This window comes from Macaca fascicularis, chromosome 4 (genome assembly GCF_037993035.2).
Source record: "Macaca fascicularis isolate 582-1 chromosome 4, T2T-MFA8v1.1".
NCBI classification, from domain to species: Eukaryota; Metazoa; Chordata; class Mammalia; order Primates; family Cercopithecidae; genus Macaca; species Macaca fascicularis.
The window spans coordinates 168991550-169063638 of record NC_088378.1 but is presented as its reverse complement, the minus strand read 5'-3'; the positions used below and the strand labels follow the sequence as shown (position 1 = coordinate 169063638).

Sequence of the window (72089 nt, the reverse complement as noted above, 5' to 3'; positions counted from 1 at the left end):
AGAAATGTGGATCACCTGGGCACCCCATGTACAGCTGACATCTGAAGTAAGGAAGTATTGTGAACTGAGCCTTTAACTTGTAGGGTTGGATGCTAATGCAGGCAAATAGTATCAAAATTTAATTGAATTACTGGACATCAGTTTATGTCTAGAGAATTGGAGAAGTGGCTGGCGTTAGAATGGACATCACACATTTGGTGTCAGGAGAAAAACACCCTCGGGAGGATTAGGAGCAAGGAAAGCCTTCTTTGACAAGCAGAGGAGGCTCAAGGCATTGAGTTCAGAGTACTCCATGGAGTCAAGGAGGTCTCCGAATCCTTTGGAGTGTCCCCATCCCAAGTCCCCATTAGGACTTCACTTACACGACCTGGTGACTAACTGATAGAGTAACTGAACAACCCTACAGATCAATTTTTGAGTTTGGCTTTCAATTACTTCAGCCTTAGGGTTTTCTGGTATTCTTGGTTTTGTCTTCAGAAATAAATAAATAAACAACATAGACTTGAAGGACTTTAATAGCACATAAAAAAAAATTGAATTAAAAAGAGTGAGAAAGGATTGAAAAAGACTAGAACAATCTTTATCAGAGAATTATTAACCATGTTAAGGGCCAGGCGCGGTGGCTCACGCCTGTGATCCTAGCACCTGGGGAGGCTGAGGCAGGCGGGTCACCTGAGGTCAGGAGTTCAAGACCAGCCTGGCCAATATGGTGAAACCTTGACTCTACTAAAAATACAAAAATTAGCTGGGCGTAGTGGCAGGTGCCTGTAATCTCAGCTACTTGGGAGGCAGAGTGAGGCAGGAGAATCTCTTGAACACAGGAGGCAGATATTGCAGCGAGCCAAGACTGCACCATTGCACTCCAGCCTGGGCAGTAAGAGCAAAATTCCATGTCAATGGAAAATCAGAATCTGTAGACATGATATTACAAATAGTAAGATGGTTTAACAAGGTGGACAGGTATAAGGTTGTTATACAAAAGTCAACTGCACTTCTTTATACCAGAAGGGAGTCCAGATACAGACTCAAATATACAGGACATATTAGTGTATGATAAAGGTGTCATCTCAAATTATGGGGAAAAGATTATTCAGTAAAGGTGTTGGGACCTCTGGGGAAAAAAATATACATCTGCATCGTACACAAATTGCTGTCAGATATACCAAAGACTTAAAAAGAAATGAAATATAAAAGTATTACAAGAAAAAAAAAGTATCATGTGGGACTAGGAAAGGGCTTTATAATCATGGCGGAAAACCTAGACACCATATGGAATGATTAACAATTTAAAACTTCATTATAACATAACAAGCAAAATCAAAGCAAAAACCCTCCACAAAGTTAAGAGATAAAAGACCATCCGGGAGGTGGGGGATTATCATAGTTTGTGGTGTGCCTTTTGTTGTGACTGAGCTCTGTTTGAATGCCACTTCTAAAACTGTGGAGCAGGCATAGTGGCTCATGGCTGTAATCCTAGCACTTTGGGAGGCTGAGGCAGGCAGATCACTTGAGCTCAGGAATTCAAGACCAGGCCTGGGCAACATGGTGAAACCCTGCCTCTACAAAAAATTAGCCGGGTGTGGTGACAGGCACCTATAATCTCATCTACTCAGGAGACTGAGGCACGAGAATTGCTTGAACTTAGGAGGCAGAGTTTGCACTGAGCCGGGATCGTGCCACAGCACTACAGCCTGGGTGACAGAGAGACACCCTGTCTCAAAATAAAAATAAAATAAAACTAACTGTAAATTTGGGAAAATTCCTTAACCTCTCTGAACCCATTTTCCTTGTGTGAAAATGAAAATAATACATTCCCCAAAATTAATGTGACGATTAAATGGAATAATGTATGTAAAGTATTTAGCACAGAGCCTAACATGTAGCAAGCATTCAATAAATGCAGGGGAGAAGACCTGCAATACTTGACAAAAACATTTATTATCAATTTATTTAAAAAGAATGTTTTAAAAAGGGTAAAATATGTGAACAGTCAGCTTAAATAAGTAGAAATAACAGTGATTAATAATCACATTAAAAAGTGCATAACTGGCCGGGCGTGGTGGCTCATGCCTGTAATCCCAGCACTTTGGGAGGCCGAGCCGGGATATCACCTGAGGTCAGGAATTCCAAACCAGCTGGTCCAACATGGTGAAACACCATTACTGAAAATACAAAACTTAGCCGGGCGTGGTGGCAGGCGCCTGTAATCCCAGTTACTTGATAATCGCCTGAACCTGGGAGGCGGAGGTTGCAGTGGGATGAGATTGCGTCACTGCACTCCAGCCTGGTGACAGAGTAAGACTCCGTCTCAAAAAACAAACAAACAAAAGTACATAACTTCTCAAATAGAAATTTAAAATAAAAGAACAAGATATATGACTATTTCTTAGGCAATAATTTAAAATTTAAAAAATTGATAATGTCTGAGCTAGTAAGAATGCAGTGAATCACTCTTTTACATTTTATTAAGAGTATACATTGGTATACGTTTTAAGATAATTTGTTGGTACTTGTTAAAATGTAAATGTTCACATTTGCTTGCCCTCACAGTTTAATTTCTAAGATTTTTTCCTACTGAAATACTGATTTAAGGAAGCAAAATACATAGTATTTGCAAAGATGGCTAAAGAAAAAACAAAACTACAAAAAATAAAGTATATCTACAAATGCAATTATGGAGATTCAAAATATGTACAAAAATAAGTTGTATGTATGTATAGTATGAGCCCTTTATTGTAAAAAACAATAGTAATTATGACATACATGTTAATGTGTTCATAGAAAAATAATCTATGTCTAGAGGTTAAGATTATGGTTGTTTCACTTTTAATATATTTTTATGTTTAAGCTAGAAGCTTCTATAAATTAATAGTAATTTTATATTAGCAATAATTTACAACTGAAACACTTTAGAAGGGTATCAAAGTATGAGAAGTGGTTTTCTCAGGAGGAAGAGAAATGGCATCTGATGTTCCAGCAGAATGGAAACAGACACCACGCTGTCAGAATCACCACTTGACAAGCTGTCTGCACAACAATAGTTAAGATGCAAATTAAACTTTTCATGTACTGTATTCATTGAGAAATGTAGTGTAAATTTACCATTTAAGAAAAAAGCTGCACTACTTCTCCATAATTTAGGCCTTCCATTAATCCTGAGAAGAAGGTCCCTCTCTTACTCCCTCTTCTTACTTGAAATTGACTCGTGAGTGTAAATTCAAGCATGTCTGTGCAAATGCTCTGCAATGTTCAAAGAAAAGTGCTAGATCATGGGCATCTTTACCCTAGGTTTGTGTGCAGCAGCAATAAGCATGCAAGCTGTTCCAAGGAAAAGTTAATTTTACTGCTCCATGTCAGAAAAAGTTCATGTTTATTTTACTATTCCAACATGAAAGTTTATATTTAAAAAACTGAAAACTAATTTTAAATACAGCAGTCTTTCTGCATATAGTATTAATTATTCACGTGTGTGCAAATTCTGCCCAGAGCTTCGATTTAGTTTTGTTCCCAAAACAGTCTCTCCCTTCATACACTGTACCCCTAAATTCATCCAACATGGAGTTTAGACTATTAACATAATGTAGGCCAATCCCTGTTTAATTTGCCAATCCAAGTCTTTCATTCCTAATCTTAAAAGTGCTTCATTTTTAAAAACCACTGAAGGAAGTAAATGCATGGAAATGGAACTTGCCCAACAGTTTCATGTGTAGGCAGATACAAAAGACATCTGTGTGGCAGTAATCCAGGAATCAGATTACTCTATTTGTCCTTGTTTTTTCAAGGATGGTAGAAGGAATGGGTGTAACCATGGAAATGTTCCTTCCAAAAACACAAATCTTAAACAAAACCCCTAAGCCTAGAAACATCAAAAAACCCAGGAACTCTAGCTTCCAACAGAGAATTAAACATCACCATGACACAGAGTAGCTAAAAAGAGATCCTTTCCAAAACAGAGAGAAAGTGCTACAAAAACACAGCCTTTTGAAATTTTATCCCAGGCAAGATGCCTTTTATTCCGTAAAATAAAACACTTGTCAGCAATAACAGAAATGAAATGTGTATTTAAAATTTTCTTTAGAAGGACTATTATTCAGTAGCTCAATTCAGTCACTTCAGATAATTGTGGTGTGGCATTTAAATCCTAAATTAAAGCTCTTCCTCTACTAGTTGACATGGAAGTAATTCTGTGGAGGCTCTTGGTCTAAACTTAGCTGGAAACAACTAAAATTTGGATAAATTCATATAAAAACAACAGTCTCCTTTGCCAAAGAAGCTGGAATATGGACTGACAATATTGAAATAAATTAAAACAAATGTTTATCATATCCTATCATGCGCTAAGCACTTTCAAGTGCTAGGCAAACAGCTGCCAGCAAAAATAGATGAGAACTCTGTAATTTTATAGAACTTGTGAAAATAATTCAAAATCAAAGCTATTGGAACTTTATTTTGAGCCTTAAAGGAATGTGATTATACGACCTGAGTCACTAACAGGCAGCTGTAACCTTTATTTCCCTAATTATGGATTAGCCTTGAATAAACCTGAATAGACTCAGGTGAGCCACTGCACCTGGCTTTGAGAATTTCGATAAAAGAAAGGAGGTGTGCCTGAAACTTCAACAGTAAAAGAGATAAATTAAAGGCCAATCATGGAGAGGTTTACAGGCCACAGTAAGGAGATGGAATATTTTTATGAGTAACGAGAAAACATTAATGGATTTTTGCTTTGACAAATTAAAGCTGGATATTCTTCATCTACCGGTTGAAATAGGGGTAATCCTATAGAGGACATGGATCCCTCTTGGTCTAAACTTAACTAGAAACAACTAAAATTTGACAAATTCATAAAAAGACAACAATCTATTTTGCCAAAGAGGCCAGAGTATGAACTGACAACGCTGAAATGTTGTTTTGGGAGAAAAGGAATAGAAGCAGAGAGAATGGATTGGAAATGACAATAAGGAAGCTTTCGAACAGTCAAGCGTTCACCTTCCTTCAACCAAAATTAATTAGTCTAGGAAAATAACATCATTGGATGTTGCCAGCCCATGAGGCCAGCCCATGGATCAGGCATGGGCTGGCCTCAGTGCTTAATCGTTATTTTAAACTGTGGTGGCAACAGATCTCACCAGCTGAGAATTAAAGAAAATTTCTACTCCTAGGGCCAAAAATAGACAACTTGGAAAGTTACAAGAAGTTCACAGCCATTTCATAAATGCTCAAAAAAACAAAAAAAAAAAAAAGAAAAAAAGAAAAGACAGGAACACATTCTAAAGGTTTGGGTAAAAAATCTGCAAGAATTACTTGCTTTTTTGGCTGGGTGTGGTGACTCACGCCTGTAATCCCAGCACTTTGGGAGGCCGAGACAGGTGAATCACTTGAGCTCAGGAGTTCAAGACTAGCCTGGACAACATGGCGAAAACCCGTCTCTACTAAAAACACAAAAATTAGCTGGGCGTGTTGGTGCGCACCTATAATCCCAGCACTTTGGGGAACCCAAATGGGTGGATTACTTGCGCTCAGGAGTTCAGGACCAACCTGGCCAACATGGCAAAACCCCATCTCTACTAAAAATACAAAAATCAGCCAGGCTTGGTAGCACATGCCTGTAATTTCAGCTACTTGGAAGGCCGAGGCAAGAGAATTGCTTGAACCCATAAGGGGAAGTTGCAGTGAGCCAAGATCGCGCCACTGCACTCCAGCTCGGGTGATAGAGACCCAAACTCAATTTAAAAAAAAACAATTTGCCAGGCGCGGTGGCTCACGCCTGTAATCCCAGCACTTTGGGAGGCTGAGGCGGGCAGATCACCTCAAGTCAGGAGTTCGAGACCAGCCTCAACATGGAGAAACCCCGTCTCTACTAAAATACAAAATTAGCTGGGCATGGTGGTGCATGCCTGTAATCCCAGCTACTCCAGAGGTGAGGCAGGAGAATTGCTTGAACCTGGGAGGTTGCGGTGAGCGAAGATCATGCCATTGCACTCCAGCCTGAGCAACAAGAGCGAAACTCTGTCTCAAAAAAAAAAAAAAATTGTTTTGTTTTAACAAAACCAAGCAAGCCCGATTATAAAAAATTACCCATATCATGTGGAATATTGAAAATGGAAATATGAAAAAAATATGAAAAATTATATGGGTGTGTTAGAAATGGATTAGTGAAGAAAGAATGCGAAGAAACATAAGAGAACAGTATGGGAGGATGGTGAAGTCTAATATACTATTGTCTTACAGGAAAAAGGTTTTCATATTCAAAAGAGGAATGGATTGAATGTCTCAATTTAAAGTGATATCAAACAATTCCAACTAAAAGGCATGGTTTCTGGTCTATGAGAAGAAAAAGTCTACATTCAAGTATGCTTGGTGTATAAATTAGATTTTTATATGTCAAACCACTGTTCTAGTAAATACATATTATATTAATGCAGTGATAATTCCAGGGACCAATTTCCCATGAAAGCCTGTGTCTTCCTGAAGACATAACGTGTCAAAGAAGTCTGCTGGAAGACTTAAAAATATATAAACATATATATATATATATATATATATGTAACAGAAAAATACTTTCTAATAAGCACACGAAATATTATTACCAACAATGTGGTATGATACATTTAAGAATGATATCCAAAATGTTAACTATTGGTATGGGCACTGATCAATCAGAAAGCAGGCTGGCCACAGCACTAGAGCAGGATCCTGGAGGCCCCCGATGGGACAGGCGTTAACCCTTTAGTTGCTGGGGAGTGTGACGGTGAGGAGATCCAATGGGAAGGCATTCAGAGGGCTCAGGGCACCACCATTTACTAAACAGTATGGAAGTCTTTCCATATTTTAGCAACCAGCATTGCTATTCCAGAAGCGTGGAAGATACTAGCAGAGCATCCGTCCTGAGCGTGTCCACATAATACTCTGCGGGCACTATGTCTATTAATATGTAATGGCATCGAGTCATCCATGATACATTATTACATGAATGAGGTAGATTACATAACAGCGTGTATATTCTGACCCTTTAAGTTCGTTGGCATGTGTGCAGGAACAGATAGGACTGAGAAGATTCATAGCCTCCCGTAGGATGTGGGGGATTTTTATTTTTTCTTATTATATTTTCTAAACTTCTCACAATATAAACACAAGTTAAAATATTATACTTAGAATACAGTATTATACTATTTTTGAAATTATGATAACTGGTACAAAAATACGAAAAGGGGAGTATTTACCAGTAAGGAAGCTCGGATTCAAAGGAAGCAAGAATGTGTAATTGTTCTCCCTATTTTTATTACAAATAACAACACTCTCATAGAACATAGCACTGTACTCTTACATCAACTCATTAAGACACTAGGATCTGAATAAACCTGAAAGTTGTATGTCACTTCTGTAGAACCATGAGATTTTACACCAAGAAAGACTCTCAGAAGATCATGTCTGTGCTGTGGTCAGGCAGGCTTCTGTTCAGACATCCTTGGAAGCGTATTAATCCTGCCCTCTGCTGGGTTTGTTAAAATTCAAGGATCTGCCTTTAACTGACAACACACGATATTTCCACTCTAGATTCCTGGCAAAAAGAATAAATCAAATTCTTTGCTAGTCTATCCTTATCAAAAGTTTAGTCTCAAAACACATACTCATGGAGGACTGCTCAGAAGAAGAGAGCCCATCCGTTCACTGAATCGATGTATAATCTATCCTTCGATCACGCCGTACAACTGAAGAGTCACACTTCAGAAATCGTAAGATAATGGTTTCAGCCGGGCAGGATGGCTCATGTCTGTAATCTCAACACTTTGGGGGACTGAGCCAGGAAGACTGATTGCTTAAGGCCAGGAGTTTGAGACCAGCCTGGGCAACAAAGCAAGACCTTGTCTCTACAAAAAATAAAAACAAAGAAATTAGCCAGGCATGGTGGTGTGTGCCTATAGTCCCGCCTACTTGGGAGGTTGAGGCAGGAGGATCCCTTGAGCCCAAGAGTTTCAGGATACAGTGAGCCACTGCACTCCAGCCTGGCTGACAGAGCAAGACACTGTCTCAAAATAGTAATAATAATAATAATGGTTTCTCATATATTTGTCCTGTGGAAAAAAGCTTCATACTATTTTTGGGGGCTGTTTTGAAACATAGTGTTCACAACATTGTATGGAATCAATTTTATAAATATCTGAAGATTTTTTTCCAGGCCCAATTTCTGAGAAAGGTGTACTTCCTCTGAGTAACTGCTTTGCTTTTATCATACGTATCCTAAGTCTTGCAAATAACCGTGCTTCCTTTTATCTGTTTGACTGCTGGGAAGCTCTAAAACAATTTGGGGCCTATCTTATGACATGTATTTTGTGTATTAACCTTAGTAGATGGCTTTCAATAGCACATTGGTTCAGAGCATGAAATCCAGAGCTCTGTAATTTACTAGCCATGTGACCTTTGGGGAGTCACTTAACTCTGTGACTAAGATTTCTCAATGGTTAAATAGGATAATACCTATGTAATAGGATTGTTTTGAGAACTAAATAAGTAAATAAATGTAAAGCACTTTGAACAGTGCCTAGTACATAGTAAACACTATTACTAAGCCACTTTTTTTTTTCTGTGAAGAAACTGATACTGACCACACAATCATCTCTTTCCAATAAAAGTAAGGTAGCTTTCTAATATACAACACTCACTCATATTTTTGAAAAGCCAGGGGAAATAAGTAACTTTATTTATATCCACTGCATTTGGATATAAGTTTCAAAATTTTTTCAGAGCTTTCTATTAGCCAAAGGGGTTGGGAGGGGGCATGGCAGGGAGAAACACAAAGATTCATTGTACACACAAATAAAAAAGAACTTGCTAAGGAAAAGTGCAGAAAATGGGACAGTTAATTTTATTTCCTTCCTTCTCTTTCCTCCTCCTTCCCTCTGTCTCCTTTCCCCGCACTGCTATATGTCTTTCTTACTTCCTTTCTTTCCTGCCTAGCTACATGGCAGACACAGATGAAAGCAACAAATCTGTTTTATGAGCTACAAAGAATGCAAAAATGACCAGAGGAAAATAACCTGCTTTCATTATTATCATTTTATGACTTCCCATTTATCAGAGAGCTGCTTGAATCAACTAATTTTACTAACTTAAAAATATAAAATAAACAGATGTTTTATCATAACCATCACAACTGAAGAGACAATGCATTTGTAACAGTTAATGACTTATCCATGAATTCTTCTCCTTTGGAAAGCCTGAAATGGCAAAGAAAGATATACAATCCAGTTTCTTTTTTTTTTTTTTTAAGTATGAATTCCAGCATTAAAAGTTATCTAGTGAAAAATGACCTTCCTAATTTCACATCAATAGCCAAATCTAAATGGAATTTGAGACAACAAATTTAAAAATGTCTGGTGTGCTCAATTATGGCTCAATGTGCTGTTGAACACGTTGCTGGAGATCACTGTGTCATTTGGGGGCACATGTTTCTACAGGATTTAAATCATTTTTGTAGAGGTGAACAAAACCCAGAAACTTGGATATTTTTAAAAAGTATCTGTCAGCCAGGCGCGGTGGCTCATGCGTGTAATCTCAGCACTTTGGGAGGCCCAGGCAGGCGGATTGCGTAAGCCCAGGAGTTCAAGACCAGCCTGGGCAACATGGTGAAATGCCATCTCTACAAAAAAAAACAAAAATTTGCTGGGTGTGGTGGCCCAAGGCTGTAGTTCCAGCTCTTCAGGAGGCTGGGGCAGGAAGATCTCTTGAGCCCAACAGGTGGAGGTTGCAGTGAGCTGAGATCATGCCACTGCATTCCAGTTTGGGCAACAGAGTGAGACTGCCTCAAATTAAAAAAAAAAAAAGTATTTGTCAAACATCGTTGAACAAAAGTTACAACAAAAGAGTTATTAATCAGCAAACTCCTTTAAAATTTACACTTTCAATGCATTCTTCATATTATAGTTAACTGTACCTTCCTCATTTTATAGTTAAGACAGTTTACAACAAACTTCTCTAGTGATTTTAGACAAGAGGCTTGAGAATATACATTAAGAACAAAAGGAATGAAAACGGAGAAGGGTTTCCAAGTAATGCAAATAATGGACTGTGGTAGACAAATATAAATGTTCAGATCCCACTTCAAGAAAGGATTTGCTGCCCAGCTGAAGGGATGGAGTCAGCTGTCAGCAACTTCAGTGTCTGCTTCAGCTGCAGAAAGCTACCTTGCTCCGGGCAGCCCACGTCAGGCCACTGAGCAAGGAGTGGGGTTTAAAAGCATGGCCATTCAACAAGATATGGGACAACTCTGACAAGCAATATGAACCCCAGAGAGACTTGTGGGCCAGCATCACAGCTCTACTTCTTGCTCTCCCCAATCCTACTTCTTCACTTCTCCTTTTAAAGGTGCTGATCCCTAAAAATAATCTTATATTCCAAACTCAGTGTCTGTTTATGGAAAACCTAACCTGTGACAGTGGTCCATCTTATATTATTAAGTAGGAAAAGGAAGCTCTAAAATAGTATGTGTCATATAAAGTGGTCCCAGTTTTTAAAAAATGAACATTGACATACACACAGGAAAAAGTATTAGATATTTTTACATTACATTTTAACTGTAGTTAACACTGGAAGAGTAGGATCATGGGTAACTTTCTCTTACTTTATACCTTTGGAAAAGATACAGGCGTAGCTAGGCGCAGACAACCTGAGTTTCAATTTTCAGGTAAAGATATTAACTCCACGAACACATATTCACTTGGGATGGGTTACACTATGCTCTGGTAACACGCTTTCCCTAAAACAACAAAGGCTTATTTCTCATTGGTGCTTTGTTCTACGTTCTACATTTCTTCATTCTGGTATCCTGGCTGATAGAGAATGTCCATCTGTCAGTCTCATGGCAGAAGGAACAGGTAACACAGTGAGCATGTGCTGCCTCGTAAAACTTCTGCTCAGAAATGCCACACAGAATTTCCACTCATATATTTGTTCCTTAAATCAAGTTACACGATGTTGCCTGAATTCAAGTAAACAGGAATGAATAATCCTCCTGTAGTGAAGAGCACAGAATACAGTCGAAAAGTAACACAATCAACCACAGAACTTAAACAAATTACTTATACCTCTTTCTTAAGCTGTTAAGTGCAGATAATAGTACTACCTCAGCTAGTGAAAAGGAATGAGAATACAGTCATTCTCTGGTATCTGTGAGAGATTGGTTCTAGGACCTCCCAAGAATACCAAAATTTGCAGATACCAAAATCCTTGGATGCTAAAGTCTCTGATATAAAAATGGCATAGTATTTGCATATAACCTATGCACATCTCCAGCATATTTTAAATAATCTCTAGATTACTTATAATACCTAATACAGTGTAAATGCTATGTAAATAGTTACACTGTATTGTTTAGGGAATGACAAGAAAAAAAGTATGTACATGTTCAGTACAGATGCCATTTCCCCCGATATTTTAAAGCCACAGTTGGTTGAATCCACAAATGTGGAACCCAGAGAAACAGAAGGCTGACTATACTTACAAGCATTTATCCCACTGGATGATATGTAATAAGCACCAAGTGTTTCTTGTTACTATACGTATTTTTACTTTAAAATTTTTATGAATGTGTTACTTTTATAATTTATTTATTCTGCAAGTATTTACCAAGCATCTCTGTATCAAGCACCTTTCAAGGCTGTGCAAACAAAAGAGATGAAATCTCTGCTATTCATGGAGGGCAGGACAGATAGAGGCAGGCAGACAATCTGAACAAAATGAGCTTTCCAGAAAGCTGCAAAACTGGAGGCAGAGGTACCTGGCAACACTGAGCACTGAAATCTCCTTTCTTTTGCATGATTCCATTTATATGAAAGGTCCAGAACAGGCAAATTTCTAGGGACAGAAAGTAGATTAGCGGTTGCCTAGGGCTGGGTGAGGGGATAGGAACAACTGGGCTGGGAGCAGATGAGGAGTGAATGACTGCTCATGAGTCCAGAGTTGCTTTTTGAAGTAATAAAAATATGCTAAAATTGATTATGGTGATTGTTACACAACTCTGTGAATATACTAAAAACCACTCAATTAAAAGTAAAGGCAGTAATTAAAATTCTAGGGTTTATTTTTTTACTTTTTACAGTTAGTCTTTTTATAAAATGAAGTATATTTTCTATGACTTAGTATCACTAGTTCTTTATAACTATCAAACTTGACCTTGAAAGAAAATTTGGTATCTACTTAATAGTTAAAAGTTATGAAAAAAATAAACATTACCAAGTTGGATTTATCCAAGGAATACAAGGATAGGCTTAGTATGAGAAAAATCTATAAATTTGGCCCATTACAATAACAGATAGAGAAAAATCATAATTATTCTAATAAATGCAGATAAAGCATTTGATAAAATTCAACATTAAATGCATAATAAAATGTCTTAGAAAAAATAAGAGATTTCCATAGAGTGTATCTAAGTAACCTACAGTAAACATCATCCTAAATGAAAATAAAAGCATTCCTTTTACAAATCAAAAAATAAATAATACTAAATTAAAGGTTCTAATAGCACATGAAATAATAAACTGAATTCAAAATGATACAGAAGAATAAACAAAATTAACTTTATTTGTAGATGATATGATTTTTGTAGAAAACCAAAAATGTACAATTTATTAGAAATGAGAATTTAAGAAAGTGAATATAAAATTATTGTCAAATGCATTTCTTTATACTAATGACAAATACCTGAAAATGTAGTTAAAAAGAAGACAGCATTTTCAATCATCTTAGAGAATACCAAGTACCTAGGAGTAAATATAATAACAAATATGCAAGATCTCTAAGTGAAAACTACAAAAAGACATTAGGAGACATTAAATAAAGACCTGAATAAATGGAGAAATATACCATGTTTGTGCACAAGAGGATTCAATATTGTAATTAGTTGACCTATAGATTTAACATAATTACAATCAAAATTCCAACAGATCTTTTTCATGCATGATATAAAGCTAATTCTTTAAAAAAGCATGAACAATAAGGATTTTTTTTAAAGCCAGGAAATTTCTGAAGACACTAGAAGAAGTTGCCCTATCAGATATAAAGACCTACTATGAAGCTGTCGTAATTAAGGCTTAATAAAACAAATTGGACAAATCAACTGAATTAAATAGGAAACCACAACAGACCCACACATCGATGGGACTTTGGCTATGCTGGAAGAAACACATGATATTGATGGGAAAATTAGGAACTATTCAATAAGTGGAGGTGAAAAAAATGATTATACATTTAGTTAAAGGTGAAAATTAGAGTTCTGTCTCATACAAGATATAAGATCCAAATCCAAATGTATTAAAAACTGTAATGCCAAAAACAAAACGTAAAGTCTTTTAGTAGAAAGCACACATGAAAATATTTTAGACTAATGGAAGAATTTTAAAAATTTAAACAATACATGAAAAGCACTAACTACAAAACACAAATGATATACATTGACTTTTAAAATAAAAAATTTTTTGGCTGGGATGGCGGCTCACGCCTGTAATCCCAGCACTTTGGGAGGCCAAAGGAGCAGATCACAAGGTCAGGAGTTTGAGACCAGCCTGGTCAACATGGTGAAATCCCATCTCTACTAAAAATACAAAAAATGAGCCAGGCATGGTGGCCCATGCCTGTAATCCCAGCTACTCGGGAGGCTAAGGCAGGAGAACTGCTTGAACCAAGGAGGTGTAGGTTGCAGTGAGCCAAGATCGTGCCATTGAACTCCAGCCTGGGTGACAGAGCAAGGCTGTGTCTCTGGAAAAAAAAAAAATTAAAAATTTTTTGTTCATCAAAATGTATTTTCAGGCCAGGCTTGGTGCCTCATGCCTGTAATTCCAACACTTTGGGAGGCCGAGGCGGGTGGATCACCTGAGGTCGGGAGTTTGAGACCACCAGGGCAACATAGTGAAGTCCCGTCTCTATTAAAAATACAAAAATTAGCCAGGCATGGTGGCAGGCCCCTGTAATCCCAGCTAGTCAGGAGGCTGAGGCATGAGAATTGCCTGAACCTGGGAGGCAGAGGTTGCAGTGAGCCAAAATCGTGCCACTGCACTCCGGCCTGGGCAACACAGCCAGGCTGTCTTGTGGGGTGGGGAAACAATTTCAACACAGTGTATGTTTAATTGGTTTGATAAATTGTATGAACAAATAATTGGTCAGTACATAGATATGTATGTTAACTAAAAATGTAAGTAGCTACCGAAAGTAGTGACCTATATTTTTCTTTATGAGACTTTAGTAAGAGTTTAACTTAAATAAATAGAATATACCTAAGGCTGGTAGATGGTGGTTTTTCTAGCTCCACCTTTTAACTGTTCTTAGCCTCTTCAGGACACAAATTTTATTTTGTTTATGAAAACCATGTGAAGTGGCATTGTTGTTATCCCTTGCCCTCCTTGCTCAGAAAGACTGAGTAGTCCTTCTAGATCACGAAGCGAGTTAAGTTTTGCTTCTGGGATTTAAAGCCTGACAACTGACCGGAGGGCCAAGACCTAATCACTAGGCTATCACAGATACCACAGTCCATGTGAGATAATCTATATACTAAAAACCGCATCAGACCACATAACAGACAGGCTAGACACTAAGTAAAATTGTAACCGTGCCCTCTGTTTGCCCTTACTCTTAGAAGATTTCTATTAAGTTTGCAATATGAGGCAATCTCTGCTATGACTTCATGATAAGGAAAAAATCATGCTGGTCCTTTGCTGCCCTCTTATGGAAGATGTACATAGATATACAAAAAAGTCAGCAACTGCAGTCTAACCTTGCCACCATAACTAAACTATTTCAGGTGTACCTAGCTTTACCTGATAGATAAGATTCTAGAACAATGCAACTGGTACATAAGAGGTACTCAATGAATGTGTGGAACTGAAATGAAAGCTTTCTCTCTCTTTGATATGCACCAAGAGCTTGATCTTATGAAAATCCTATGATAAATTATTTAAACGACGAATCACCCTCCAATTGTTGTGGTATACAGATCTGTAGATATATTTATTTAAAATTATAAAATGTTATCATGTAGCCAATTTATCCACAATAAAGGTATGAATAAAATAATAATCTAAAAATGTCAGTTTAATCACTTGTTTGAAGCACCTTTGTCTCTTTTTAAGGCCAAAATCTGACAAATAATCTAAGTGAATGGTTTGCGTTTCTTCTAATTTCTTGCTCTTTATTTAATCTCTGTTTGTTGTGACCATAATTTCTCTTAGGAGAGACTAAGTGTCTTGAACTCTGAGGCAGGCCTAAACAACTCAAAACAAACCCTATGAAGAGCAATACTCGAAGTTTTAATGCAGGTAAATCGTTCTCTCCCTATCCACGGCAGTTTTGACAAGGCTGTGAACGATTAAACACTAAAACTGATAATCTTATGAAGTCAAAACAGTGAGTGATTTTTGCAGCTGAACAGCAATGATAATTATTTCACTAAGTCATGGATGGTCTGACATGGATGAGCTTATGCAAGAGGACTTCTCCAGGCTCTCTACAAGAATGGAATGTTTAGATCCTTAGAATTAGACCTCACCTGGCTCTCTTCACCAGTACAAAAGGCTACGTACATCACTGAGACGTGTGATATATATCATTCCTAAATATTGGGTAGCTATCACAATTTTTTAAAAAAGTATCAAAAAATATTGCCTAGATCCCCCAGTAGCTTTATCACAGAACATGCTAATTCTTCAAAGGCTTTACTAATTCATGTCTTCCTCCCTGTGTTCCATATTACACTAGTTCAGGTTCTTATAATTTTACGTTCATCCATCAAACACTATTTCTTGAGCACCTATTATCATGTGTAAGCACTGTGTTAGCAGGTAGGCCAGAGTGACAAACAAAAGAGACATGGTCTAATCTCACAGAGTTTATAGTCTAATAAGAAAACAAACAAACAGGCTGGGTGCGGTGGCTCACGCCTGTAATCTCAGCACCTTGGGAGGCCGAGGCGGGCAGATCACCTGAGGTCAGGAGTTTGCGACCAGCCTGACCAACATGGAGAAACCCTGTCTCTACTAAAAATACAAAATTAGCTGGGGTGGTGGCGCATGCCTGTAATTCCAGCTACTTGGGAGGCTGAGGCAGGAGAATCGCTTGAACCTGGAATGTGGAGGTTGTGGTGAGCCGATATCGCGCCATTGCACTGCAGCCTGGCAACAGAGTGAAACTGCATCTCAAACAAAACAAAACAAAACACATAGGAAAGAAAGAGAAACAGACACCAAACAAACAGGCAAATAAATATACTGAAAAACAGTCCAACAAGGTTTTATCAGGGAAAATAACAGGCTCCTTTAAGAAAGTTATAGAAAAAAACAGGTCCTAATTTATATAGGGACCAGAGGGAAAGCTGTTATTTAGATACGGGCTATCTGTGGGACTGACATTTAAGCCAACACTTGAAAAATAAGTCATGGTGATCAAGAGGAAGAGTGAGAACAGAGAAATTCAGGCAGCAGAAATATCAAAAACCCTAAGCTTTAATGTAGGAAAAAGCATTGCATGTTTTAGGATTAACATGAGGGCCAGTGTGGCTGAAAGTCTAAACTGAAAAATAGGTGAGGCTTAAATTATCCAGGCTTTACAGGCCATATTAAGAAGTTTGACTTTTATTTGATTTTTATTCCAAGTAATACAGTACCAGTATATGATTTCCCAGTAAGTATTTTGGAAATTATTTTATTCATCATTTGGAAAATACAATCCTAAGAACAGATCTGCATTATATAAAGATAGTATGTATTCTAGAATTCTGAATCCTTTTTTAAAAAATTATTTTTATGTATTTATTTTTGACACAGGTCTCACTCTGTCACCCAGGCTGGGGTGCAGTGATGCAATCACAGCTTACTCCTGGGCTCAAGTGATCCTCCCACCTCAGCCTCCTAAGTAGCTGGGACTATAGGCATGCTTCACCATGCCCAAATTCTGAATCCTTTACTGGAATCTCACCTTTCATCCAGTCACAAGGACCCCCCCTGGGCTTCAATACTGCACTTGTCCCACTTCCTGACCTGAAGACACACCTAGCAATACCACTTCCTCTCCTACAGTAAGGCTAGCACTTTCTGGGGCCCAAACCTAGCCTAGTTATGACACCTAAACACAAACTAAGCCACAAGTTATATATCCAGTCACAACTAGTACCAAGGAGCCCTGGACCCTTTCTAATCCTTCCTATGTCAATGGCTAACCAAAGACCAATTTCATCAAAGAAGTTTTATAACATGATTTACTAATTAAGGCATAACAAAGAATAAACCTGTTTTTGAAAGCAAATTCTAAAAGTGAAATTTGCAACTATATGGATATTGTTAGCAAAAATATGTCTATACTACATTTGTCCCATTTTAAAAATTGAATATGCATTTATTTAGAAAATATCTTGGCCAGGCACGGTGGCTCACGCCTGTAATCCCAGCAGTATAAGAGGCCGAGGCAGGCAGATCATGAGGTCAGGAGATCAAGACTATCCTGACCAACATGGGGAAACCCTGTCTCTACTAAAAATACAAAAAATTAGCCGGGCGTGGTGGTGGACGCCTGTAGTCCCAGCTACTCGGGAGGCTGAGGCAGGAGAATGGCGTGAATCCAGGAGGCGGAGCTTGCAGTGAGCCGAGATCATGCCACTGCACTCAAGCCTGGGTGACAGAGCAAGACTCCGTCTCAAAAAAAAAAAAAAAAGAAAGAAACTATCTCCTAAATACAAACTGTATCCTAGACATATTTTCAAAATGCAGAAGCACACAATAGAAACTAAAGTTATTTTTCGTTAAAAATTGAAATTTATATTAGCAAATAATAGGTTTATTATTGATATTTTAAATGAATTAATAAAAATTTTTACATTTCTCAATGTTAATAGATTACAACAAGTATTAGTAGGTATTATCTTCACAAATAAAACTCTTCAATCATTTTTAAGGCCATAAAGGGGTCCTCAGACCAAAGTGTTTGAGAACCACTGTCACTGGTTCAGGAAGATACTAAAAACAGGAAAGAAAGTTAGGAAGATGGTTTTGTAGGCATGCTTGCCCGTTTTAGTATACCTATAAAGGGAATGAATCACATTTGAGACAACATGAATTAAGGACATTAACATTCCTAAATATTAATAGCTAAAGATTTGTGGTATCTCTCTTATTATATATTCAAAATAAAACATTAAGCCATAGAACAAATGTGAAGAAACGCAACATATCTCTAAGATTTTCTGATTTCAATGATCTTTTTGAAATATCAAATAACACAACCTTCCACCCACGCCATACGTTTTTAGATTCTCTTGTTTTGATGATACCCAAAACATGTGCTCATTGTAAATACTGGGCAAACGGGCTCCTTGCAACTCTAAGTGACATCCATTAACCAGCACCAGCATCCCACGGGAACTTGCTGGAATTGCAAAAGGGAAGACCTCACCCCAGACCTACTAAATCAGAATCCACATTTTAGCAAGATTTCCTAGATGATTTTGTATACGGTGGACTTTGAGAAACACTGGACTAACTAATACAGTCGTTTAGGAATTTGTTATTGATAAATGTTAGATCCATAGAAAAGAAAGTTTAAAGGACTTACAGGATAGATGGTGATGATAAAGTTATGAAATGACCCTTTGATACTGTATTCAATTCTCTGGCACATGAAATTGATATTTTGTGATACACATAGTAAAATTCTCCAGCTTTCACAGAATGTATAAAACATAATAAATAGATTTCCAGGATCTATGTAATGAATTTTTAGAATCCATGCTTATGTTATTAACTATGTTAAAAATTCATTAGAGAACCTTTGCTTCCTGCTATATGGAATAGCAGGAACCAGACTTAACCTGCTTAATAAACAGAAAACTAGACAAAATATAAAATCAACTGTGTCAGATGCTGGACAACAGATAGCACAGAACTATGATCCCTAGGAGTAGAGAAGCAAATGAAGAGAGCCCTAAAACTACTACAGCTTTTGGCCTGAATGCCATTACAAACTGCAGAAGAGGGAAGAGAATTTCAAGTAGATCACAGTAGTGCAGATAAATTGAGGTATTTAGAGGTCAGTCTTCTGAGAGTCTGAAGTAACTGAAAGTTGCAGGGCAGGGGCCTGGAGAGGTGGGAGACAGACAGAAAAAATGTGAACAGGGGTGTGATTTTACATGAGGCTGCAAAAAGAAGAATTATGTGACTATGAGCTGGATGGTTCCAGTACTGCACATATAACTGAATGTGACAAGCACAGACAAGGATGCCCACACTTATCACTTATATTCAACATAGTACTAGAAATCCTAGCCACAGCAATTAGGCAAGGAAAAGAAATAAAAGGCATCCAAATCAGAAAGGAAGAAGTAAAATTGTCTCTGCAGGTGACATGATCTTATATACAGAAAACCCTAAATACGCCACTAAAAACTGTTAGAATGAATAAATGAAACCAGTAACATTTCAGGATACAAAATCAACATATAAAAATCAGTTACACTTCACCAACAGTGAAGTATCCAAGAAAGAAATTAAGAAAGCAATCCCATTTACAATAGCATCAAAAGGAATAAAATACTTAGGAATAAGTTTTACCAAGGAGGGGAAAGACGTGTACACTAAAAGCTATAATACATATATGAAAGAACTGGAGATGACACAAATAAATGGAAAACTATCCCACGTTCAGGATTAGAAGAATCATTATTGTCAAAACGTCTGCAATACACAAAGTAGTCTACAGATTCAATGCAATCTCTAGCAAAACTCCAATGACACTTTTCAAAGGGGGAGAAAAATCCTAACATCCATACAGAACCCAAAAGACCCATAATATCTAAAATGATCTTGAGCAAGAAGAACTAAGCTGGCAGCATCACACTTCTTTATTTCAAATTTTATTACAAAGCTACGGTAATCAAAACTGCATGGTACTGGCATAAAAGCAGACATATAGACCAATGGAACAGAATAGGAATCCCAGAAATAAATGCACATTTATGTGGTCAACTAATAATCAACAAAGGTGTCAAAAGCACACAATAAAGAAAGGACAGTCTCTTTAATAAATGGTGTTGAAAAAGCTAGATAACCACATGCCAAGAAATGAAATCGGGTCCTTATCTTACCCCATCCACAAAAGCCAATTCAAAATGGTTAAAAGAGGCCGGGCGCGGTGGCTCTTGCCTGTAATCCTCGTCCTTTGGGAGGCTGAGGCAGTGGATCATTTGAGGTCAGGAGTTCAAGACCAGCCTGGCCAACATGGTGAAACCCCATTTCTATTAAAAATACAAAAATTAGCTGGGTGCAGTGACCCGTGCCTGTAATCCCACCTACTCGGGAGGCTGAGGCATGAGAATCGCTTGAACCCGGGAAGTGGAGGTTGCAGTGAGCCAAGATCATACACCACCACACTCCAGCCTGGGCAACAGAGCGAGACTCTGTCTCAAAGAAAAAAAAAGTGAAAAGACTTAAATGTAAGACATGAAACTATAAAACTGGAAAAAACAGTGGAAAAGCTCCATGATATTAGTTTTGGCAATAATTTTTTTTGTTTTGTAAATGACACCAAAAGCACAGGCAACAAAAGCAAAAATAGGCAAATGGTACTAAATCAAACAAAAAAGCTCCTGCACAGCAAAGGAAAAAACAAAATGAAAAGGCAATCCACAGAATGGGAGAAAATACTGAAAAACCTTGTCTCTAAAAAGGGGTTAATATCCAAAATATATAAGGAACTCATACAAAGAACTCATGGCTGTAATCCTAGCACTTCTGGGAGGCCAGAGCTGGAGGATCACTTGAGGCCAGGAGTTAGAGACCAGCCTGAGCAGCACAGTGAGACTCTGTCTCTATACAAAATTTAAAAATTAGCTGGATGTGGTGATGTGTGCCAATAGACCTTGTTACTCAGGAGGCTGATGTGCAGAAAATACAAAAATTAGCCAGGCCTGGTGGCATGCGCCTGTAGTTCCAGCTACTCAGGAGGTTGAGGTGGAAGGATCACTTTGAGTCCAGGAGTTTGAGGCTACAGTGAGATATATTCATGACACTGTACTCCAGCAGCCTGGGCAACAGAGCAAGACGCTGTTACCAAAAAAAAAAAAGAGAGAAAAAAGAAAATAAGCTTACTCCAGATAGTAATGAATCCACAAGAAAAAGAAACAAAAAACCTGAAATTATAAATAAGGTTACTACAACAAAAGCTACAAATATATACTTGGTTTCCTTTGTTCATTTTCTTTACATGATGTAAAAGTAATAATTGTAGTAATGTATTGTTGAGTTTGTAACAGCTATAAGATATAACATGTACAACAACAAAACCACAAAAAAAAACAGGGACATGGAATAAAAGTATATTGGAGTAATCTCACTGCAATTAAGTGAGTATAAATCCGAAGCTGATTCTAATAAGTTAACCTATAATTGTACGGTAAGCCCTAGTGCACCACTAAAGTCTCTAAAAAGATTTAAGACTGAAAAAAATCACTCAAGAAATTAAAATGCTACATTAGAAGATACTCACTTGATGCAAAACAAAGCAGTAAAGGAGAGACAGAGGAAAAGAAAAAGACATAAGACATAAGGAAAACAAAAACAAGATGGCATACATAAATCCAACTATATCAACAACATTAACTGTGAATGATTTAACAATTGGATCAAAAGGCAGAAATTATCAGATTAAGAAAAACAAGATCCGGCCAGGCGCAGTGGCTCATGCCTGTAATGCAAGCACTGTGGGAGGCCGAGGCAGGCGGACCACAAGATCAGGAGTTTGGGACCAGCCTGGCCAACATGGTGATACCCCGTATCTACTAAAAATACAAAAATCAGCTGGGCGTGGTGGCGGGCGCCTGTAATCCCAGCTACTGGGGAGGCTGAGGTGGGAGAATCGTCTGAACCCGGGAGGTGGAGGTTGCAGTGAGCCAAGATCACGCCATTGTACTCCAGCCTAGGCAGCAGGGTGAACTCTGTCTCAAAAAACAAAAACAAAAACAACATCCAACTATATAAAGTCTACAGGAGACACATTTTAGATTCAATGGTGCGAAGCATGTAAATAGCAATCACTTGAGAACTGAAATAGCTACATTAATATCAGATAAAACAGACTTTAAAACAACGCTACTAGAGAAAAAGAGAAACACTTTCTAATGATAAAAGGATAAACCCATAAAGAAGATATAACAATTTACAAGGATACATGCACCTAGTAACAGAGAATATATGTAGCAAAAACTGACAGAAATGAAGGGACAAATTGATACCTCAAGAATAGAAGATGAAGTCTTTAATACTCCTGTTCCAGTTAGTTAGACTCCACAACAGGTAACATGACTGAAACAGAACTCTGTTTAGTTTCCCCCCACCTGCAGTCTCTATCATCTGTTTAATTGCCCAAACCAAAATTCTTTAAGTCACTTTCTCTTGAATTCCACATCCCATTAGTGCATCTTATAACCTCTCCCTTCCAAATATATCCAGAACCCAATCATTTTTCCCTACTCACACCCTGATCTAAACTACCATCATCTCTCACAGAGATTACTTAAATACTCTCCTAATTGGATTCCATCTTCCTCCCCTGGTCTCTTACAGTCTATCTCCATACTGCAGCCAAATGAACCTTCGTTTAAAACAAATCAGGTCACTCCTCAATCCTGAACTTACTCTGTCCAGTAAACTTTTCTTTCAAAATAATTTTTATTTTTATTTTATAGAGATGGGGTCTCCCTGTGTTGCCCAGGCTGGCTCGAACTCCGGGGCTCAAGGGATCCTTCCACCTCAGCCTCCCAAAGTGACAGAATTACAGGCCCGAGCCACTATGCCCAACCTGCCCAGTACACTTTTAATGAAATCTGAATCCTACAAACTCCCTTTCCTGCATTACTTCCTACTCCCTTAATCACCCCACTCTCATCGCACTGGCCTCTGCCATTTTCAGCAAGTTACTAAGCCCAATTTATAATATAATTCTATTTTTAAAAAACACTACAGGCCCAGCACAGTGGCTCATGCCTGTAATCCCAGCACTTTGGGAGGCTGAGGAGAGTGGATCACGAGGTCAGGAGTTCGAGATCAGCCTGGCCAAGATGGTGAAACCTCGTCTCTACTAAAAATATAAAAATTAGCAGGGCGTGGCGGTGGGCGCCTGTAATTCCACCTACTCAGGAGGCTGAGGCAGGAGAATTGCTTGAACCCGTGAGGCGGAGATTACAGTGAGCGGAGATCGCACCACTGCACTCTAGTCGGGGCGACAGAGCAAGACTCTGTTCCAATAAATAAATAAATAAATAAATAAATAAAACCACTACATATATATGCATAAAAAAGATTGCCCAAAATGCGACTATTCACCTATGGTTAGCAGGATTATACATTTTAATTTTTTAAATGTTTCCCTATTGTGAAAAATTATTTCTAATTCATGTGTTACTTATAATAAAATATATGAAAAGCTGTGTATCAAACACACAATATATTGTATGAAATATATGAAAAGCTGTGTATCAAACACAGAATATATTGTATAAAATATATGAAAAGCTGTGTATCAAACCCCATACCCCTACTGTGGTATTTAAGTATATTCAAAATCTGGAAATAAATCATACATGTCACCAAAAAATCACAACAAAAGAAAATCTGCCTACAGTAATAGCATTTACTAACAAGACATGCTGCAGGCACTTTCCCTCATTATTTCATTTTACTGTAATAATTCTGGGCAATCAGAATCATTATCCCCATGTTACTGTGTAAAATGAGGCTCAAAAAAGTTAAATTGTTTGAAATTGCCCAGTAAGTTGTGACGCCCAGGTCTGCCTGACTTGAATGCTCACGTTCTAAATCCTAATCTAGCCACTGCCTCATCATATAGTAGTTACATGCAATAGTGCAGTTGAAATAACCTAGACATACAATAACAAAGGAAAAAGAGTGTAGTTATAAAAATGCTTACTGAAACGAGAATTATGTATGTAAAAATTGGGGGACATGTTACATGAAAGAGTAAATATCACATTCTATACCTGAGTATAAGAATATTTGACATTTCACATGGAAAAAAGCCAAAATAAACCAGTATGTTCAAGTTGGTTCAGTATGGGTAATGGAACTCTGGGTGATTTTCATTGTTTTGCTTTATCCTTTGGTTTGCACCAAAATTGCTTCAATACTAACAACAACAACAAAAACAAACTACGTTCTCATAAAGTTTGTTTTATAACAAGGAAAATTCTGCCCAGTGTTCCAAACACCTCAAAGTTCCAAGTCCAGGTCTAAACCGGAGCCGTAAGTATTCTCTGAAAAGCGATCTACTCTTAATTGACATCTGGCGACTCTACATGGACCAACGGCTTCCTCCGCAGGATGCTATGATCTATTATTTTGCTTGTAGCCTACGGAAGAATGAGCCTATTACGAGCTTATTGAGATTGATGATTGCACAGTGTAGCTTGAAAGGTCCAAAGTAATCAGTCTCAACGGGAGAAACAAAACTCAAAATTATTTTCAAAGTATTTCGAGAACATGTCCCTTATCTGGAAGTAATACTTAAAAGGAAGCAAGCAAAGACAGTAAGAGAAAGTCACAAAGGCAAGCTCGCGCCCGAAGCCTGCCTCGGGCCGGTACACTTGTGTGTGGCGTGGCGGCGGCGGCCGGGCGCCAGGCGCTGTGGTTTTCACGGTCGCGTCAGCAAGCAGGGCCGACCTCCGCTTTATCGGACAGCATCAACGCAGGATCCGGGGCGCGGCGGCGACAGGGCCCCGAGGCGGATGCCCGGGCCAGGACTCTGGCGCCTACTTACTCCTCCGCCAGCCCAGCGGCTCCGGAAAACGACCTCACAGGAATGGCGGCAAGAGCGCCGCCGCCAGCACGGGCTGAGGGGAGCGAGCCTGGGGCTCCGGGCCCAGGGATGAGACGCTCTGGCTGGGAGGCAAGGAGCACCGACACCGACGGATAGAAGCCGGTGGCCCTCAGCTTGAGCAGGCGGCTTCGGGACGGGGACAGAAGGGACCAAGGCCCACCGCGGGCCACAGATTCTCCCACGCCTCCGCGATGCACCACCACGATAACGCAAGTACGCATGCGCCTCCCCAGCTGCCGCTGGGAAGAGCGCGCTCCGAGAGCCCCGCCCCCTCCAAGGATTTCCGGGGAGGCGGGTGCCGCTACTGAGTTGCCCCTTTTGCTCCTCGGCTCAAAAGGCGCATGCCCGGGGCCGGTTTCCGTTGCAAAAGTTCCTGAATTTGGGGAGGAAGAGCAGCAAGATTGAAATATTGGGCATAAGTTTGTTGCTTCATAAACATTTGGTGAATGAATAAACGGATACGCCGATGTTTGCTTTAATTGTAACTCCCCCTTCCAAAGGTCTCGGTCTTTCAAAACTACAACAGTAATATAGTTTTAGGTGTGTCCTTGACAAATCTATTTCATTCCCCAGGTAGCACCTTGCAACTGAACTTGGTGAGAATTTTTTCAAGGAAATTTTTGCCAGCATCGATTTTTGAAACTTAGTTTTTACCATGCTCTTTAAAAAAAAGACTTGGTTTGTTCAAATACCAACTTTAGTCACAATCTGGCTTCAGCGCCTATTGTTCCGGCCCCATATATCCTTCCCCACTCTTAGGATGCTTCATCTCCACGTAAAGCATAACTGCAATATACATAGGGCAGAAGGAGACCTGGGAGATAATACTGTGGTTGTAGAAACTGAGACCAGCTTGAGCTCTCGACAACAAGAGATACAGCGAAAACAAGGCATTTATTTATAATAGGCTCCTGCAAACAAGGAAAAATAAGGCATTTTCCGATTGGAACGTAGTGCTCTACTACCGCTACTCAACAAACATTTGAATGCCAAAGAGTTGTGAGGGTGGGTGCTCTATAAGTGGATACTAAGCGAGGTTATATTCTTGTAGGAAGCAGCCTGATAAGAAAATAGCAGATTTTCGAGTCAGATTTTAGTTCAAAAATCAGCTTGGTACTTGGGAACTCAATCATCAAAAGCAAATTACCTTACCTCTTAGTGTCAGTTTGTTCCTGTGTAAAACATGTTAATAGTACCTGATCCAATCTTTTGCCTTCAAGTATATCACTGTTTCCAAGATGAGATCTCTCACAGTTCTACTACATACACTGTTAATTTTAACATTATTTATTTAAAAATAGTTTACTAAGTTTATTTCATTTATTTACTTATTTTATTTGAGACGGAGTTTTTGCTTTTGTTGCCCAGGCTGGAGTGCAATGGCGCGATCTCGGCTCACTGAAACCTCCGCCTCCCGGGTTCAAGCGATTCTGTCTCAGCCTCCCGAGTAGCTGGAACTATAGGCGCCACCACGCCGGCTGATTTTTTGTATTTTTAGTAGAGCCAGGGTTTCGCTATGTTGGCCAGGCTGGACTCGAACTCTTGAGCTCAGGCAATCCGCCCGCCTCGGCCTCCCAAAGTGCTAGAGGATTGCAGGCCTGAGCCACCGCGCCTGGCCCTAACATTTCAAAACGTTGGGAATTCAGGCAGCAAGAGACATTTTGTAAGAACATTTGAAACCCTTCTCCCCTGGAAATCAAGAGATATGTATGGAGCCTGGAGATTCCGAACTCAATTTTCTAGGACAAAGGCAAACTAAGATGATTACAAGAATGAAAGTGATCGTCACGCTGCTTCTAGGTTCCAAAGTATGGATATATATATATATTTTTTAATGGAATCTTGCCCTGTTGCCCAGGCTGGAGCGCAGTGGCGTGATCTCAGTGCAACCTCCGCCTCTCGGGTTCAAGCGATTCTCAACTGCCTCAGCCTCCCGAGTAGCTGGAATTGATTATAGGCGCGCGCCACCACGCCCGGCTAAATTGTTTGTATTTTTAACAGAGACAGGGTTTCACCATGTTGGCCAGGCTAGTATCGAACTCCTGGCCTCAGGTGATCCGCCCACCTCGGCCTCCGAAGGTGCTGGGATTACAGGCGTGAGCCACAGCGCCAGGCCGAGAAATTTTTTTTAAAGAGGAATTAAAGAACCTAATTGGTATTGAGAGCTCTCCAAGAGCCAGTAAATGTTTTCCCTACAATATTCCATTCTACCCCATTACTGCAGCGTCGTTATAGAAAAAAACAAAATCACATAAAGCAACTTGGGCCAAAAAACATTACACGTTCCAATTACGGAAACAACGAACTGAACGACTCCTGAATCATGTCACCCTTGAACTATGTAAAAGTTGAAAAGATGTGTCAAATACAGTAACAGTTCCACATTAAAAGATATTTACGTCGAGGTACAACCCTAATTTACAGTATTTAAAAACGCCTTTCTACACCCTTTCCGGGGAAGCTAATGCCACTTCAGCTGAGCTATCTAGCGAGATGGTTAAGCATTTACTGTGTCTCTTAACACCGACCAGGGAAAAATCATCAATTCGTTTGCCCGAGTTTATGAGAATTTTCACCCAACTTCCAGTCTCCATAGCCAATCAGTTCTTGGAACCGCATACCCGATGCCGACATCCCTCTCTTGTTGGCTCCCCTCGTCAGCAGGCTTCGATAACTAAACGTCCATTTCTAGCACTGACGAAAGAGCTCAAGCTTGACACAGCCCTCAATCCTCAGCAGCACCGCCCACCATGCTCCCGGAAGTTGCGACACTACGCCCTGCGCCAGTCCCGGGACGCAAGGTTTCATATCCGGATTCTTAGCGCGGACTCAGAACCCCGCTCTTCCCTACGCGGTCAGCACATGCGCGGCAGCTCTTTTCCTTCTTCTTCCACTTCCACTACCTTCCACCGTCCGGGAGTCGCCGCCACCGCCGCCGAGGAGTCAGGAAGTTCAAGATGGCCGCCGCGGAGACCCAGTCGCTGCGGGAGCAGACAGAGTAAGTAGTCTCTGTGAGTGGGCCAGAGGCTGGAGCCCGGGGACTGCCGAGTGGGAGCTGCACGGGCGGGCGGGAAAGTTCGGGCCTAACGGCGAGAGTCAAACTTTGCCTTCTCCGGCGCGATTCGTTGTGGGGTGGGAGGCATGGGGAGCAGGCGGCCTTCGAGCTTCCTTCTCTCAGAGGCCGCGGCTGCTGGGGTGAAGGCGGCCGCGGCCTGCAGCGCGTCGTTGCCCCGGGAGGCGTAGGCGCGAGCGGCCTCTACAGGTCCGGTGCGCGTGGCGGCAGTGAGGTCGCGCTTTCCCATTCCTCCCTTGGGGACCCATCTAAGCTCCCTGGCCGCGGCTCTTAGCGGCATCGGTGTTGGGGACACGAGGGTCAGTGGCAGCAGGCGGGGCAAGCCCAAGTCTTTTCTTCCTCTTGCGGTACCCCCAGTCGTCCTTTTACTGGTGTCAGTTTAGGACCTGAAAGCAGAGCGCGGAGGTGGTGGGGTCACACTCTCTGGCCATCCCAGAGCTAGTCTGTGGCTAGCAGGATACTTGATCTCGTCACCTTGTATTCTTTAGTCCAGCAGTCACCCAGTATTGTTTTGTTTTGTTTTGTTTTTTTGAGTGCCTGCCGCCAGCTTTTTTTTTTTTACCAACTTGCAAACTTGAGGCAAAGTGAGATAGAGTCTTTGGTTTTGAGGCCTGGCATTTTTTTTTTTTGTTTTTTTTTGCTTGAGTTTATAACCCTTTAGGAGGACGAGGACGAGTGGAAGGAGTAGTTGGAATTGCTAGCTACTGCCAAACCACTTTATATCTATAATTAAGCTAATATAAGAATCCATGCGGCCAAATGAAAAATGAAAAAAAAAAAACATACGTGTGTATGCTGCAAGGTTAACCATTGGTTAACTAAAAGCAGTATTTTGCTCTTCATGTCTATGTTAGGAAAACTCAAACAAGAACCATAATAGAGAGAATGGATTTTACGGCAATGTTCCTATAGCGACCGTTTTTTTTGCATCTGCACTGTCTCATCTGTTTCCAGCCATTTTAGAAAGAGGTATAGTCTCCCAGCAAGTTGTGACTGAGCGATAGGAGAAATCTTTGCCACCAGACAACCTGACACTTAATTGCTGTACGTCCAGTTTTGGGCTCTTCAATCATCTGCATTACTCAGCTAGGCGGAAAAACGGAATTTTTAACTAAGGGCTTTTCAAAACTGCTGTATTATCTTTATAATTTGCCTTAGCAGAGAACAAATGGATTCTGAAGTTTTAAACTAGCTTTAACCTCTTACTGTTTCTCACCGAGTTCATTGTGTGGCACAGTTACAGTGTTTATGCCAATACAGTGCAGATCTCATGCTATGTGGTTACATTTTCTACTAATCTGAAAATTTCTGTAGTATTATGTCCATTTATTTGATTTTAGGGATGTTTGAGATTCATTTCGAGGAGTGGGTTAGTCATTTTATTCGCATACTGTTTTCAAATAATATTAGACTTAATAATTTAAAAAATACATATTCAGGCCTCTACTGTATGAATAACAGAGATAGTCTTTAATTTCCCTTCCCTTCCCCACAGAACACTTGGTGTAAATGGAATATTTGGTCTGTATATGTCTCACTTTCAGTAGTTTGAAAGTATTTAACAAAGACGATAACCATTTGGTATGAAAGCAAACACTGTGCCTGGTGCTCACAGTGAGTCCTTGAATATAGTGTCTACAGCAGTTCTTTAGAGAACACTTGAATAGTTTACAGTTATATGGAATCTATTCAAAATAGAAAATTTAGAAAGAATAAATATAAAAAGTAGCTTTTAAGCTTCCTGAAGGCTTTAATTCTTTTAACAACCCTATAGAGGTAGATGCTTTTATTTTCCTGTTTTAAAGATGATGAAACTGAAACACAGAGAAATTGAGTAACTTGCTCAAGGTCACCCTAAGTGGCACACCCATTTAAACTCAGGCAGTCTGGTTCTAAAGCCCTGCTGCTAACTATTGAACTGTCTGGCCTCCCACTGTACAATGTGGCTTCTTTTTAAATTGCTTTTCAAGTATGAAATTATTTTTATTTTTTCCACTGTCCCAGAAAGATCCATTTTTTGATGTGATGTGTCTAATTTATTGAGACCTAATTTCTCAAACCTGATTTGGCAAAGCAGGGACCAGAGGGAAGGTTTTAAGACTAGTTAGTCTTTTGGACCCATTCTGATTTTTATATCTACATTAATTCTTTTTATTCATTTTATTTATTTTTGAAACATGAGCTCTTGTCACCCAGGCTGGAGTACAGTGACACTATCATGGCTCACTGTAGCCTCAACCTCAAGTGATCCTCCTACCCCAGCCTCCGGAGTAGCTGGGACCACAGGTATGCAACACCACGCTCAACTAATTTTTTTTTTTTTTTTTTTTGAGACAGAGTCTCACTTTGTCTCCAGGCTAGATTGCAATGGTATGATATTGGCTCACTGAAACCTTGGACTCTGGTTCAAGCAATTCTCCTGCCGCAGCCTCCCGAGTAGCTGGGATTACAGGCATGTACCAACACGCCCTGCTAATTTTTGTATTTTTAGCAGAGACAGGGTTTCACCTTGTTGGCCAGGATGGTCTCAATCTCCTGACTGCGTGATCCACCCGCCTCAGCCTCCCAAAGCTCTGGGATTACAGGCGTGAGCTACCGTGCCCGGCCATGCCTAGCTAATTTTTAAATATTTTTGTAGAGGCAGAGTCTTCCCATGTTGCCCAGGCTGTTCTTGAACTACTGGGCTCAAGTGCTGCAGGTACTAGGGAGTCTGAGGCAGGAGGATCATTTGAGCCTAGGAGTTTGAATCCAGCCCAGGCAACATAGCCAGACCCAGTTTCTTAAAAGATGTATACATTTTAACTTGTCAGAGAAATAGGCTTAATTACTTTCCTGGTAAAGTAGCAGTGGCGTTCACTTTGCTCATCACTAAAAAAAATTTGTAAAGAACTGTCTAGCTTAAAAACGGCTTTATTCGTACACAAATTTAAATCAATCAGTTCTCTGTGTCTCTATATTTTGAATGCCTACCAAATAAATTCACTAAGACTATTACTCTTTGGAAAAAAATGTGAAAGAGGAAGTTAAAATAACACTGGTGGTTGGTGATTGGTGACTATTTTATTTTATTTTATTTGTTTGAGACCGAGTCTCTGTTGCCCAGGCTGGAGTGCAGTAGCACGATCTCGGCTCACTACAACTGCTGCCTCCCGGGTTCAAGTGATTCTCCTGTCCCTGTCTTCTGAGTAGCTGCGATTACAGGCGTGTAATTACAGGCACACACCACCACGCCCTGCTAATTTTTGTATTTTTAGTAGAGACAGGATTTCATCATGTCGGCCAGGCTGGTCTCGAACGCCTGACCTCAGGTGATCCGTCAGTCTCGGCCTCACAAAGTGTTGGGATTACAGGTGTGAGCCTCTGCACCTGACTGTGACTATATTATTTTAAAGGCGTTCCATGATTTTCATTCATTGTTCTGGATGCCTCAAGACTTGACTTTTTTAAAAGGTAAAACTTAATAAAGCAAATATACAAATACTGTTAAGTACCCCCATGTTATGTGCACTTCTCATTCACCTTTGCTTCCAAATAATGTGATCCGAAGAATGTATCCACTCAATAGGTTCTCAATAAATATTTATTTTGTGATAAACCTGTTGTGACCAAGTTGGTATACACATCCACTTGGCTAAATGTGGGATGTTAAATTGTAAAATGGTAATGTTAAAGCGTAAATTTATATAAATGAAATGTATATGGCCTATATTTATTGTCAGTATAAACTATCCAAGAGGACCATTAGGTATCTTAACAGGAAAACTTTTTCTTGAGCTTTATAAGAAAGTCATTGATAATAAACCTAATTTAGCTATTTTAGCACAAGCCCATTGTATGTAATACATTATGCCATTGACTCAATCTTTCAAGTTTCCCAGATTGACCTGGTCAGACTTTAGTTGTTACTTTTAGTGACATTTGCATTGAGAGATGAGCTGAGACTGGTAAAGATCCATTGTATGCCTAGCCCCTGTAAAGAAAACGCTATAATTAAGGTTAACCTAATTGTACCAAGCTGGTAACATTTTTAGCAGGAACCTACTCATTATTTCTTGAGATAATACTCATTAATTTACAATGGAAACTAGTCACTCATGGAAATGACCCTTCTACAGTGATACTGGTCATCAGGATGTATGTCTGATTCCCAGAAGCTCTAGGAGCTAGATTTTTTTTTTTTTTTTTTTTTTTTTTTTTGATAGAAGTTGATTCCTCTGTGGGTAAACTCTTGAGAATTTTTAGTGAAACTCCTAAGATTTTTGTAACTTGTTAGCATTAGAAAAGATAAGGGTTCAAAAAACTGATTTTCCTTTGGGAGGGGTTGATGAGATATAAGTAATTTTGAATATCACTCATTCAAAAATAGGTGTGTGCTATGTGTGTGCACTGTGTGAGGCACTGGAGATAAAACTGAGCAAAGCAAAATCTTTCAAGTTCTAAGAGTCTGTAATAGATAATGTAAACCATCTTTAAGCAACTTCTATATGTTTTTTGTTTGTTTGTTTTTGAGACAGAGTTTTGCTCTTGTTGCCCAGGCTGCAGTGCAATGGCGTGATCTCAGCTCACCACAACCTCTGCCTCCCAGGTTCAAACAATTCTCCTGCCTCAGCCTCCCGAGTAGCTGGGATTACAGGCATGCGCCACCATGCCTAGCTAATTTTTTTGTATTTTTAGTAGAGATGGGGTTTCTCCATGTTGGTCAGGCTGGTCTTGAGCTTTGGACCTCAGATGATCCCCCTACCTCAGCCTCCCAAAGTGCTAGGATTACAGGTGTGAGCCACTGTGCCCAGCTTTTTTTGTTTGTTTGTTTGTTTGTTTTTTGAGATGGAGTCTTGTTCGCCACCCAGGCTGGAGTGCAGTGGCACAATCTTGAGTCACTGCTGCCTTCGCCTCCCAGGTTCAAGCACTTCTCCTGCCTCAGCCTCCGGAATAGCTGGGATTACAGGCATCCGCCATTATACCTGGTTAGTTTTTTGTATTTTTGTAGAGACAGTTTCACCATGTTGGCCAGGCTGGTCTTGAACTCCTGACCTCAAGTGATCTGCCTGCTTCAGCCTCCCAAAGTTCTGGGTTTATAGGTGTGAGCCACTGTGCCTGACCTTATGTTATTCTAAATATATAATTGACACAAACAATACTTACTGAGCACCTGCTATAGATTAGATAATCTAGGCCCTTAGACACAGAACAGTGAACTAAAATGAAAATTCTGCTCATAGAGTGCTTACAATATGATAGGGAGAGACAAACAATAATTATATTAGTGGTAACAGTTGCTTTGGAGAAAAATGTTAAGCACAGAAGGAGAGTATGTGTGCAGTGGGGTGGTTTTGCATTTAAAATAGATTGATCAGGAAAACTTGTTTGAGAAAGTGACGTTTAAGCAAAGACCTAAGGTAGGCAAAGGTAGCCAGGAATGCATGTATCTGGGGAAAGCGTTCCTGGCAGGAGAAACAGGTACCACGTACCTGAGATGTGAGTATGCCTATTGAAGGAGCATGGTGTGGCTGGAGCAGGGTGACCGTGGGAGAAGAGTGTTAGGTTTAGAGTGTTGGGGATTTTGGGGCTGTAAGTATAGGACCTTTTGCTCTGAATGAGGTAGAAAGCAATAAAGTTTCACAAAGAATAGTGACATAATCTGACTTCTAAAGCATCTTAATCAAATGGAAGATCTTTTGACTGACTTGGAATACTGGCCTTCTCACTGGTTTGTTGTATGTGTGACCTTAGGCAAGTCCCTTGAACCTCAGAAGTCTCAAATGGGGAGAAATTTCTTGAACACCTAGTGTGACAGCCTTTTATACTATGAACTCCTTTAATTTTCGTAAGCCCTATGATTTGTCAGTACTATTTCCCCATGTTTTACAGTTGAGGAAACTGAGGCACAGAAGAGCAACTTGCCTAAGCTTACAATAGCTTTGTCATGTTGGAGGCAGCATTTAAACCAGGTACTTTGACTCCACAATCTATGCTCTTTGATGCTGTTCCTTAAAATAACATTCTTATTAGCAGCCCTTTCAGCTCCACAGGATTTTTGTAAATAAATATATTTATCTAGCATCTATACAATAATAATAGCTTATTTGGGGGTGGAGGGGATTTGGTCTGTGCTAGGCACTGTCATAAGCATTTAGCATCTATTCACTGTGTAAACTTCATAACACCTTTTCAGGTAGGTACTATTATTTTCTCCATCATGTAGATGAGATGCCTGAGGATCACTTGCCAAGACCGCACAACTAGTAAGTAATGGAACTGGGGTTTGAACCCAGGCAGTCTGGCTCCAGAGATGCTTAACCACTCGACTATCCTTTGTCTTGAGGACAGTCTTGAGTTAAAACTCAAAACTTTAGGTAATTTTGAATTTGAGCTTAGTGACTAGAATTTTGTACTTTGGGCACTAGATTTTATATGCCTAAAGGTAATTCTCAATCTTTAAAGACTCTCCTACCTTCATAACTTGAATTAGCCTAAATTTTTCTCAGACTTTTCCCCCTGTAAGTCAAGGTTCAGGAAAAAGAGACCTTCTGGATTATGGGATGAGAGATTTCTGGGGGAAAAGGATGAGAATATAGCCTGTATAAAGAACAAAGTTAAAATGCGTTGGAATCTTTTTTACTGAAATCTATGTGACTTCTTTCCCTTCCATAATAAAGGAATGATGGTGTTTTGTTTTTTTGTTTTTGAGATGGGGTCTTCCTTTGTTGCCCAGGCTGGAGTGCAGTGGCGTGGTACTGCAGCCTTTTACTCCTGGGCTCAAGTGCTACCCTCCTAGGTTCAAGTGATCCTACCTCAGCCTTTTGAGTAGCTGGGACTATAAGCACATGCTACCACACCCAGTTAATTTAAATTTTTTGGTAGAGATAGAGTCTCGCCGTGGTGCCTAGGTGGTCTTGAATTTTCCTGGGCTCAAGGAATCCTCCCACCTCAGCCTCCCAAAGTGTGGGGTTACAAATGTGAACCACTGCACATAGCCTGGTGTTGTTTTTTTAATACCAAGATACTGCACTTCTTCCAATTCTTTGAGAAAAATTAATGATCCAGAGAACACTACTTTATTTGTCCTGTGTCTTCTCATACTCCATTAGAGAGAAGTCAACCCAAATTAAAACCTGACTTTGACCAGAGAACGTAGCTTCTCCTGCACATCTCTTAAATACCTTTTCCTGCCAGAAATGGAAGTTGGCAATGTGACATCCAAAAATCAAAGTTCTTTGAGTATGATACCCTGTAGTGGCTGTGTGTTTTTCACTCCCCCTCATTGCTGTCAACTAATTAATAACTTCTCAGTCATACCACCATTCTCTCTGTCCCCCACCCCTTCTCCCAGCAAGTTTGTTCAAGACTGTGAGACCTGGCTAGACAACCTACTTTTGCAGTTCGTGGACCTCTGTGACTCCAGTGAACCTTTAATTTTCTCTCAACCACCCACTCCTAGAATCATATACTATTTTGTCATCTCCTAGACTTTGTCTACTTGGAATCTTTTTTTTTTTTTTAAGAGATGGAAAGTTCTCTCTGTTGCCCAGGCTGGAGTGCAATGGTACAATCATAGGTCATTGCAGCTGCAAACTCCTGGGCTCAAGTGGTCTTCCACCTCAGCCTCCTGAGTAGCTGGGACTACGGTTGTGCACCACCGCGCCTGGCTCCACTTGGAATCTTAACCTCAATGCCTTTCACAACACTGATCTACTTGAAGTTTGCTATATATAACTGCCTTTCTCACCGTCTTTCTCTATCTGAAATGCCCCTTTTTCCCTTCTTGTTAATTCCTTACTCATTCTCTAGGGCAGTGTTACTCAACGTGTTTTTTGTTGTTGTTGTTGTTGTTTAAGACAGGGTCTTGCTCTGTCGCCCAGGCTGGAGTGCAGTGGCGCCATCATGGCTCGTTGCAGCCTTGACCTCCCAGGCTCAAGTAATCCTCCCACCTCAGCCCTCTGAGTAGCTGGGACTACAGGTTCGCGCTGCCACACCTAGCTCATGTTTTTGATTTTTAGTAGAGATGAGGTCTCACTATGTTGCCCAGGCTTGTCTTGAACTCCTGGGTTCAAGTGATTCTCCCACCTTGGCCTTCCATAGTGCTGGGATTACAGACCTGAGCCATTGTGCCTGGGCTAACCTTTATTTTTTAATCCCTGTCCTTTCTCAGTAAATATTTCTTCTGTCCTCCGAAAGTCCCTGCTTAACAAATTGGTTTCTTTCTGTGATCTATAAAACGCTGTCCCTGACTGTTCTCAAAATGAGTTTAGGTGATCCTTCAGGGTTCCCATAATGCCCCTATTCGTGTCTTCATCATTGCACTTCTCCAGTATTTGATGGTTATGTACCACCAGATATTAATTTCTTTGAGGGAGGCAAATCCTGGTTTTGGGTGCTGTGTCACCCAGGCTGGAGTGTAATGGCATGATCTTGGCTCACTGCAACCTCTGCCTCCCAGGTTCAAGCGATTCTCCTGCCTCAGCCTCCTGAGTAGCTGGGATTACAGGCACGTGCCACTATGCCTGGCTAATTTTTGTATTTTTGGTAGAGACGGGGTTTCACCATGTTAGTCAGGCTGGTCTTGAATTCCTGACCTCAGGTGATCCGCCCATCTCAGCTTCCCAAAGTGCTGGGATTACAGACGGGAGCCACTGCACCTGGCTTGTACATCTGTTTTCCTGCCACTTGGCTTAATGCTTACTTGTAGTTGGTGAGGTTTTTTCAAATGTTAAAGAGATTCTAAGTAGACTGATGAATTCTTAGGTTGAAAGGATAAACTTACTAAAAGTATAGGAGTATATAATATGAAGACCTGACAAAATAAACCATAGCTTCCTCCAAAAATAGTATGATGGCCTGAATCTAGATAATTTAAGGCCATTCTTGGTCTGATATTCTAGGATGATGGTTTATTATGGAGTAACTTTTAAAGAGAACGTTAAATAATGCTTTTGACCCAGTATTTAACCTGGGGTTATTAAACACCAAAGACTTGATAAAATAATTTAGAATCATAAACTCTTTAACTCAGCGTAAGCCAAACATTTAAGCACAGAATCCCCCACTTTATTATTTATTTCCAAAGCATCTGTTAACGTGAATGTATTTTGGGAAACTGAGTTCTCATTTGAAATTCAGAGAGATTAAATCACTTGCTGAATGAATATTGGGTTGAACTATATTAAATTGCTGATATTAGACTTGTTGACTTACAAAAGGCCCTTCCATGTGGTTCAACCGAATGTCATATGATTGCTTAGTGGCAACTACAAATCTAGAGTCCTAACTTCTGGTTTAGTTCTCTTTGAAGATTTAACTTTTGAGGATGTGTTTATACTGTCACCTTTATCAGTATCAGCTACCAGTGCACACTGATTGAGTGCTTATTTTGGGTATAGCTCAGTATTGGCTCTAGAGTTTTGTTTTGTTTTTAAGGTATAAGATGAAATCCGCTCAAAACAAGTGACCTGGTGGGTTTATTGTAGCAACACCAAGTTTTATGAATTTCAAGTGGAGAAAGAGATTAATCTTCCAGTGTATGTTAATAGTTATTAGTCTTACTAAAAAAGAAAATGGGCCCTTTGGTTGTTAATGTGTGAGAAATGTTGGTTTAAAAATTAAGTTACTGAGTGGCTCCTTGAACTAAATCAATGTTAATGAGGTTTTGCTGTGCCTGGTTTGTTTTTCCCTTTTTCTCTAACCTGTAATTTTTAAGCTCGCTCCATTAGGGATTTCCTCTAATACTTCTGGTGAGTTCAACCATTAGAAACACAATAAAGTTGTGTCACTATCCAACTCAGTTCTTGCATAGACCTTCTTTGAAATAAAATGTGTGAAGCTGTTCTGAAAAAATTTTAGTGACTGACTTCATGTATTACATTGAGATGTATTTTCTCATTACTGTTATTTTGTTATAATTCTTTGAATACTTGATAAATGATATGATTTTAAAGTGTGTTTGATATATTTATAGGATGGAAGATGCTAATTCTGAAAAGAGTGTAAATGAAGAAAATGGAGAAGTATCAGAAGACCAGTCTCAAAATAAGCACAGTCGTCACAAAAAAAAGAAGCATAAACACAGAAGTAAACATAAGAAACATAAACATTCCTCAGAAGAAGACAAGGATAAAAAACATAAACATAAGCATAAACACAAGAAACACAAAAGAAAAGAGGTTATCGATGCTTCTGATAAAGAGGGTATGTCTCCAGCAAAAAGAACTAAACTTGATGATTTAGCTTTGCTAGAAGACTTGGAAAAACAGAGAGCCTTGATTAAGGCCGAACTTGATAATGAGTTAATGGAAGGAAAGGTCCAATCTGGTATGGGGCTCATTTTGCAAGGTTATGAGTCTGGCTCTGAAGAAGAGGGGGAGATTCATGAGAAGGCAAGAAATGGAAATAGGTCTAGTACTAGATCTTCAAGTACAAAGGGGAAACTTGAACTTGTGGACAATAAAAATACTACAAAAAAACGAAGTAAAAGCAGATCCAAAGAACGGACTAGACATAGGTCTGATAAAAAGAAAAGTAAGGGGGGTATTGAAATCGTTAAAGAGAAAACAACTAGGAGCAAGTCAAAGGAGAGAAAAAAATCTAAAAGCCCATCCAAAAGAAGTAAGTCTCAAGATCAAGCAAGGAAATCAAAATCCCCTATCCTTAGAAGGCGATCTCAAGAGAAAATTGGTAAGGCCAGATCTCCTACTGATGATAAGGTTAAAATTGAAGATAAAAGTAAATCAAAAGATAGGAAAAAATCCCCAATTGTAAATGAAAGTAGAAGTCGCGATCGATGTAAAAAATCCAGATCCCCAATTGATTTAAGAGGTAAATCCAAAGACGGAAGGTCACGGTCCAAAGAGAGAAAATCAAAACGGTCTGAAACTGATAAAGAAAAGAAGCCAATTAAATCTCCCTCTAAAGATGCTTCATCTGGGAAGGAAAATAGGTCACCCAGTAGAAGACCTGGTCGTAGTCCTAAAAGAAGAAGTTTGTCTCCAAAACCACGTGATAAATCAAGAAGAAGCAGGTCTCCACTTTTAAATGATAGAAGATCGAAGCAGAGCAAATCTCCCTCTCGAACACTGTCTCCTGGTAGAAGAGCCAAGAGCCGATCCTTAGAAAGAAAACGAAGAGAACCGGAGAGAAGACGACTTTCTTCTCCCAGGTAACGTTTACAAAATGTTAAAGCTTTTTACCAATGCATGAGATTTTACACGGAAAACTAGAACTTGTGGACAATTAAAAATGAAGTAGTAAGTAAAAATAAGTGAAGTAGTGACGAGTTTCATAATTTTAAGTAATCCAGTCCATTAACCATGTTAATATTTGCACTTTTGTCAATGGGTATTGTAATTATAGGTGTTTAACAAATACTGAGCTTGATGATAGAATTGGGTTTTTTTTCACATTGTTGATTTAATACCTAGTTTGCTAAGGCACTCCTTTCAATCCATGTAATTTGGCTGATAAATCTTCATTGGGAGCGTGCAGAGAGAGGATTATTACTTCATTGAACAGTGATAGGCTGAAACTTTTTGAAAAGGGGGAAAGGTAATCAGTTTAACAATTGTGTTCTGTTCATTTTCTTGTATTTGCATGAGTTTTAAATTTTAACAGTATAAATAAAAACCAATACCAACATTTTTTGGTCCCCAAGGTATAATTAAAATGGAAAATTTTGTAATACATATAATCTCATTGTTGACAAGTAGTCCTCTTAAGCTTAAGAAGAATAGTATAAAAAATTATTTCCTACTATTTGAATAATATATTGTCTTAGTTCTTATAAATCCTCATGTGATTATCTTAACTCATCAGGTGAAGGGGCTCTCATACCTAATTTATAAATGGAGAAATAGAATCAGAGAATTTATATAATTTACCTAGGATCATAGAACGGAAGTATTTGCAGGGAGGAGGAGTGTTTATACCACTTAAACTACTTTAGAAACTGATTTCTTAATATCTTTTATATTTAATATTTACATATTATGAAATTGCCAGCCAGGTTTTGCTTATTAAAAGAATATTGGCTTATACTGTGTAAGGATGTTATTAATTCCTAGCCATTTACTGTGTTCATATTAATATTTTCTGTGAATGGGTATAAATACAAACTGACCCTGAAAGTGAAGTCATCATATTTTCAGAGAAATTTCAAATTTAATTTCCAAGTGCTATGTCTTAAGAGAGTCTTGTTGGCACTGTAATTAAATAGCCCCTTTTTCCTTTGGCTTCCTGGATGGAGGCAGTTATTAGTTTTACTGATTCTGTTATCTCAAGTGCTTCTTAATTATCCTGGTGGTCTTTCAGTTTGCTTTCAGTTTGAAGAGCAAATTCTGAGGAGTTTATATTAAAGACTAGAGCTGAGTATTTGAAACAAAATTTATTTTTAATTACAGAAGTGGTGCATACTTATTAAAGAGAAATCCAAATAAGCCTGTAAATTGGCTCCCTTTTCATTTCTCCAGTACTACTCCTTAGAAATTTATGTTCTCTTAGCTCTTTCATTGTACAGACAATAACATGGATATGAGGGATTTTTTTTTTGTTTTGTTTATGAAACTGGAGTCATTCATATTCACATGTGGCTTTTTTCAGGAAACATTTCTGTGACAAAACATAGAGATTCTGTTTCATTCTGCCTAACAGCAACTGATATTTCAATGTAGATGTATTACAGTATCATTCTCCTGTTGAAACTGATGAAAAATTTAGGCTGGTTCCAATTTTTCACTATTATATGCAAAGATGTCCATTGGTTATGTGTGAGGTTTATTTATAGAATAGATTCATAAAAGTGGACTTGCAAAGTCTCAGGGTATGTATATTTACATTTTGGAAAGTTATTGCTAAATTTCCATCCAGGAAAGTTAGATCAATTTCTACTTCTTTGACTACGTAAACTGCCCTTTTTCCTAAAACTTTATTAGGAAAGTTTAGGAAGATCTTTATTACCAGGATACCATATAGTATTTTGTCACCCTTAAAACAAAAAAACCCCAAAAATTGTTTTAATCGAAATTTCTTAGATGGCTAGTGAGGATGAACATGTTTATTTTCTTTCTTTTTCTTTCTTTTTTTTTTTTTTTTATTTTGAGACGGAGTCTCGCTCTTTTGCCTGGCTGGAGTGCAGTGGTGCAGTCTCGGCTCACTGCAACCTCCGCTTCCTGGGTTCAAGCAGTTCTCCTGCTTCAGCCTCCCCAAGTAGCTGGGACTATAGGCGCGTGCCACCATACCCTGCTAATTTTTTTTTTTTTTTTTTTTTTTGCATTTTTAGTAGAGACGAGGTTTCCCCATGTTGGCCAGGCTGTTCTCGAACTCTTGACCTCAAGTGATCGCCTGCCTTGGTCTCCCAAAATGTTGGAATTACAGGCATGAGCCACTGTGCCTGGCCCGTTTACATTTTTTAACTGGTCTTTGAGATTGCGCGTGTGGGCGAGCAGATTAAATAAGAGTTTCCTCAGATGACCCTATCAAGAAAGCACTACCAAGAAGTAAGCACTGCAGATCTGAGTCAAAGTCTACCTTGCTCATTTTGGCTGGATCAGAGAAAGATTCTTGGGTTCTGTATACTGTGCTGAAACATGCAAGACAGGTTGTGTTTTTAGGTTTTTATTAAATGAGGAAGGCTGGGTGCAGTGGCTCACGCCTGTAGTCCAGCACTTTGGGGAGGCTGGGACAGGTGGATCACCTGAGGTCGGGAGTTCGAGACCAGCTTGACCGACATGGAGAAATCCTGTCTCTACTAAAAATACAAAATTAGCTGGGTGTGATGGCTCATGCCTGTAATCCCAGCTACTCGAGGCTGAGGCAGGAGAATCGCTTGAAGCTGGGAGATGGAGGTTGCAGTGAGCCGAGATCACACCATTGCACTACAGCCTGGACAACAAGAACTAAACTCCGTCTCAAAAAATAATAATAAATTAGGAAAATACTGTAATGTTATTATTTGATTATGTAGACAAACCTATTTACAGTCTGACTGTTCAGATTAAATAGTTGTGTCCAAACCTGGAATAACATTAAGAAATGTTCAAAACCTGTTTTGAAAAATTAAGCTGTAGAAAGGCCTGTTGTAATACAAATATCACATTAAACGAGTAAAACTCACTGAAAGGTACTTCTGTGATAAGTATTGAAAAGTTGGGTTTTTGTGGGGTTTTTTGGGGAGGCTGGAGGCAAGGTCACACTCTTGTCATCCAGGCTGGAGTGCAGTGGCATGATCTCTGCTCACTGCAGCTTCTGCCTCCCAGACTCACGCCATCCTCCCACTTGAGCCTCCCTAGTAGTTGGGACTATCTTCACATGCCACCACACTTGTCTAATTTTTATATTTTTTGTAGAGATAGGGTTTCGCCATGTTACCCAGGCTGGTCTCAAACTCCTGAGCTTAAGTGATCCGTCTGCCTCAGCTTCCCAAAGTGCTGGGATTACGAGTGTGAGCCACCACACCTAGCTATTGTTTTTGGTTTTTTGAGACAAGTTCTCACTCTGTCACTTGGGCTGCAATGGCACAAACACAGCTACTGCAGCCTCAACCTCGTGGGCTCAGGTGATCCTCCCTCAGCCTCTGAAAGTGCTGGGATTACAAGTGTGAACCACTGTGCCTGGCCTATTATACTTGACATTAAAAATAAGATTTTTGGCCAGGCATGGTGGCTCACGCCTGTAACCTCAGCACTTTTGGAGGCCAAGGGAGAACCACTTGAGGCCAGGAGTTCGAGACCAACCTGGGCAACATAGCGAGACCCCCATCACTACAAAACAAAATTAGTCAGGTGTGGTGGCATGCCCTTAACGGTTCCAGCTACTCAGGGCGGGCTGAAATGGAAGGATTGCCTGAGCCTGGGAGGTCAAGGCTGCAGTGACCCATGTTCGCGCCACTGCACTCCAGTCTAGGTGACAGAGTTAGACCCTGTCTCAAAAAAAAAAAAAAAAAGAAGAGATCCTTAATTGGAGAAATGTCAAAATGTAGAAAGAAAAAGTCTTCAATGGAAATGGGATATTTGAGTAAATGGAATATTATACTCACGTGGGCAGGTTTTATTTGGGTTGTTTATTTGAAATTAGAATCAGTAACTTTACTGGTATGAATAACCTTTAGTAATTCTTCAAATTGTGGGACCAGAGGAAATAAGACCTTTCATTGTTTGCCTGCAATAACACTAAAATGTCATTGTGGCCATCTGAGTAAGTTTTGTTACAAAACACATTAATTAGAGTTCACTCTCTTTAGGCTAGTGTGCCTTTTCTTACAGATATTCCTTGCATATAGAAAAAAAATCATTTACTTTGATTTATTTTTCTTTTAACTTGCATTTGATCCCCTTAAGAACACGACCTCGAGATGATATCCTCAGTAGACGTGAAAGATCAAAAGATGCCAGCCCCATCAATAGATGGTCTCCAACCCGAAGAAGAAGTAGGTCTCCCATTAGAAGGAGGTCTCGTTCCCCACTCAGACGTAGCAGGTCTCCAAGAAGAAGAAGCAGGTCTCCTCGGAGAAGGTAAAGACATTTCATCCTTGTGATTCATTAAACTCTGAATGTTTTTAAACCACCCATGAGCTCAGTTGGTAGGTTTTCTTTTGACCAGTTTTCTCTGAAAAATCGTAGTTGTGTTCCCAGTTTCCTTTTACCAGCAGTCTTTACACGTGGGTTTTCTTTTATATCGTTTCCTTTGAATTTTAACCAAATCATTACTCATTTAAGATGCAATAAAATTAATCTTTTAAGAGTAGGACTTTTTTCTCTCTTTTATGAGAGATAAATATTAAATGAGCCAGGCTTAGGGATTTTTTTTTTTTTTAACTGGCAAGGTAGATCATATAGTAGTAAATATGTAGTCCAGTTTCTTATCATTTTATATTAATTTTGCATATTGATAGTTACTGTAGACTTTGGCCAAGGCCTATTTAATTTGCCATAGAAACCACTTTATCTGAAGCATATGTAATCAGTAGTAGGTTAAAAAGGTGGTTTATAAAGCAGGGAATCATTTTTTAAAATTCATACATACATGAAATATTTTGATATAAAACATAAATGGGTATTTGTTCGCCCATCTTTTAACATTTTTAATTGAAGTAATAAATGAATGTAATTCTTAAAAAACAAAGGCTTATATTGTAGTCATCTCTACATATCTCTCAGAATTTTTGTATGCTGTATTCCTAGAAGTGGAAATGCATGGTCTGAGTACACTCTGGACAATGAGGGGTTTTATTTATTTATTTTTTTTTTAGACAAAGTCTCACTCTGTTGCCCAGGCTGGAGTGCAATGGCGCAATCTCACTGCAACCTCCACCTCCCGAGTTCAAGCAATTCTTCTGCCTCAGCCTCTCAAGTAGCTGGGACTACAGAGGTGCGCGTGCCACCATGCCCGGCTAAATTTTTTTTTTTTTTTTTTGTATTTTTTTAAATAGAGGTGGAGTTTCACCATGTTGGTCAGGCTGGTCTCAAACTCCTGACCCCAAGTGATCCGCCCGTCTCTGCCTCCTGAAGTGCGGCGATTACAAGCATGAGCTGCTGCACGCAGCCACAATGAGGGTTTTTAATACCACCCCTCACCCGTGTTTCTCTTTTGCCTATTTTCATCACACGTTTTTGTTCTTCTAGAGTCAGTATAATCATTGTGATCATGTATGTATTCATTGCTGGGCAAATAGTCGGGGGAGGAGGGCAGAGAGGACCTGCCTTCTGAGACGGCTAGTCTGCTGGCTCCAAGCTCATCTTACGACTTGCTTTTTTCTCTCTCCCCTTTTTATAAAAAATTTCTTGTGTTCTGAAATTTTATTATGTGCCTCTGTATGTGGATCTTTATCCCCATTTATTTTCCTAATTACTAGATAGGGCCTTTAAAGCAGGGAGTTTATGGCCTTCTGGGAAATGTTTGTGCTTTGTTTTGTTTTCTTTCTGTTTTTTTCCAATTGGACCTTCCGTATTGCTCCGTATATTAATGTTTTATTCTTTTTTTCCAGAAATAGTTTTTCTTATCTCTCAGACAATAGCGAGGTTATTTTGTGTGATTTTTGTTCTTTATAGTTTTCTTTGCTATATTTTGTTTCTTCTCACATTCCTTTTACTGCATGTTTACCTTTCATTTGAAGACTTTTCTCACACAGCTGGACCCTTCATTGCTGCCTATTCTGACTTAATATTTTGGTACTCAGAAAGCTGAATGGGATTTTTCTTCTATTGTGACAGTGTAGAACTTGTCGGCTAGTGGTTATCACTTCAGAGTAATTAGATATTTTTGGATATCAGTGACTGTAGATGTATTGTCTTAGGCTATGAGTTTTCCAGAATCCTTTCATCTCCTCCTGGGAAATAGACCTGGCTACCAGTAGAGTTCTCTTTCTTCATAATGTAAGCTTCCTTATAATCCCTCCATTTTTGGTGTGTGCCTCTCAGCATCTGGAATGGCCAACGCTTCCCTAGAAAGTAAATCTTAAGTGTTCTGCTAGAATGCGAAGGGAGTGGTTGACGTTTTCCACTGAGTTGGGGAGGGGAGTCTGGCTGTTTATAAAGGCTTTCAACCAATTCTGTCTTCAGCTTTTACCTCACACCATCTTGCGGAGGATAGGGAGTCTCCAATTCCTGAGGCTTTCTGGGAGTGTTGTGACGTGTTCTGTTTCTGATTTACCTTGTGTGTTCATGTTGGACCAATATGCAGCTCGATTTGATCTGTTACTATTCTTTACTCCAATTTGCACATTCCAAGGTTTTCTTCTCATCTCTGCTATCATATCTCTTGACATTCTCCTTGCCTGAGGGTTTTCCTCCCCTCCCCACTCCACCCCACTCCCCCCCTGCCCTCCCTTCTTTCTCTTTTCTCTCTCCCCTCTCCCCTCTTCTCTTTTCTCTTCTTTCTTGAGATAGGATCTTGCTCTGTTGCCCAGGCTGGAGTGCAGTGGTGCAGTCACGACTCACTGCAGCCTCAACCTCCTGGGCTCAAGGAATCCTCTCAAGAAGCTGGGAGTATAGGCATGTGCCACCACACCCAGCTGATTTTTTTGCATGTTTTGTGGAGACGGGGTTTCGCCATGTTGCCCAGGTTGGTCTCAAACTCCCGAGCTCTGCCTGTCTTGGCCTCCCAAAGTGCTGAGATTATATGTGTGCACCACTGCACCTGGCCCCCAGTTTTTTTGTTTTTGTTTTTGTTTTTGTAAGTACTCGTTTGCTCTCATTTTAGTAAGATTTCTTTAAGTTGAGCTCGTTGAAACATACATATAACTTACATAAAGTAAAATGCTTTTTAGTGTAAAGTTGTGTGTATTTTGACAGACACATAAGTCACACTCAAGTTAGAGAATGTTTTCATCACTCCAAGTTCCCTTTTGCCCCTTTTCGGTCTCTCCCTTCACTCCAGTGCTTGTGTACACAACACTGATGCTCTAAGAATACAAAGCAACAGTAGGTATTTATCCCCATAGAGCTTACATTTAAGTTCAAGTTCATATCCATGGGAATAATTTCTTAGTTCAGAACTTGATAAGGAATGGTTGTGTTTTGGTTATCTTCAGCTAAGCTGATTATCTCAGTCTGATGTTCTGTTCTTTTTCTTAAAATTTTCAAACGACCTTTTTAAAAAATAGACTATATTTTTAGAAGAGTGTTAGGTTTACAGCAAAATTGAGTAGAAAGTAGAATTTCTATATATCCCCTGTGCCCACACATGCATGCCTTTTCCCACTTTGACATTTAAAAAAATGTATACCTGTCTTTTTCTTCTCCTTTAAATAGGGACAGAGGTCGGAGGAGCAGATCACGCTTGAGAAGGCGGTCTCGATCACGGGGTGGTCGTAGACGAAGGAGCAGAAGCAAAGTAAAGGAAGATAAATTTAAAGGAAGTCTTTCTGAAGGAATGAAAGTTGAGCAGGAATCTTCGTCTGACGATAAGTAAGAATATAACTTTCCCATAACTTTGTTTTTCCAGTTTAGAGAAGTCTTTTTTTTTTTTTTTTTTTTGAGACGGAGTCTCGCTCTGTCGCCCAGGCTGGAGTGCAGTGGCGCGATCTCGGCTCACTGCAAGCTCCGCCTCCCAGGTTCACGCCATTCTCCTGCCTCAGCCTCCCGAGTAGCTGGGACTACAGGCGCCCACAACCGCGCCCGGCTAATTTTTTGTATTTTTAGTAGAGACGGGGTTTCACCGTGGTCTCGATCTCCTGACCTTGTGATCCGCCCGCCTCGGCCTCCCAAAGTGCTGGGATTACAGGCGTGAGCCACCGCGCCCGGCTTAGAGAAGTCTTATTTGGCCTGGAAATTGTTAAATAATTTCCACCTAAATATTATTATAAGTGGCTCCATTGATTTGGCTCTGAATTTAAAAGTTAGTCTTTTGTGAATATTGTGTAGGTTGTATCAGAGTTAGTAAGTGGTTTTCTGAATTTAGGTGTTTCAGCTTTGGCTGGAGTGAATATTGGGCCTTCATTTTATTGTGAGCCTACCCTTTGATTTTATTATGAACACTAATAAAATGCAGAGCCAAAGTTACCAGATTTTGGGAGGAATTTTCTATAAAAGTTTAGGGTTTTTTTTGGTTTTTTTTTTGTTTTTTTGTTTTTTTTTGAGACAGTGTCTCTCTCTGTCACCCAGGTTGGAGTACAGTGGTGTGATCTTCGCTTGCTGCAAACTCCGCCTCCCGGGTTCACGCCATTCTCCTGCCTTAGCCTCCCGAGTAACTGGGACTACAGGCGCCCACCACCAAGCCCAGCTAATTTTTTCTATTTTTAATACAGACGAGGTTTCACCGTGTTAACCAGGATGGTCTCATCTCCTGACCTCGTGATCTGCCCGCCTTGGCCTCCCAAAGTACTGGGATTACAGGTGTGAGCCACCGCGCCCGGCCAAAGTTTAGACCTTTGAGTTTGCGTTAGATGATACATACTTTGCAATTGAGGCTATTTTGTGGTGGGTGTCCTTGTTACAATGTGAAAATGTAGAGGCATTTCAAGTGCCTGTTACAATTGTGGGGACATTTTTCCCTGTCTCTACAAAAAATACAAAAATTAGCCAGGCCTGGTGGCACACGCCTGTAGTCAGGAGGCTGAGGTGGGAGGATCGCTTGACCCTGGGGGGAGGAGGTTGCAGTGAGCTGTGGTCACACCACAGCACTCCAGCCTGAGCAAAAAGAGTGATACCCTGTCTCAAAAAACAAAAATAAATAAAATGCAAACTTAATTGTGTAAGTGGAATATCTCAAAAATAAATGGGACAAATCTAGAGCCATTTTCAACAGGAGGTTATTTGCCTCCCTGGGGACATGTCTGAGGACATTTCTTCTTGTGATTGTTGGCTAGAGGCCAGGGATACTGCATTCTACAATGCACAGGATAACCACCCCCGACACACACACACACACACACACACAACTATCCATATCCGAAAATAAATCATGCTAAGGATGAAAAACCCTGATTAAAACCAGGTGATTAAGAAAGTTGGATTGGGGAAGGGCATTCTACATAGATTCTGATATAATCAGAGTGTAGTTTGCCTATTCTGCAGCAAACATTCAACAAGTAGGATCATTGAAAACGTTGCACTGGGAAGGATCATAAAGATTGTGGAGGTTGGTGTTTGAGGGATAGGTGCGGAGGGTTGAGGGTAGTTTTTCGGAGTAGAGCCACATTCCCCTTAAGATTATTTGCATGTGCATTTTTGATAGAGAAATACGGCTATTGCTTTCTTGAGCTTTTAGGCAGTTCTGACATCCAGAAAAGGTAGCAATTTACTTATCTTACCCTTGCCGTGAGAAAACTAAGGCTAGAGAGGTAAAGTGACTTCACTAAGGTCATGGAAAAACTAGTGGTAACTTTTGTAAACCTGGAGTTATTTCTTTTATTCCCAATTTTGGTGCCATGAAATAGATGAGAAGAAAACTGAGACAAAGGTTACTTCCCTGCATTCGAAACCAGGCAGTTAACTGAGATGGTTTGGAAATAAGGGTAATATGACTTAAAACTTTTGCTCTAACTTACTGATACCTACATTTTCCTGTCTTTAAAATGTAGAAGGGGTATGGTTTTAGAATCTCTAAGGGTGTTTGAATTTTTCTTTAAGCCTTGAAGACTTTGATGTAGAGGAAGAAGATGAAGAAGCCCTGATAGAACAGAGAAGAATCCAAAGGCAGGCAATTGTTCAGGTATGTGATTTTAATGAAAAATAATCATTGTTGTAAAATAAAGATTTTTTTGCTTTAACAAAAAAGTAACATCAATAACAGTTTAACAGGTCCTTAGAAAAGGAGAGTATATATAAAATTATCTTTGTGAGATTTGAAAAAATGATCATTTTTTTAGTTACTATAACTGAGATGGTTGCTCTGTTGGTTATACATAGAATTCTGGTTGTTTATACATATAATTCTGATATAAACCTCTTCTGTAATACATAAGAATTTGAGGTTTGCTTTCTTTTTAAGTTAATGAAGACGTATGAGTGTAGAATAAACTGGAGGAATTTTATTTAACAAAAAATTATGCATGTTACTATGAAGTAAATATTTTAATATCTAGTAATGGCAAGTTTTATAATGTGAATGTGGTAGTATAAATGAAACATTTGAAAAATAATTTTAAGACTAGAGCCAGATGATGAAGAAGATTGGGTGGGGAAAGAATGTTGTACAAAGATTTTGATATAGTCATTTAATTATAAGGTTTGCTGACTTGGAAGTTTGTCAGCTCTTCCTCAGAAGAGAAAAGGAGAAAACAGCTGTGGCAGCTTACCTAAACATACATAGCAAACCGTAAATCAGGTAATAGTATGCCACGTTGGAGTGAAGGACAGAACTTGCATTACCAGAAAGGAAGTAGGGCAAAACTAATTCCAGAGGAAGCTTACTTTTCTGGGACACTGGTAAAATTGTAGTTAATAAACGGATATCCCTGAAGATGTGGATGAATCTTTTTTTGTTCTTGCTCAGGTCCACAACCCCTTACCTCCAACCCTTGGGGCCATATGTGCTTCACAACTCAGACATTTTGAGTTTTAGAAAGGTGTTATGGTGCATCTATTTTGTGCCATCAGTGGGGTCTGCAGTGGACCCCATAATCAAACACATTAGTATTTCTACAGTGAGGCATCCTATAATAGTCACACTGGGGAGAAAATAAGACAATAAATGTTATCTCATCTGATAAGGTGAAGTGTTGCCACCTGATGAATGTGTACCAAAGAAAAACTTTTTCAGATTTTTGTGAATTTAGAAATTACATAAGGGATTGTGGATTTGATTGAACCCCAAGATATAAATACTTTTTGGTTTGTTACATTATTTGATACATTCTCTTAACTTTTCACTGCAGCAACTCTTAGCAATGAATGTATTTGGATAGCATCCGATTTTATGAAAGTATTATTTTCTGTATTGTTATTACAGAAATATAAATACCTTGCTGAAGATAGCAATATGTCTGTGCCATCTGAACCAAGCAGCCCCCAGAGCAGTACGAGAACACGATCACCATCTCCAGATGACATTCTGGAGCGAGTAGCTGCTGATGTTAAAGAGTATGAACGGGAAAATGTTGATACATTTGAGGCCTCAGTGAAAGCCAAGCATAATCTAATGACAGTTGAACAGAATAATGGTGAGTGAGATAGAGTTTTGTCCTGGCAATGCTTTTCTCTGAATTTTTAGCTCTATAACTTTATAATAAGGGACCTTATTTGGGGTGGGATTGGGAAAAGTAAAAGGAATTAGACATGTTGCTTCTGCTAAATATTGCAGTAATATAATATTAAATATGTCCTTACAAATGTTCTCTATAAATGTGTTTTTATTAGTTCACATATCCTGAATAGTATACTGAACTCCCGCATGTTCATTACCTTTTGTTTTGCTTGCTGTTTTTTTTTTTTTTTTTTTTTGAGACGGAGTCTCACGCTGTTGCCCAGGCTGGAGTGCAGTGGCGCGATCTCGGCTCACTGCAAGCTCCGCCTCCCGGGTTCCCGCCATTCTCCTGCCTCAGCCTCCTGAGTAGCTGGGACTACAGGCGCCGCCACCTCGCCCGGCTAATTTTTTGTATTTTTAGTAGAGACGGGGTTTCACTGTGGTCTCGATCTCCTGACCTTGTGATCCGCCCGCCTCGGCCTCCCAAAGTGCTGGGATTACAGGCTTGAGCCACCGCGCCCGGCCGTTTTGCTTGCTGTTTTAAAGTAAATCCAATTATGATTTTATTCCCTCGTAAGTACTTGTCTGTATCTCTATCAGTTAAGAACATTAATGTTTAAAAACATTAAATAAAAGAAGTTTCCACTTTTTGGTTACCCCAAAAGATAGTTTGTACAGGAAAGACAGGGTAAATACATGTTTATTATTTACTTTATTTACCAGTTTTTAGAATAGAGTTGGTGCCCTAGCAACCTCCAGCAATATCTAATGAGATATTGACTGTTGTGTTAGGTGTTCATTGTTTGGTGTCATTATGTGCTTGATCTGTTTCTTTTTTTTTTTTTTTTTTTTTTGAGACGGAGTCTCGCTCTGCTGCCCAGGCTGGAGTGCAGTGGCCGGATCTCAGCTCACTGCAAGCTCCGCCTCCCGGGTTTACGCCATTCTCCTGCCTGAGCCTCCCGAATAGCTGGGACCGCCACGTCGCCCGGCTAGTTTTTTGTATTTTTTTAGTAGAGACGGGGTTTCACCGTGTTAGCCAGGATGGTCTCGATCTCCCGACCTCGTGATCCGCCCGTCTCGGCCTCCCAAAGTGCTGGGATTACAGGCTTGAGCCACCGTGCCCGGCCCTGCTTGATCTGTTTCTATCTGGTGCTGTTATTTTTTCTTTCTGAAGCTCAGATTGGTCTAACTGGATTGGGGAAAGGAGCCCTTTTTCAGTTGATTCCTCACGTCCTTTTGGCCTAGTCCTTTAGTATTGAATATAGCTTTCTTACTTTGTAGAACAGGGACCAGCAAGCTTTTTGTCTAAGAGGTTAGGTAGTAAATAGTTGAGCCTTTAGTAGGTATATTGACCTTTTCCTCTATAGTTCCATATAGTGAACTTGTTGGGGGGCAGAACCTGCCACAGATAGTACATTGATGAATGGGCATAGCTGTGTTCCCGAAAAAACTTTGAAACTGAAATTTGAATTTCATCTAATTTTCACTTGCCACAAAGTATTCTGTTCCCCCCCCCCGAACACTTACAAATGTAAAAATAGGCCAATCAGAAAGAAGCAGCCGGCTGGATTTCGCCCACAGTCTGTATATAGTTTACCGACTCCCGTTCTAGCAAGATGCCACAGGTTTATCTTGTGCATGTCTTGCCCAGAGCAGAATCAGCTATTTCTCCAAGTATCCCTGGTTCCTTTTAATAGGAAATGCCATTTAGACATCACAGGACACTTACTAGTGTCTGTTATTTCTGGGCCTTTTCACTGGACAAAGTTAGGAAGTAGATACTCTTTTGGAAAGGAGGAGTTTACACAGATACTGCCGATTTAAAATTGAGATTATAGGGGTTTATTAATTTAAGATTTTATATTTCTGTCTTATTACAGTGAAAAATTTAGTTCTTAACATGATTACTGATAGGTTATCTTGAAACATAAGACATCAGTATGATTATTGTTACTAAATGTACTAACAGTGGCTTAAACTTTCAGTGGTTCTTTTTGTTTTTAGAATACATTCTAAGGTGTATAGGCACAATTTTCTGTCTTTTAAAATCATTTGAAATCTCTGTATGGTATGCCACAAATTTGACAGGTTTAGGTTTATTGTCATTTGCTTTTGATTTTTAGGAGTCATCTTTTTTTTCTTGATAACACGTTTGTCTTTCATTATTGCATGTATGTGTGTATGTTGTATTCTTCCTACACACACAAAACCAAACTACACATACTTAGATCAGTATGCTTTTCCTCACTCCTTTTTATAGGCTATGCCATAGTTTATTCAGTCAGACTTCTAATGATATTTGAATTGTGTCCAGTTTTTGGCTATTCATTGGGTACTGATTATTATGGCATTGTGCATTAAGTCATTCTTTAATTCTTGGCCACTGTGTTTTAGTATAGTTCCCTAGAAGTGGGATTGCTGGGTCAGAAGAGGAAGTAAATATATAATTTTGCTATATATTACCAAATTTCAGTCTTTTATAAGGGTTATACCATTTTGTCATCTTTCTGAGTGCTTGTTTATCCAGAGCCTTGTTAACAGAGTGTTGTTGTACTTTTGGATGTTTAGCTACTAGTATCAGAGGTCAGAAAATGATACCTCATTGTAGTTTTAATTTGCATTTTCCTTAATGTAAGTGGTAATGAGCATGCGTTCATATGGTTAAAGCTACTGGATTTTTTTTCTAGAAACTCCTTTTATTTTTTAGCCAAGTTTTGTATGGGATTGTTGGACTTTTTAAGGGAGAGATACATAGAGATTTAGATCTATAGTGGAAATATTAACCTCTTGGGATTTAAGGTGCAAATGAATAACGTTTTTTAAAGGTGAGCTTTTATTTTAATATAAAGTCATTGCTTAGCTATAAGCTTATTCATTTAAACTAAGAATAGAGAAAGTTAACATTAGGTCTTTCGACTTTTTTTTGAGCCAGAGTCTAATTCTGTCACCCAGGCTGGAGTGCAGTGGTGCAATCTCAGCTCACCCCAACCTCCTTCTCCCGAGTTCAAGCAATTCCCCTGCCTCAGCCTCCCAAGTAGCTGGGATTACAGGCACCTGCCACCATGCCTAACTAATTTTTGTATTTTTAGTAGAGATGGGGTTTCGCCTTGTTGGCCAGGCTGGTCTCAAACTCCTGGCCTCAGGTGTTCCACCCACCTCGGCCTCCCAAAGTGCTGGGATTACAGGCGTGAGCCGCCATGCCCAGCCAGTCTTTCAACTTTCTGAAATGCACTCTGTTCCTAAAAAGTGAATACCTCTATGTATCTTAAATGTTAATAAAGTGATTCTAAATTGAATACTATTGGGAAACTGATGTGCAAGAGGGCAAAAAAGTTTGAATTACTATTAATGACTTTCCATTCATTTATTTTATTTTGTGTTTTAAATCGTCTCTTCACTTTTCAAACATTAATGCTGATTTCCTTTAAGGTTCATCTCAGAAGAAGTTGTTGGCACCTGATATGTTTACAGAATCTGATGATATGTTTGCTGCGTATTTTGATGTAAGTAATTTTAAATCAACTGTTAAACAGAAAAAAATACAATAAATATATGGGTGTGTACATACATACAGAGAAAGAAGGATAAAAGAAATAAATATTTTGAGCAGTGTGGGTGAAAGGTGTCTGAAAACTCTACTAGTTTTGCATCTTAAAATCTAAAATTAATGTCAAATTTTAAGACAGGTATGGCAGAACAATTTGAGAGCTTTATAAAAGTCAAACACCAAATGATAAACATGTAGTTATTTGTACAGTATTGTGTATTTAAATACATACACATACATATGGTAGTTAGGTGAGACAAGGAGATACCAATATTTTCTAGGTCTATTAGAATAGACTCTACTTTGGGGCCTCTATATTGTATTAACAGGTAATTGAGAACTTAAAGATTTGGAGTTTAATAGAATTTATTGAAGAATTGGAAATGTTACATGGAGTAGATTAAGAAATTTTGGTGACTTTGCCATTTTTTTCTTAAATTTTTATCGATGCATTATGTTGGGAAAGTCTTAAACTATAAACATGGTCAAACTTGGGGACATTTTCAATATAATTTTCAAAGGACCTGAGAAATAAGAGGCCTTTATAAGAGGGGGTAGAGAAGATAAACATAACAGGGAAAATAAAAATGTGGTAAGATAATCATGTATGTGTATGTATATATACACACACACACACAGAGCAACAGGAGCACCAACATATAGATGAATTAGGAGAGAATGAAATGAGTGTTGACCCAATTTTGGTGTCAGTACTCATTGCTTGGTTGATATTGAAGGATCTTCTGGGCATCACGGAGAGTAAGGTGCAGTAAAGAATCATCAGAAGTACCACATATTCTTATTTTTCAATTTTCCACATAGTGTCAACTAGTGCAGCCAGTGACTTAACATTTCATGCATGTATGGGAAGAACACAAATGATATAACAGCTATAGAAAATTGTATCTGGTTTTGAGTTTTCTTTTTTTTCTCTTTTGTTTTGAGATAGGGTCTCATTCTGTCCCAGACTAAAGTGCAGAGTACAGTAATTAGGGAGATCATGGCTCACTGCAGCCTTGAATTCCTGTGCTCAAGTGATCTTCCCGTCTTAGCCTACCAAGTAGCTGGGACTACAAACACAAGCCACTACACCGGGCCTTTTTTTTTTTTTTTTTTTTTTTTTTTTTTTTTTCCTGAGTGTTATTTTGAATCAAGATAAGATACTTTGGTCTCATGTTTCAGCTATGTTGGATTTACATAAGTGATAATAAGAGTTTATTTAATTTGGAGTAAAATGCTTTTATTAAATTATATCTGGTGTTACCCTTTTGTGTTTAAAAGAAGTGCTTTAAATGTCTGACAAGTGGGTAAACTGTTCACGTTGCCTCTTTAATTTCAGAGTGCTCGTCTTCGGGCCGCTGGCATTGGAAAAGATTTCAAAGAGAATCCCAACCTCAGAGATAACTGGACCGATGCAGAAGGCTATTATCGTAAGTTCACATTTTGTATTAACTTTAGAGTTCATTGTAACACCTTGCAAAAAAGCATGCTGCTTGATGCAATCACAGATTATTGGAGAACTCTGAAAAATCACATCACAGTGCCATCCTTAAAAAGTGTAGCACATGCAACAGCTGCATGAACTGATGTGTATTCTGTAAGCAGCCCAGAGGCATCACAAATGGAGGTGAGGTAAAGTCTTGATGTACAACCTAAATCTATTCAAAGTTATTTTCAGCCATGAGATAGTCTTCCAGAAGGAAGGGGTACATCACTTACTCGTCTTGATCTGAAACGAAGAAAAACAACAAACAGAAAACTTTGGATGCCAGTCTTGCAGTATTTGTCATGCAGGACTACAATTAGAAAAACTTACTCAGTGTTAAAATTGTCAGCAGTTGATAGGACAACAGAAACTCTTCTAGTGATCTGAAGTGGGCATGCAGCTTCTAACCACACTCTGATAGAGTGATCAGTGGAGGCATGGCTTTGATTCTTCCTTGTGTCTAGGAAACCAAATAGTAGAGATTTAACACAATTTTAAAGTGATTGCACTGTGTTTCCTCCTTTCTGATTCTATTTATTATAGACAGAATTCTAATTTTTTAATTTCCTTTTTTAGGTGTGAACATAGGTGAAGTCCTAGATAAACGTTACAATGTGTATGGCTACACTGGGCAAGGTGTATTCAGTAATGTTGTACGAGCCAGAGATAATGCAAGAGCCAACCAAGAAGTGGCTGTAAAGATCATCAGAAACAATGAGCTCATGTAAGTTCAGAAGACGTGGGAGGAAACCTTTAACAGTACAGATATTACAGATGAACATGTTTTCAAACTATTTTTTTAAAGTGATACATGATACAATGTGTAAAACAAGTATTGCAATTATAAAGTAATGGAAACAGTTTTTTTTGACTGGATTTTAAAATTATAGCCATATGTTATATGTACTAGAACAATAGACTGATTATTTTTAATTCATTTCAGTGCATTGTAGTACCTACTGTACGCACTGATAACAACTTAAACTCATTCTCTCTATTACCTGTCTTATGCCATCCTTTGCTTTATTTTAAGACGAGTAGAGAAATGAAAAGATCATACTGATTAGCTGTCACTAAGGTGACTTGCAAAAAAGTGAAAATTTATCCGAGTGATGAGAATCTGTCTTTTTTAAAAAAATTTGTTCCTGTTTTCCTCCAATAGAATAGTTAATTGCCATACCTGTATGTTTTAATTCCACACACTGAGCTGGTATTAAAATGAACTTAATGTTTTTGAAATGTTAGAAATAAGTGTTAAGTTTAGGTTGCCCTAGGCTTAGAAAGGGCCTTGTTTTGATGGGAAGCCCCAACTTCTATATTTAGCCCCTCACCATAAAATGTAGCTTGTTGACAAATTGTAACAAGAATTTCCTCAGATAACCAAGTGTTAAAATTTGATAAGGCGTCCATTACTACGTTCTGTTTTGGTTTGTTTTTTTGCTTTTTTTTTTTTTTTTTTTTTGAGACGGGGTTTTGCTCTGTCACCCAGGCTGGAGTGCAGTGCCATGATCTCGGCTCACTGCAACCTCTGCCTCCTGGGTTCAAGGAATTTTCCTTAATCAGCCTCCTGAGGAGCTGGGATTACAGGTACCTGCCACCATGCCCAGCTAATTTTTATATTTTCAGTAGAGACAGGGTTTCGCCACAGTGGCCAGGCTGGTCTTGAGTTCCTGACCTCAAGTGATCCACCTGCCTCGGCCTCCCAAAGTGCTGAGATCACAGGTATGAGCCTCTGCACCCGGCCGATTACTGCATTCTTAAAGGAACCAAGACTAGTGTGCAGTGTGGTTTCATTTTTGTTAAAAATAATGTCAAGATGTGGGTTATTTTTTTATTTATTTATTTTTTTGAGATGGAGTTTTGCTCTTGTTGCCCAGGCTGGCGTGCAATGATGCGATCTCAGCTCAACTGCAAACCCTCCATCTCCCAGATTCAAGTACTTCTCCTGCCTCAGCCTCCCAAGTACCTGGGATTATAGGCGCCCGCCACCACCCTTGGCTAATTTTTGTATTTTTAGTAGAGACAGGGTTTCACCATGTTGACCAGGCTGATCTTGAACTCCTGACCTCAAGTGATCCACCCGCCTCCGCCTCCCAAAGTGCTGGGATTACAGGCATGAGCCACTGCGCCTGGCCTGTTTTGAGATAAAATATACAATATTGATATTCCTTCAGGCAAAATCAAAATTTTAAAAAAATCAAAATAAAGATGGGTTTGTTCCTCAATGTTTCTGTTTTGTGCATTGATTATTTTGGAAATTAACTATGATAATGATAGTTGACTAAATACAAAGTATTATGTGAATGATATATAGAGACATCATTTCTCAGTAGATTTATTAGTACTTAAAAATACACAGACTCCTCCCACACATCACCTGATCATCAGACTGGGACTAGCAAATATATTATGTAGTGCTCCTAAATTCTATATATATTCAATTTTAACCCTTTTTTTTTTTTTTTTTTTTTAGGCAAAAGACTGGTTTAAAAGAACTAGAATTCTTGAAAAAACTTAATGATGCTGATCCTGATGACAAATTTCATTGTCTGCGACTCTTCAGGCACTTCTATCACAAACAGCATCTTTGTCTCGTATTCGAGCCTCTAAGGTACAATGTCAAAACCTATACATTACATTGAAAATTTAACTTCTTCATCTTTACCATCTCATTTTGGATAAATGCTGTGACAGATTTTCTGGGTATTTGATTTATTTTATCCACACAGCTCTGGTTTTATTGTTTAACTTTTGGTTAACAGCTGGTCTTTGTTGTTGTTGTTGAGACAGTCTCACTCCGTTGCTCAGCCTGGAGTACAGTGGTGCAGTCTCGGCTCACTGCAACCTCCGCCTCCCGAGTTCAAGTGATTCTCGTGCCTCAGCCATCCAAATAGCTGGGATTACAGGTGCACACCACTACACCCAGCTAATTTTTGTATTTTTAGTACAGACAGGGTTTCACCATCTTGGCCCGGCTGGTCTTGAACTCCTGACCTCAATTGATCTGCCCACCTTGCCCTCCCAGAGTGTTGGTGTTACAGATGTGAGCCATCATAATCCCAGCTAGTCTTTTGAATCATGAATCTACAAACGTTAGTTGACTATACTGTACACCAGGCACTACTCTCATGGAGCCCATAGGTCAACAGAGAGAGTCTCTTAAAATGAAATATTTCAAGGAATTTTTATCTTCAACAGTATGGCTTTGTTGTGTTTTCAAATGTGAATCTATTCTGAAATCGAAATGGGAGTTTTACCTTGCCTATCTTTTCCTACTTATTTAGAAAATTGAATTTATTGGGAAACTGTGTTATATACATACAATTTGATACGCTCTCTTTTCAGTATAAAATAATTTATCAAATGTGGGGACGGTTCTTAGGTATTTTTATTGTTTGTATTCTGCACTTGATTGTACTTTACGCTTGCAAATGTTTTTGCCTTTTTATATTTCCATTTTGCATTTTAACTCCTATTTTGTTTTTTGTGTTTTATTTTCTCCTAAAAGTATGAACTTACGAGAGGTGTTAAAAAAATATGGTAAAGATGTTGGTCTTCATATTAAAGCTGTAAGATCCTATAGTCAGCAGTTGTTCCTGGCATTGAAACTCCTTAAAAGATGCAACATCCTACATGCAGATATCAAGCCAGACAATATCCTGGTAAGTCAAACAGTCAAGCTGCACTGTGCATCTTATACATATCTTAATAGCAATATGATTATTATGAGAAATGACAGAAGCGTAGTTCAGTATATTAATCACCTATTTCAAGTGACTAATAATTTTTATCTTTCTTGGAAATCGGACAGTGAAATTTTATTGACAAGTATGAAGAAAAAGGAAATGTGCAGTTGTCCGTTTTTTTCTCTTTTGATTGATGGATTTAAAGGATGCACCAATCCTGGAATTCTTTAATGTAGTAATAATGAGTTTCTTCTGTTATCTTAAAAAAATGCTGCACATGTTGCTGTTTTGAAATAAAGAGTGTTCCTGCTCTTCTGTTTGCTAATTTTATAGCTCCCTAAGCTGTGGCTCCTGGGGGCCCAAACACAATAAAGCTCAGTTGTGGTTAGGTATTCTATTTAAAGGCATCGCTTTTGAAGTTTTTTTATTTTATTTTTAAACTTTTAAGTTCAGGGTTACGTGTGCAGGCTTGTTACACAGGTAAACTTGTGTCATGGAGGGTTTGTAGCCATTTTTCCTGATTCTCCCACCTCTCACCCTCCAGCCTCTGACGGACCCCAGTGTGTATCGTTCCCCTGTGTGTCCGTGTGTTCTCACCTTTTGCAATCTTCATCCTCTTCCACTAATGACCTCTGGTGGTGATGTGCAGATTTCACAATGTATATGTTTTTGAAATTTTGAAATACATACATATTATAGTGATGGGATTAATGTACACACACACACTCCTCCCCTCCCCGGCCCCATTACTTCACCCTCTTTTGTGGCCTTCAGTTTGGGTCGTGTTCACAAATTGGAGAATTCCAGCTTATCTTCTGGTAACATTCTGCATTTCATTTTTTTAAAATGGGTTCTTTTTATCAACTCTCCTACAGTTGATGCCTAGGAGAGATCCTGAAGACTAATAGGGTGTTCTTTATTGGGAACTGTTGGAGCTATAACAAAATAAATACTTTTTATTTTTTCTTTTGTTTTGTTTTGAGGCAAGGTCTTGTTCTGACACCCAGGCTAGAGTGCAGTGATGCCATAGTGGCTCACTGTAACCTCGAACTCCTAGGCCCAAGCAGGTCTCCTGCCTCAGCCTCCCCAGTAGCTGGGACTGCCCACAGGCATATGCTACTACGACTGCCTAATGTAAAAAAATTTTTTTAGAGATGAGTTCTTGCTGTATTGTCCTGGCTGGTCTCAAACCCCTGGGCTCAAGCAGTCCTCCTGCTGCAGCCTCCCAAAGTGCTGGGATTATAGGTGTGAGCTACCATACTTGGCCAAAATAAATTCTTTAAAAAATGGTGATCTCATTGAAGTTTAAGGACTTTTTATCAATAACTAAGCTCTTCAATTCATATTTCTCTTTTTTCTTAATATCTTAAAATATTTCCTTCCAGACAGCCACATTAGTAGTGAGGTGCATTCCATTTTTATATTTGGTCTGAATTATTATTGTATTGTATATCTAATGTAACTTGGAGTTAAGGGAGCTGAGTAATTACATTGAAATGGTAAGTGCATTAAAAATGAATTGTAAATTTGTGTGGCCAATTTCATAGTTAATTTTTACCTCAATTTTTTTTTTCTTTTTTTATGAGACGGAATCTCACTTTGTCACCAGGCTGGAGTGCAGTGGCGCGATCTTGGCTCACTGCAACCTCCGACTCCCTGGTTCAAGCGATTCTCATGCCTCAGCCTCCCGAGTAGCTGGGATTACAGGCAGATGCCACCACGCCCAGCTAATTTTTGTATTTTAGTAGAGACAGTTTCACCATGTTGGCCGGGATGGTCTTGATTTCCTTAACCTCGTGATCTGCCCGCCTTGGCCTCCCAAAGTGCCAGGATTACAAGCGTGAGCCACCATGCCTGGCCGATTTTTCGTTTTTTAATTGTGAAATACATGGTTCATGTCAAAGAATATACAAAACATGTACAATTTAAAAGGTCATTTACAGTGAGCATCTTTGTAACCATTGTGGAGGTTAAAGAATAACACATTTGCCAGTGTCATAGAAGAAGCTCTTGTTTTTAAAAGCTAAACTAGTATAGGTTTTCACATACATTTAAGAAATGTTTTCCCTTCTTCCTGGGGAAGGGAAAAATAGACCTCAGTGACAGAGCTGATTTTTGTTAATGGAAGTCCAAAGCCTTTAGCTCGTGATTTCAGGCATCAGTGTGGTTTTTAAGTACCACATTCCTCATGGCAGGAGTAGAAGTTGTGTAGCAAACTGAAGTGCATATGAGTATGGATACCCTGCTGTTATTTAAGGCATTTTAGCCAGCCCAAGAGTTCCACTGATAAGATTCTAATTTTAAAATGTTTCTTAAGTTTTCTGTGGGTATTGAAACTGCTTAAGTAGCTGAATTCAACTTATACTTTAAAAAGTTTTAAAAGAACTTTTCTATTTTAAGTTGCTTTTCTGATTCCCAAGACGAAAAGAATGGTAATCAATGTGGGAGTTAAAAATAATCATTTCTGTTCCTATTAATAGCTTAACTCTGGGTATCATTTATAATAGTCCAATCTCCCCACAGAGACTGCCTAAGGCTAAAGTGTTATGCTGCTTTGGGGTGGGAGCAGTAGGCCAAGTTCAAGTCCCAACTCGGAATTTGTGTGTGTCTCTTTTGAAGGGGGGAAGGGACTCTGGAATATGAATTATCTTCACTTGTTAATCCTGAACATGCTTCTGACTCATGAGTGGCAGCAGTCATGGGAGCAACTCCAGCCTTTCTCAGCAGATGTCACTATTACTGTGTATGTTGAAGTATTTACAAAGGAAAAAAGAAACAAATGACTAATATAGAGTTCGTGTTTATCAGTTTTGCCAGATGTATTTAACATTTTCTTGACTAATACCTTCTTTATATTTAAGGGCTAATATTTTTTAGACTTGAAGTGATTGCTAAATTTGGGATGATATAGCAGCTTCGGATGAAGAATGTTTTGTTTTTGTCCAAGTTTAATTTGAATCACCCTTCTGCTTTCATTGCCATCGTAATTCTCTGGCAACTGAAAGTTAACTTAAATATGAGTCCTTAGTAATAAAACTTTATTCAGGTATTCAGGGTCTTTTTAGAAGATGCTTTGCTTCATAAAATTAGCTTTTTCTCTCAGTACCCCACCCTTTTAAAAATGCAGTTGTTAAAATTAATGTACTTTGTGGTATCCATGTCCTCACTGAAAAACAGTTTCTACTCATTGTAATGAAGATTTGATACATATTAACTTTTCATAGGAAATTGAATTAAAAATAAATAGAAAAGGAACTTTTAAATGAGTGTCTTTGTTGTCAGTATTGGAATTAATATAACTTTTCAAAGCCAATAATTTTTATTTATTTGTATTAATTATTCCTGGCTTGAATTAAATTCCGTTGAAAAAATGTTTTGCAGGTTAATGAATCAAAAACTATTTTAAAGCTTTGCGATTTTGGGTCGGCTTCACATGTTGCGGATAATGACATAACACCTTATCTTGTCAGTAGATTTTATCGTGCTCCTGAAATCAGTAAGTTTCTTAATGTTCTTTGACCTGGGCCATCATATGTGGTGGAAACCGCATACTTAATGTCTAAGCACTGTTTTCCATCACACTTCAGCAGCTGCACGAGTTCATTCCTGAGGAAGGGAACCGTAGCAAGTTCATCCTCCTCAGGTGGAATGAAGGTAGTTGTGACAGGAGTCTTGATCATGTCGGGAAAGAGTAGCAAAACAGTTGTGGAAAATCCTCGACTTTAGAAGACTGCTCTTGATTATTCAAGGTCTGATTATCACATTTATGGATTGTATGGGACCTTTGTTTTTTCCTGTTGCCTTGGTTGAGGCTGATTAGCACCTCCACCAAAGGTGAGATGAGAAAAGAGAAGAAATACATATTTTCTTTTGCCCTTTAAGTTCCTCCCCCACACCTCCATTTTTTAAGGTTTTTAAGTTTGAGTCTCTATTAAGAATTAGTGGGAAAGAACACAAAACTAATTGTCAAACTAAGGCATTAAGATTGTGATTATAGTCCAAGCTAAGGTAGCCCCTCATTAGTGGAAATAAAAATTAATAGCAGTCAGTTTTCCTTGTCTTCATATATTAAAACTTTGATTTTGTTTTCAGTTATAGGTAAAAGCTATGACTATGGCATAGATATGTGGTCTGTAGGTTGCACCTTATACGAACTCTATACTGGAAAAATTTTATTTCCTGGCAAAACCAATAACCATATGCTGAAGCTTGCGATGGATCTCAAAGGAAAGATGCCAAATAAGGTAAGACATTAGCATGAGCTTCTTTAAGGTCTTAGTTTCTTATAAACTGACAGACTGCTGATACTTGCTCACCACTGGTGAAATATAAAACAACAATTTCAGAAAGGTGGGTAGATGGCTATCATGATTTCTTAGGGTCTTTCCCTTTTCTGGTGTTTCAGTTAGTGGTTCTAATCAGCCGAGAGCTAAGGATAAGAGAACTTTTTCAATGATGGACAGAGAGCAGCAATATTTTGGGAATGCACCTTTATTGGTAAAAGTTTCAAAATGTTTGGAAGATAGAATGGAAAAAGATGTAGATCGAGTTAGGTTAAATATAAGAAAGTGCTTAGTGGTCAGAGAATGAATAGGTGAATATTAGATAACTTTAAGAGGAACTTGATGTTAATTAATTAATTAAAGATTGGAGGTTATTTGAGAAAGGTACCAAGAAAATTTATTTAATATCTTTCTAACTCACCCTTGATACTTCAGCTATAATACTAGTTTCTGTTTAACATGAAGCAAGAATTTAAGCATCTATTAAAGTGTCTGAGGGCCATAACTTAGCTTTTTATTTTATTATTATTTTTGGTTTTTTTGGAGAAGGAGTCTTGCTCTGTTACTCAGGCTGGAGTGCAGTGGGGCGATCTTGGCGCACTGCAGGCTCCGCCTCCCGGGTTCACACTATTCTCCTGCCTCAGCCTCCCGAGTAGCTGGGACTACAGGCGCCCACCACCACACCCGGCTAATTTTTTGTATTTTTGGTAGAGATAGGGTTTCACAGTGTTAGCCAGGATGGTCTCGATCTCCTGACCTTGTGATCCGCCTGCCTCAGCCTCCCAAAGTGTATATAGGCCACCGCACCCTGCCATAACTTAGCTTTTTAAGATTTCAGCCTATTTGCTGAATTTCTAAAAGATTTACACGTTTTTCGTAAAGGTCAGAAGCCTGTATGGCTTTTATTTTTTATTTTTTTTATTTTTGAGACTGGATCTTGCTCAGTGTCCCAGACTGGAGTACAGTTATAGCTCACTGCAGCCTCGAACCAAACCCCTGGGCTCAAGCAATTCTCCTGCCTCAGTCTCCAGTGTAGCTGGGACTACAGGCATGTGCCACCACACGCAGCTAATTTATTTAATAATTTTTTTGTGGAGGTGGAGTTCTGCTATGTTGACCAGGCTGATTTTTACATATTGTCCAAATTCTATTATGTTGGACTTTTTTTAGAATAAGTTACATAAAAATGAGCTATGTTGGTATTAATTGTAATGAAGTCTGACCTGTATCATATTAGGGCTGTTGGAACGTAATTTGTAAAGTGGCATTAGGTTACCTAACTGCCAAGGAGAAAAAAACCTTAGTTCTGTAATATTTTTAGGAACAAATAAGTTAAAGGCTTTGTTGACTCTCCAATTTTAAATAGTGAAAGCACAATTTGATGTTATAATTGTTTTAAGTCGCTGCCTGGACAAATATAATTTCATGTTATTAAGTGGTTTTAGGTAGACCATTTGTATTTGCTTTTCCAAAGATTTTAATGAATTCCTGGGATCAAGGGAATCTGAGATCAAACAAACCTACAGAGACTAAATACTTATTTGACTTATTGTATTTTAAATTGTTAGTAGGCCAGACTGTTTCATAATAGTTCAAAACCCAAGTTTTTGTTTTGTTTTGTAGATGATTCGAAAAGGTGTGTTCAAAGATCAGCATTTTGATCAAAATCTCAACTTCATGTACATAGAAGTTGATAAAGTAACAGAGAGGGTAAGTGTTTTAAATGCAGCATTCAGTAGTTATTTTATTGTTAATTAATTGAGTACTAAGTCATACTAGGAGCTGGTGAATTTAAAAAAAAAAAAAACACACAAAAGTAAATATTTCCTTTTTGCTGTTGACCAATTCCTAAATAAAACACATTAGGCCATGGAAAAGATGAAGGGATTTTAAAATGTTTTTCTAGCATAATGAATTTGTTTTTATTTTAGGTCATATTTAGGCCCTCGTCACATCTTCTTTGGATTACTTTCTTGGTCTGGCTTCCCATCCAGCTTTCTTACTGCTGCTGGAGTGATGTTTCTGAAAACAAATCTGATCGTGTTCCTGTCCCTGCCTAAAAACCTTTGTTGGCTCCCTGTTACCTTTGAAATAATAAAATTTAAGTTCCTCAGAATGACAAATCTAACTTCCTTCGGTTTTGAAACCTCTCTTCAGTGGACTCAGAACCCCCACCCTTCCACATTTGGCCAGAAGGCATGCTGGTTCAGACCTTCCTGCCTTTGCTAACAGACCTCCCTGAGCTTAGTCATTTCCTGTGCTGCCTCACCCCCAACCCCCTAAGAAATTTATCTTCAAGCCTCAGCTGAAATACACATTCTGTATGAGCCTTTCGAAAACTCCCAGATTGAAGTAATGATTTCCTTTTTTTTTGTCCCATTATTATGTATGTCCCTGTCTTTGCTGGAGCTCTTAATAACACTTCATGGTATCAACTTATTCGCATGTCTGTCACTTACCACTTCAGGGTAGGGAAAGTACAATGCAAACAGCAAATGCTTATTGTTAATTTTCATTGCTAACTTTGAGTTGACCTTTTTTTTTTTTTTTTTTTTTTGAGACTGAGTCTCGCTCTCTGTCATCCAGGCTGGAGTGCAGTGGCACGATCTTGCCTCACTGCAACCTCTGCCTCCCAGGTTCAAGCAATTCTCATGCCTCAGCCTCCTGAGTAGCTGGAATTACAGTTGTGTGCCACCATGCCTGGCTAATTTTTGTATTTTTAGTAGAGACAGGTTTTGCCATGTTGCCCAGGCGGTCTCGAATTCCTGGGTTCAAGCGATCCCCCTACCTTGGGCTTCCAAAGTGCTGGGATTGCGTGAACCACCACACCCGGCCCAGAGTTGACGTCAACTTTTTAATTTTTTTGGTTACCTTTTAAAAAGATGTAGAGCATAGAGGAAACCACAGCAAAGTTTTAAATGAATAGATGATGATGATACACAGTCATGCATCGCATAACCACAGCATACACTCACACACACCTAGGTACGTAGTATGGCCTTTTGCTTCCAGACCTGAACCGTAAGTTGGTGGACTGAATACTATAGGCACTTTCATAAGTGGTAAGTGTATGTGTGTATCTAAACATAGAAAAAGGAGAGCAAAAATATGGTATTCCAATCTAAGGGACCACTGTCACATATGCAGTCTGTCATTGTCCAAAATGTTGTTATGCACTGTGTATATATTTTTTAATATATGTATTTTTTAATATTTTTTATAGACTGACCCCAAAACAATCTGATTTAAGTTATATATGCTTAGTAACTTATTTAGAGATACGCATTTTAAAAATTATTTTTAGGAGAAAGTTACTGTTATGAGCACCATTAATCCAACTAAGGACCTGTTGGCTGACTTGATTGGGTGCCAGAGACTTCCTGAAGACCAACGTAAGAAAGTACACCAGCTAAAGGACTTGTTGGACCAGATTCTGATGTTGGACCCAGCTAAACGAATTAGCATCAACCAGGCCCTACAGCATGCCTTCATCCAGGAAAAAATTTAAACAAGATGAAGAAACTCCAAGGGTTTGAGTAAATACAAAGACTGAAGAAATTTCACAGCAGTTTATTAATGTATATAAACTTATAAATATTTCTCCAGCAAATTTGAGGAAGCATGATATATTTGAATTAACACCAAGGGTGATATTTCTTTTAGAAATGTTAGTTAATCTGTTTTGTGTCTTACGTGAAATTTCACTGTAGAACTGTTTTAAATTGCCAAGACTGCACAAAATTACAGTGCTAATGTATATGGTTGCAGTTCACATAAAGACAAAAGCATCTGTTATAAAATGAGTAGTAATGTTGGGTGGTTGATTTGTTTTTAGCAGACTTGGCTTCATTTTGGTCTTGAGATAAAATGGCCAGCATAAATGCTGTTTATATTCACGTTTTCCTAGGTGTGTGTGTGCAGGCCACAGCAGCATGCCCTTGGTGTAGTCAGTGCCGAAAGGGGTCTGTTCCTTCTTGAGCCTGCCTGCAGGGATGGTCTCCTTTTAAAGCAGGTTGTGTGCAGCATTCAGTACACTGAAGGTAAGCTAAACCATCAACATCTCTGGTGTTTTAAGATGTTATTTTTTTGGAACAACTGACAAATGAGGGATGTTAGCTTTGTGGCAGAATTCCCTGCATGTGTGATAACTGATCTTGTTTTATTTTTTGGCATTGCAACTGTGGCATAGTTACAATTTCTGTTTGTTCATCACATTTAAAATTGGAAGAGAACGCGCTTGATGGATAGAGCGCCTTCAGTGTACTGTTTCTTATTAACTTTACTTTTTTAAAATCAACTTGCTATAGACTTTATATACATTTTGTTAAATATAGTTCCTAGTGACATAGAAACAATGCGTAGTTTTCATTTACTAATTACAGATGTTGAGGCCTAATTCTGAAAGTCCTCATATTTAAAGGCTAGATAGACAACGTAATGAAATTTTTAACTATTTGTATGTCATTTTGAAAGTGTACTGCTTTATGGTAAAAGTGTTTTTCATTTGTTCATTGTTTTCATTATTTGTGATCATGTTGTCTTTCAATACAGGCATAAACCTTCCACTCTTGAACAAAGCAGCTGCTTTTTAAAAGCGGTAATTGCTTCTTTACCTTTTATTTCTTTTGTAAATGAAGCTTTTCTTTAAGAATGTGACTTTAAAGTGTTGTCTATTGCATAAAACAGTTGACACTCACTTCTTGTAAAGTGAAGATTGTTCTACTGCATGTGAAGTGGACCATGCAGATTTCTGTATGTTCTCAGTATGCATCACTAGATAATAAAGTCTTTTGTGAACAAGGCATTTGTAGCCATTTTTAAAAGTTTTTGTCTTCAGTGCTGGTAAGTCAGGTAAACCATAAATAGTTATTAAAAGCAACCTTTTGTTTTTTTCCTGAAAGTTTTTAATTGAAAGTATTATTAGTTAAAGATGTAAACCTAGCCAAAATTATCAGTTTATTAATAATTAGGATCCTAATTATTTCAAAAAATCCTACAAATATTGTCAGCTTTCAGTGTAGTGAGATTATTCCTGTAGGTTATGGGGTATAATTCAGGATTTAACTAATGTTTCTGCTATTTTCTCACTTTTCCTTTTGATGGTGCGGAAAGAGAAAAAGGAAAACGGGGCACAGGCCATTCAACGCCTTCTCCAAGGGGTCTGATTTGCTGAGACACCAGCTTCACCTTCTTAACAAGGTTATTTCTGACAGCATGTGTAGATAAACATTTAGCAACAATTTAAGACAAAATCGTGTAAATCAACTTGGTTTTGCAACACAAAGGAATTTGTATTATTAACATGGTAGAAGAGAATTTTTCAGAAATATATGTAATCTTTTCTGTTTGGGGGGTAAAATTATTGCTTGTCTCCCTGAGGAATATGGAAAATAATCAGATTTTAGGGGTATAAATAATATTTTTAAATTGTAAATGGGATTTTTTTATTCACCCAGGCACCTAATTACAACAAGCATGCACATTTTGGTGCATTCAAGAATGGAAAATCAGAATAGCAGCATTCTTCTGGTGGGTTTTGCTCCATTTAAAGACATGAAATGAACTACAGCCAGGAAGGTGATAGATGATATAATAAGCCACCTCTGAACCTACACTCCGTCTCTTCACGGTTTAGACTTACTAAAATAAATGCAAGGTGATTTTCATCTTCAGGTAGAGTGAAGCCTTTTAAATAAGGCGTCACAGGTGCAGCTATTCTACCTTAATGAAACGGGTAGTGATTTTCCCACCATTATTTATTTTGGTGATAATATGCTGCATATTCAAGTCTTTTGTAGTTATTTTCACCCAAAGTAGTTGACAATTTGATGCTTCTGGTGATGTTTATGGCTTCATTTTATATAATTTTTTAAGTAAGTTCCACTAGAAACAGTTCATCTTATACCTTCAAAACTATTACCTGTTCTTTAAAAACGAAGTTGCTTGTTACTTGTTCTTTGTGTTTTAGGTGCAGCTCAGTGGAAGATGATGACAACCAGAAGACATGAGCTAAGGTTTCTGTCCTATAAAAGATTTATTAAAAAACAATCCTTCATTTAGTTTTTGTCTAATTTTTTAGTTTTCAGCATTATGATTTGGGTTTTATTGGTGTTTGGTATTTAGAATAGTGGTGCTATTGTGGTGTTCATCTGTAAAGTGCTTGTTTTATCATACTTCCTGCCTCTCCCCCTCCCCCAGTTTCTTCTTCCCTAAAATAAAAATAGTGGTCAACTTTAGTAATGTAAAAGGCTCTTGGATGCTGAGATTCCACATTAACACATGGTTGTCAAAATTGGATCTTCAGGATCTTAGAAAAACAGCAACCACCAGAATAGCATATATCTAAAAGTAGTCTTCAGCTTTAGGCAGATGCAAAAGACTAGAAACTGGAATATTAAGAATACTGTTCAACTCCTTTAGTATCTATTCCCCAACTTACCCTTTAGGAACCTCATTATTAACCAGTGTTCCAGTCTTAAAGTAGACAAAATACTCAGAGCCATTGGTTTTATTATTTTTTTTTTTTAAGGGAAATGAAGATGATACTGTGGGTTTTTTATGCCCCAATGTAGCATATCTAGACTACCTATTTGAAAGGAACCCTATAAACTGTCTTATGTTCGTATACATGATTTTCTTACACTCTGTAATTTGGCTGAGGTGCAATTTGGAACTTTGCAAGACCTACTAGATTGAATTTCTTTAGTGAATGCTCCTTAATAAATTTGCATTCATCTTTTAGAGTAGCTGTATAGTTTTCAAATGCTATCTGCCATAAAGTTTTTGCCATATTATACTTTATGGCAAACATGGTATCAAGTGATTGTCAGACTTGAGGACTCATAAAAGTCTTAGGTATGGACTACTATTCAAAGATGCTACAGTTTTTTCTAGGGTTGGGAGAATAGTTGAGATCTAGAAAGCATAGACATTTTTTACACTCTGGATAGACTTTATTCTTGAAGGTCATCAGAAATGAGGTTGGAATTTCGAGGTTTTGAGCAGGGGGAGCATCTTATATTCACCCTTAAATTGTTATTAATGCATCCCGTTTTCTTCATTCCCCAATAGCTATCTCATTTCACTGTCTCAAAATTTTGTTTTAAAATAATAGAAATGTTTTGCCATTATTAAGTACCACTTTATTCCTAACAAAAATAAGTACTCAGGACTTTTTTTCAGTATGAAATATTTATGTAATGTTTTATGGTATGTGGTAGAGGAAGTGAAATGTAATGTTCTCAGTTTTGTTCCATATTTGCATTCCTTTTATGCTTTACCTGTATTTTATCATTTGTAAGCAGAACTCTAGCTATATGGATAGAAATGAAATCTCTGAGATGAAACAAAGGAATCACACATGATAAAATTTAGGCAAATTAGTTAAGAAATGGCCCTTTTGAATGTTGAAGATAGGAAAGCAGCCATATATTCAAATGTAATTTTCCTCCTTTAGTTATAATGACATCTTTTCCAATTGGGCTTCATAAATGTGTTTCTTTCTTAATAGTATCCTATTTCCAGCATATATTCAACATGAATTTTATCATTCTCCTCCTAATGGAATGTCTTCCTTATAGAAATGTTCATGACAAATTCATTTGTTTTTTACATGTCAATAATGTATGCTAAATTAAAATGTTTTCCAGTTATTCTGATAGATGTCATTATGGCATCCTTAATTTTTCTTCTCCTTCTGTATATAGGGGAAGGGACTGTTCTGAAGAACCTTTCCATTTAGTGATCAAGATATGGAAGCTGATTTCTGAAAATGCTCAGTGTATATTCTAATTATTTGTGGTACCATTTGAACTGTAACTTGCATTTTAGCAGCGCATGTTTCTAATTGACTTACTGGGAAACTGAATAAAATATGCCTCTTATTATCATATTGTCTCCTGGTTTTTTTCTTTGCTTGAGTTCAGATTTTCCTCACAAACATCAAAACATTTTCAGAGCATTAGGTGCAGTGTACACCAAAGGGTGTGTTATATTCATGTTCCTGTTACATACATTTCTGCTTTGGTTTTCCTAGTAATGGAAACATAGATAAGTAATGAGCCAACTCCCTTTTTTATAACGATAAACAAATTGGTTCATTGCCCATATGATAGCTTGACAAATCTTGGGCTCTTATCCTCCGTCTACCTACTCTTTATTTTCTTCTTTGAAGGAACTGTTTTTGGCTTTTCAAAATAGTGAGTAAAATAAGACAGTGTAGTTTGTGAATCTTAGTGCATGCAAAGCAGGATTGGAGGAAGGCAGTCAGAATGACCTTGTAGAATGCACTCACCCACCCACCCTGTCGGAGCTAACCATCACAGAGTGGCAGGTAGAAGCTAGTCTGGTTGAATCCGGGCTAAGAAATGGTCAGATGGCACTGGCTCTGGATAGTCTTCATGTAAAGGCCCCAGTTATAATTTTCCTGGACTGCATAACCATCTAAAGTGGCTATGAGGTTATCATATCTGATATATTTTAGGGAAAATAGTGTGCAGGATGTATTGGTTGAGGACCTTTCACACATACTTTTTTTCTTTTTTTCTTT

At 38.7% G+C, this 72089-nt stretch overlaps 1 protein-coding gene across 50 annotated transcripts; it reads left to right on the top strand.

Moving 5' to 3' along the window:
• Nucleotides 1-27692: 27692 nt before the first annotated feature.
• Nucleotides 27693-71430, top strand: PRP4K (pre-mRNA processing factor kinase PRP4K). Of its 50 annotated transcripts, none has more exons than XR_012434316.1 (22): nucleotides 27693-27859; nucleotides 37887-39083; nucleotides 43255-43428; nucleotides 46666-46821; nucleotides 48985-49066; nucleotides 50306-50516; nucleotides 53969-54042; nucleotides 55426-55516; nucleotides 56149-56296; nucleotides 58046-58183; nucleotides 59081-59234; nucleotides 62640-62754; nucleotides 62846-63007; nucleotides 63351-63502; nucleotides 65165-65251; nucleotides 66846-67119; nucleotides 67449-67581; nucleotides 68093-68138; nucleotides 68654-68740; nucleotides 68998-69070; nucleotides 69510-69555; nucleotides 71248-71430. XR_012434316.1 is itself a non-coding variant. In XM_005554144.4 (15 exons), exons 1-15 carry the CDS (start codon nucleotides 27819-27821, stop codon nucleotides 67047-67049), a joined length of 3024 nt encoding a protein of 1007 aa, XP_005554201.1. In that variant the 5' UTR covers nucleotides 27693-27818; the 3' UTR covers nucleotides 67050-71430. The 50 variants fall into 50 exon arrangements, 1 of the variants encoding a protein (XP_005554201.1); XR_012434306.1 differs by lacking the exon at nucleotides 62846-63007 and adding an exon at nucleotides 33803-33882; XR_001490501.3 differs by lacking the exon at nucleotides 62846-63007.
• The last annotated feature ends 659 nt before the right edge of the window (nucleotides 71431-72089 follow it).

Excerpts from the sequence above, each read along its gene's own strand:
- PRP4K (XM_005554144.4), top strand. The coding sequence starts at position 27,819 with ATGGCCGCCGCGGAGACCCAGTCGCTGCGGGAGCAGACAGA. Across the intron at positions 50,517-53,968 it reads GACAGTTGAACAGAATAATG|GTTCATCTCAGAAGAAGTTG; the intron begins GTGAGTGAGATA and ends ATTTCCTTTAAG. Across the intron at positions 56,297-58,045 it reads ATCAGAAACAATGAGCTCAT|GCAAAAGACTGGTTTAAAAG; the intron begins GTAAGTTCAGAA and ends TTTTTTTTTTAG.